Source organism: Bombina bombina, chromosome 3 (assembly GCF_027579735.1).
Source record: "Bombina bombina isolate aBomBom1 chromosome 3, aBomBom1.pri, whole genome shotgun sequence".
NCBI classification, from domain to species: domain Eukaryota; kingdom Metazoa; phylum Chordata; class Amphibia; order Anura; family Bombinatoridae; genus Bombina; species Bombina bombina.
This window is the reverse complement of record NC_069501.1, coordinates 980,098,604-980,170,692: the sequence shown is the minus strand read 5'-3', so window position 1 is coordinate 980,170,692 and position 72,089 is coordinate 980,098,604.

Below are 72,089 nucleotides of genomic sequence, written 5' to 3'. Positions count from 1 at the left end.
GACACTGAACCCAATATTTTTTCTTTTGTGATTCAGATAGAGCATTACATTTTAAGCAACTTTCTAATTTACTACTATTATCACATTTTCTTCATTCTCTTGGTATCTTTATTTGAAATGCAAGAATGTAAGTTTAGATGCCGGCCCATTTTTGGTGAACAACCTGGGTTGTCCTTGCTGATTGGTGGATAAATTCATCCACAAATAAAAAAGTTCTGTCCAGAGTTCAGATCCAAAAAAAAAGCTTAGATGCCTTTTTTTTCAAATAAAGATAGCAAGAGAACAAAGAAAAATTGATAATAGGAGCAAATTAGAAAGTTACTTAAAATTGCATGCTCTATCTAAATAAAAAAAGAAAAATTTGGGGTTCAGTGTCCCTTTAAGGGCATAACGGCCAGCGTCGTACAGGGTACAACACTGGTCGTTAAGGGGTTAAAGGGACATGAAACCCAGATTTTTTCTTTCATGATTCAGATAGAAAAAAAAGTTTCCAATTTACTTCTATTATGAAATTTGCTTTGTTCTTGTGTTATTCTTTGTTGAAGAGATATCTAGATAGCTTGTGTGCACATGTCTGGAGCACTACATAACAGGAAATAGTGCTGCCATCTAGTGCTCTTGCTAATGTACAACACTGTTGCAAAACTGCTGCAGGTACGTGCACATTCCTGAACTTACCTTCCTGCTTTTCAACAAAGGATAATAAGGAAACAAAGAAAATGTAATTATAGAAGTACATTGGAAAGCTGTTTAAAATTGTATGTTCTATCTGAATCATGAAATACATTTTTTGGGTTTTATGTTCCTTTAACTTTTACCATCCTATTTTATTTCAATCTATCTCTACATAGCTTTCCTATTTGTCCATACAGTATTAAAAACACTAATGCCTAGATTTAGAGTTTTGCGTTAGCCGTCAAAAGCAGCGTTAAGGGCTCCTAACACTGCTTTTTACCGCTGGCTGGTATTTAGAGTCAGCCAGGAAAGGGTCTAACGCTCACTTCCAAGCCGCAACTTTTCCATACCGCAGATCCCCTTACGCCAATTGCGTATCCTATCTTTTCAATGGGATCTTCCTAACGCTGGTATTTAGAGTCTTGGCTGAAGTGAGCGGTAGAGCCTCTACCGACAAGACTCCATCCACAGGAAAAAGTCAGTAGTTAAGAGCTTTCTGGGCTAACGCCGGTTTATAAAGCTCTTAACTACTGTGCTCTAAAGTACACTAACACCCATAAACTACCTATGTACCCCTAAACCGAGGTTCCCCCACATCGCCGCCACTCTAATAAATATTTTTAACCCCTAATCTGCCGAACTCACACCGCTGCCACCTACATTATCCCTATGTACCCCTAATCTGCCTCTAACATCGCCGACACCTATATTATATTTATTAGCCCCTAATCTGCCCCCCCCCCAACGTCGCCGCCACCTACAGTGGGGAAAAAAAGTATTTAGTCAGCCACCAATTGTGCAAGTTCTCCCACTTAAGAAGATGAGAGAGGCCTGTAATTTTCATCATAGGTATACCTCCACTATGAAAGACAAAATGTGGAAACAAATCCAGACAATCACATTGTCTGATTTGGAAAGAATTTATTTGCAAATTATGGTGGAAAATAAGTATTTGGTCACCTACAAACAAGCAAGATTTCTGTCTCTCACATACCTGTATCTTCTTCTTTAAGAGGCTCCTCTGTCCTCCACTCATTACCTGTATTAATGGCACCTGTTTGAACTTGTTATCAGTATAAAAGACACCTGTCCACAACCTCAAACAGTCACACTCCAAACTCCACTATGGTGAAGACCAAAGAGCTGTCGAAGGAGACCAGAAACAAAATTGTAGACCTGCACCAGGCTGGGAAGACTGAATCTGCAACAGGCAAGCAGCTTGGTGTGAAGAAATCAACTGTGGGAGCAATAATTAGAAAATGGAAGACATACAAGACCACTGATAATCTCCCTCGATCTGGGTCTTAACGCAAGATCTCACCACGAGGGGTCAAAATGATGACAAGAACGGTGAGCAAACATTCCAGAACCACACGGGGGGACCTAGCCAGGGACTCAGATCCTGCAGTGCCAGACGTGTCCCCCTGCTTAAGCCAGTACATGTCCGGGCCCGTCTGAAGTATGCTAGAGAGCATTTGGATGATCCAGAAGCAGATTGGGAGAATGTCATATGGTCAGATGAAACCAAAGTAGAACTGTTTGGTAGAAACACAACTTGTCGTGTTTGGAGAAGAGAGAACACCATACCTACTATGAAACATGGGGGTGGCAACATCATGCTTTGGGGCTGTTTCTCTGCAAAGGGAACAGGACGACTGATCCGTGTATATGAAAGAATGAATGGGGCCATGTATTGTGAGATTTTGAGTGCAAACCTCCTTCCATCAGCAAGGGCATTGAAAATGAAATGTGGCTGGGTCATTCAGCATGACAATGATCCCAAACATACCACCCGGGCAATGAAGGAGTGGCTTCTTAAGAAGCATTTCAAGGTCCTGGAGTGGCCTAGACAGTCTCCAGATCTCAACCCCATAGAAAACCTTTGGAGGGAGTTGAAAGTCTGTGTTGCCCAGCGACAGCCCCAAAACATAACTGCTCTAGAGGAGATCTGCATGCAGGAATGGGCCAACATACCAGCAACAGTGTGTGACAACCTTGTGAAGACTTACAGAAAATGTTTGACCTCTGTCATTGCCAACAAAGGATATATAACAAAGTATTGAGATGAACTTTTGATATTGACTAAATACTTATTTTCCACCATAATTTGCAAATAAATTCTTTCCAAATCAGACAATGTGATTGTCTGGATTTGTTTCCACATTTTGTCTCTCATAGTTGAGGTATACCTTTGATGAAAATTACAGGCCTCTCTCATCTTCTCAAGTGGGAGAACTTTCACAATTGGTGGCTGACTAAATACTTTTTCCCCCCACTGTACCTACACTTATTAACCCCTAATCTGCCGACCGGACCTCGCCGCTACTCTAATAAATGTATTAACCCCTAAAGCTAAGTCTAACCCTAACACCCCCTAAGTTAAATATAATTTTATTCTAACAAAATAAATTAACTCTTATTAAATAAAGTATTCCTATTTAAAGCTAAATAATTACCTGTAAAATAACCCCTAATATAGCTACAATATAACGAATAATGATATTGTAGCTATTTTAGGATTTATATTTATTTTACAGGCAACTTTGTATTTATTTTAACTAGGTACAATAGCTATTAAATAGTTATTTGCTATTTAATAGCTACCTAGTTAAAATAATTACAAAATTACCCGTAAAATAAATCCTAACCTAAGTTACAATTAAACCTAACACTACACTTTCAATAAATAAATTAAATCAATTAACTACAAGTACCTACAATTAAATAAACTAAACTAAATTACAAAAAACAAACACAAATTACAAAAAATAAAAAAATTACAAGAATTTTAAGCTAATTACACCTACTCTAAGCCCCCTAATAAAATAACAAAGCCCCCCAAAATAAAAAAATTCCCTACCCTAATCTAAATTAAAATAGTTAACAGCTCTATTACCTTACCAGCCCTTAAAAGGGCTTTTCGCGGGGCATGCCCCAAAGAAATCAGCTCTTTTGCCTGTAAAAGAAACACAATTCCACCCCCCAACATTACAACCCACCACCCACATACCCCTACTCTAACCCAAACCCCCCTTAAATAAACCTAACACTACCCCCCTGAAGATCTCCCTACCTTGAGTCGTCTTCACCCAACCGGGCCGAACTCTTCATCCGATGGACCAAAAGAAGACATACGAGCGGCAGAAGTCTTCATCCTATCCGGGCAGAAGAGGACATCCGGACCGGCAGACATCTTCATCCAAGCGGCATCTTCTATCTTCATCCATCCGACGAGGAGCGGCTCCATCTTCAAGACCTCCGGCGCGGAACATCCACCTTCCCCGACGACTACCAGACGAATGAAGGTTCCTTTAAGTGACGTCATCCAAGATGGGGTCCCTCGAATTCTGATTGGCTAATAGGATTCTATCAGCCAATCGGAATTAAGGTAGGAAAAATCTGATTGGCTGATTGAATCAGCCAATCAGATTGAGCTTGCATTCTATTGGCTGTTCCGATCAGCCAATAGAATGCAAGTTCAATCTGATTGGCTGATTGGATCAGCCAATCGGATTGAACTTGAATCTGATTGGCTGATTCAATCAGCCAATCAGATTTTTCCTACCTTAATTCCGATTGACTGATAGAATCCTATCTGCCAATCGGAATTTGAGGGATGCCATCTTGGATGATGTCACTTAAAGGAACCTTCATTTGTCGGGTAGTCGTCGGGGAAGGAGGATGTTCCGCGCCAGAGGTCTTGAAGATGGAGCCGCTCCTCGTCGGATGGATGAAGATAGAAGATGCCGCTTGGATGAAGATGTCTGCCGGTCCGGATGTCCTCTTCTGCCCGGATAGGATGAAGACTTCTGCCGTTCCGGATGTCTTCTTTTGGTCCATCGGATGAAGAGTTCGGCCCGGTTGGGTGAAGATGACTCAAGGTAGGGAGAGCTTCAGGGGGTAGTGTTAGGTTTATTTAAGGGGGGGTTGGGTTAGAGTAGGTGTCATGGACTACTGTCTCTTTAAGAACTGAACCACTTCCTGTTAACATCTATAAAGGTCACTCCTTTATCCATGTTCCTTGCTTGATTATTGTCAGTGTATAGGGATAGTTAGCATGTTAGTTCTCCTTTCCAGATTTTATTACAACTGCAGATTTAAACTTTCCCCCTGCTCATCACTCAAATATTGCCTACTCAAACCTGCTTGTATCTTACAAGTCCACTGAATAATCAAATCAAACAACAGCATTACTTTTAAACTTACTAACCGTCATCTCTCTCTCTCCAACATCGGACTGCCGTTAGCCTGTCAGTTTCCTCACTGCCAAGTGACGTCACACGCTGTCCGCTCAGCGTTTCACTTGTGCAGTTCTCATCGTGAAACAGGAGAGCTGGAGGAAGCATCACATGAGCCACATAGATTTACTCTAAAGGACAGAGGACTTAATCTAATTCTTACCTGTTAACAACAAAGGTAACATCTCTCTAGTAAGCGGTACCGGAGGTGGGTGTGATCAGAGCACTTGACCGTATATCAGCTGAAGCAGGAACCACAAGTATTTTTTACACTTACTCTTTTCCAAATAGAGACTGTGTTAATCCTGTCAATTCACATTCAGTTCTTTAACAGATTCAAGCCATAAGAGAGTTATAATCTGAAATGCTTTATCAATCCTTCAATATAAAATATTATTCAGAATAATAATTTGTTATTTAAAAGTTCATCTTTACCAGATCTCACGTGAAGTTCATTACCTCTCCTGTTGTTTACACAAAACTTTGCCTAACAGCATTAACCTGAGAAAACAACACATCAATACAAACTTTGCTATTTAGGTGGATAACTTCCTCACTGAATCTAATGTGATTGGAGTTTGCAACATATAGCTACAGACTATCAATTTACACTTGTATGTATCCATTCTATGAATTGAATAGTGGAACATAACAGAATAATCAAGCCAAAAGAATACACATTTCATCACCATGGATCCAGTAGCCATGAGTAATGAGATAACCTCTTTGAACCAAAAAGTAGACATCCTTGCTCAAGGATTAAGAGATGTCCAAACTGAGAATACTGATTTAAAAAGAGCATTAAATGAAATGATAACTCTCAAAGCTTCTGAAAAACCAGAACCACAGGTTAACCCCCAGTTCCATTCTCTGGGGATAGATCTAAGTTTCGTGAGTTCAGAAACTCATGCTTACTCCTATTTGCCATGAAACCCTGGACATATAGCAACGACAAGATTAAAGTCTGCACCACCATTTCATACCTGAGTGGAGAACCAAGGGCATGGACCAATAGATTCTTCGAATCCGATGATCCAATCCTCAATTCCTTAGAATTTTTTTTCCATGCTATAGCAATTCTTTACGAAGATATAAACAAACAGCAGACCGCAGAAAATAATCTACGCTCCCTCAAACAAGGGAAAAGAGCCATATAGGACTATATTGCCGAGTTCCAATTATGGTGTACAGATTCACAGTGGAACTCCATCTCTTTAAAAAAACAGTTCCGTTTGGGGCTTTCCGAATACTTGAAAGATGAACTATCTAGGGTTGAGATGCCAGACACCCTAGAAGGCCTTATCAAGTTATCCATTTCAATAGACCAAAGATTTAGAGAGAGAAGACACGAGAAATACCAGCCTGACTCCCACACTAGGAAACACTTCTCCCCCAACCTAGAAAATACGGCTCCTACAGCTATACCTATGGAGATTGGGACCATAAGAGGTCCACTTTCAACAGAAGAAAAACTACGAAGAAAACAAGCAAATCTATGCATGTATTGTGGTAACAAGGAACATGATGTTTCTACTTGTCCTCTTCTAAATCGACCAAGAAAGGGTAAGATAATATCTAATCACTCTTCTACGTTTTACAAAAAACAAACTCAACTAACTTTAACTCTGTCATTACAGTGGGACCAACTGCAGTTCCAGGAAGTGGCCACAATTGATTCTGGAGCTTATGGCAACTTCATTGTTCAGTCAGCTGTTACAAATAATAAAATTCCATGTGTGAAAAAGCAACCCCAGTCTGTGTGAGAGTTATTGATGGGTCCCAATATCTCAATGGTCCCATCACACACCACACTGTTCCCCTACTTACTATAACTAACACTGGTCACAAAGAGTTCATCACTTATGATATCATACCCTCTTCCTTACATCCAATCATACTTGGTTTTCCATGGTTGCAATGACACAACCCTATTATAAATTGGGAGTGTTGTACACTTACATTTGACTCCTAATATTGTACAGAAACATGTTTTCCTTACATTGTAATAAATCATATTGAACCATTACTACCGAAACAATACAGTGATTTCTCTGATGTATTTAATCTAAAGAAAGCAGAAAACCTTCCACTTCATCGAACATTCGATTGCCCTATAGACTTCAAGGAAGGTGTAACATTACCTTCTAATCGCATCTTTCCACTTTCTCAAAAAGTGGATATTCATCTCCGGGAATATCTTGACGAAAATTTAAAAAAAGGTTTCATATCTCCTTCATCATCTCCGATAGCATCCGCCATTTTTTTTGTAACCAATAAAGACGGAACACTCCGACCTATTATCGATTATCGTGCAGTAAACGCAATAACAGTTAAAAATCGTTATCCACTCCCATTGATTCCAGAATTGTTAGAACGCCTGACTGGAGCCACCATTTTCACTAAGTTAGACCTTAAAGGGGCTTATAATCTCATCCGTATGAGACCTGGCGACGACGAGTGGAAAACAGCTTTCAAAACTCGGTATGGGTTATACCAGTATAATGTGATGCCATTCGGATTGACCAATGCGCCCGCCACTTTTCAATTTTTTATCAATGAGATATTTAAAGATCTCATGGATGTCTGGTTATAGTGTATCTCAACGACATCCTCATCTATTCCAAAAATTTAACTGAACATCAAAAACATGTAAGGTGGGTACTCTCAACACTAAGGGAACATCACCTGTATGCTAAAATGGAAAAATGTTATTTCCATCAGGATACTATAAAATTCCTTGGATACATCATCTCACCTACCGGAATTCAAATGGATCCAGAAAAAATTTCATCCATACTCAACTGGCCTACTCCTACGAATGTGAAATCCCTACAGAGGTTCCTTGGATTTTCTAATTTTTATAGAAAGTTTATTGATCACTACTCATCCACTGTACAACCACTAACTCGTTTAACTGGTAAAGGAAAGTTCCATTGGAGTTCAGAAGCAGAAGCTGCCTTCCAATCACTCAAACAAAAATATAATACTGCTCCATTTCTACAATTACCTAATCTGACACTCCCATTCACATTGGAGGTCGATGCATCTAATACGGGAATTGGTGCTGTCCTGACCCAAACCAATTCTGAAACTCAAATACAACATCCTATTGCCTTCTACTCTAGATTATTGACACCTGCTGAAAAGAACTATTCAATAGGAGATAAGGAATTATTGGCAGTGAAAGCAGCTTTGGAACATTGGAGACATCTTCTCGAGGGAACCTCCACCCCATTCACTATATATACTGATCACAGGAATCTCCAATATTTAAAAAAAAGTAAAACCTTGTCATCCCGACAGGTACATTGGGCCTTATATCTGGATAGGTTTAATTTTATTCTAACCTACAGACCAGGTCTTAAAAACTTTAAGGCAGATGCTCTATCTAGAACCACAGAACCTACATCAAATGATAAGGAACAAAGCCTTATTATACCATCCACAAAGATCATATGTGCCTTAACCACTCTACAATCAGATATTTTAGCTGCTCTCCAGACGGATTCATCTCTACCTGAATACTGTCTGAAGGATTCCGTAACAGGTTTGAGCACTTATAACAACTTAATATATATTCCACCAGCACTACGGAAACAGATACTGTCACTTCATCACGATTCACCATTAGCTGGACATCCAGGAATAACCCGAACTACTGAACTCATTAACCCCTTAGTGACCAACGACGTATGGGGTACGTCCTGCAAAAAAATGCAGTTAATGACCAAGGACGTACCCCATACGTCGTTGGTCTTTGAAAGCAGTGGAAGCGATCCTGCTCGCTTCCAGCTGCTTTCATGTTATTGCAGTGATGCCTCAATATTGAGGCATCCTGCAATAACTGTTTTTAGCCATCCGATGCAGAGAGAGCCACTCTGTGGCCCTCTCTGCATCGGCTACCGATGGCCATTATGGTTGGTGGGTGGGAGCTCATCCAGGGAGGCGGGTGGGCAGTTATTGGTGGAGGAGGGGGGAGGGATCTAGTGCGGGTGCGTGCGTGTGCACGGGCACGTGCACGGGCACGCGCACGAGAGTCGTGCATGGGCGTGGCCGGGCGCGCGCGTGCACGTGATGTCTATCAAAACAGCATCAATATGCTGTAGATCTGGAGGGTGGGAGAGAGGACTGGGGAGGGTGGGATTTTGAAATCAAGGCATCAGGGAGAGGGTGGGGGGTTGGATGTTGAGGGGGGGGGCAGCTACACTACAGAAATAAATAAAATATTTAAAAAAATAAAAAAATAAAATACATTATTATTTTTCAAACTGGGTACTGGCAGACAGCTGCCAGTACCCAATATGGTGCCCAATAAAGGCAGAGGGGGGGGGGGTTAAAGAGCTGTTTGAGGGGGGATGAGGGAGGTTGGGGGCTAAGGGGGGTCCTACACAGCAGAAGAACCTAAAACTTTTATTTTAGTACTGGCAGATTTTCTGCCAGTACTTAAGATGGCAGGGACAATTGTGGGGTGGGGGAGGGAAGTGAGCTGTTTGGGAGGGATCAGGGGGTGGGATGTGTCAGGTGGGAGGCTGATCTCTACACTAAAGCTAAAATTAACCCTGCAAGCTCCCTACAAGCTACCTAATTAACTCCTTCACTGCTAGACATAATATACGTGTGATGCGCAGCGGCATTTAGCGACCTTCTAACTACCAAAAAGCAACGCCAAAGCCATATATGTCTGCTATTTCTGAACTAAGGGGATCCCAGAGAAGCATTTACAACAATTTTTGCCATAATTGCACAAGCTGTTTGTAAATAATTTCAGTGAGAAACCTAAAATTGTGAAATATTTAAAGTTTTTTTTAATTTGATCGCATTTGGCGGTGAAATGGTGGCATGAAATATACCAAAATGGGCCTAGATCAATACTTGGGGTTGTTTACTACACTACACTAAAGCTAAAATTAACCCTATAAGCTCCCTACATGCTCCCTAATTAACCCCTTCACTGCTGCGCATAATACACGTGTGGTGCGCAGTGGCATTTAGCGGCCTTCTAATTACCAAAAAGCAACGTAAAAGCCATATATGTCTGCTATTTCTGAACAAAGGGGATCCCAGAAAAGCATTTAAAACCATTTGTGCAATAATGGGCCTAGATCAATACTTTGGGATGTCTTCTAAAAATATATATATACATGTTAAAGGATATTCAGGGATTCCTGACAGATATCAGTGTCCCAATGTAACTAGCGCTAATTTTGAAAAAAAGTGGTTTGGAAATAGCAAAGTGCTACTTTTATTTAGTGCCCTATAACTTGCAAAAAAAGCAAAGAACATGTAAACATTAGGTATTTCTAAACTCAGGACAAAATTTAGAAACTATTTAGCATGGGTGTTTTTTGGTGGTTGTAGATGTGCAACAGATTTTGGGGGTCAAAGTTTGAAAAAATTGTTTTTTTTCCATTTTTTCCTCATATTTTATAATTTTTTTAATAGTAAATTATAAGATATAATGAAAATAATGGTATCTTTAGAAAGTCCATTTAATGGCGAGAAAACTGGTATATAATATGTGTGGGTACAGTAAATGAGTAAGAGGAAAATTACAGCTAAACACAAACACCGCAGAAATTTAAAAATAGCCTTGGTCCCAAACGGTCAACAAATGGAAAAGTGCTCTGGTCACTAAGAGGTTAAAAGACAATATTGGTGGCCTTTAATGAAAAAGATATCTATCAATATGTAACTTCCTGCAACACTTGTAATATTAAGAAAAAATCACATAGTAAACCTTGCAGGTTACCTTGCAGGTCCCTCTACCCATACCTACGAAACCCTGGAGTATCATAGGAATGGATTTTATTGTTGATCTACCAACATCCAATGGATACACTACTATCTTAGTGGTAATTGACCATCTAACAAAACTATCTCACTTTATACCTTTAAAACAAGTCCCGAATGCAACTACTACAGCTAAGGTATTTTTATCTAATATTGTTAAACTACATGGACTTCCGTCATCCATTGTGACGGACAGGGGAACGCAATTTACGTCCAAATTTTGGCGTAATTTGTGTCAACAACTAAAAGTTTCTACACAATATTCTACAGCTTATCACCATCAGTCCAATGGGTTAATGGAGCGCCTTAATCAGACTCTTGAACAATATCTTAGATGTTACATTAACAACCTACAAGAAGACTGGTCGGAATGGCTCCCCATGGCTGAGTTTGCATATAACAACTCCATGAACAACTCAAACAAACTAACACCATTTTATGCCACCTATGGATATCACCCTAATTCCTTTCCTACTCCCTGCTCCACATCCAACTCACCAGCAGCACACACCTTCTCCTCTACTATCAAAGAGAATCTTGAAATTCTTCATGATCATTTGCAAGAGGCAAAATTGACTCAAAAGAAGTACTTTTATACGAAACATACCAAACCTCCAGATTATAAAGAAGGTGATTTGGTGTGGCTGTCCACCAAGAACATTAAAATGAAAGTACCATGTAAAAAGTTAGCTTCTCAATATGTAGGACCATTTGCCATTTCTAGGATCATAAACAACAATGCTGTCCGACTGAAATTGCCAGAGGATCTCCGTATCCATCCCTCTTTCCACGTCTCCTTACTAAAGCCGTACCAGGGTGACTTGGACTCCCTCGTACCTTCCTCCTCTGAGACTTTATCACTCGTGGAGTATGAGGTGGGAAAAATTTTGGATTCAAGGATCAGATATCGGAAGCTGGAGTACTTAGTTCTCTGGAGAGGTTATGATGATTCAGAGGATTCCTGGGTTTCGGTGAACGATGTACATGCTCCCCGTCTTTTGGCCACTTTTCATGCCAAGTACCAGTCGAAACCGGGTCCTTGATCTCCCATCCTGGGAGTCTTGACAGGGGGGATCTGTCATGGACTACTGTCTCTTTAAGAACTGAACCACTTCCTGTTAACATCTATAAAGGTCACTCTTTTATCCATGTTCGTTGCTTGATTATTGTCAGTGTATAGGGATAGTTAGCATGTTAGTTCTACTTTCCAGATTGGATTACAACTGCAGATTTAAACTTTCCCCCTGCTCATCACTCAAATATTGCCTACTCAAACCTGCTTGTATCTTACAAGTCCACTGAATAATCAAATCAAACAGCAGCGTTACTATTAAACTTACTAACCGTCATCTCTCTCTCTCCAACATTGGACTGCCGTTAGCCTGTCAGTTTCCTCACTGCTGAGTAACGTCACACGCTGCCCGCTCAGCGTTTCACTCGTGCAGTTCTCATCGTGAAACAGGAGAGCTGGAGGAAGCATCACACGAGCCACACAGATTTACTCTAAAGGACAGAGGACTTAATCTAATTCTTACAACAAAGGTAACATCTCTCTAGTAAGCGGTACCGGAGGTGGGTGGGTTATAATCTGAAATGCTTTATCAATCCTTCAATATAAAATATTATTATTCAGAATAATAATTTGTTATTTAAAAGTTCATCTTTACCAGATCTCACGTGAAGTTCATTACCTCTCCTGTTGTTTACACGAAACTTTGCCTAACAGCAAAACACAAGTTAACTAATTGTTTATTTGTGATTAACCTGAGAAAACAACACATCAATACAAACTTTGCTATTTAGGTGGATAACTTCCTCACTGAATCTAATGTGATTGGAGTTTGCAACAAATAGCTACAAACTATCAATTTACACTTGTATGTATCCATTCTATGAATTGAATAGTGGAACATAACAGTAGGGGTATGTGGGTGGTGGGTTGTAATGTTGGGGGGTGGTATTGTGTTTTTTTTTACAGGCAAAAGAGCTGATTTCTTTGGGGCATGCCCCGCAAAAAGCCCTTTTAAGGGCTGGTAAGGTAATAGAGCTGTTAACTATTTTAATTTAGATTAGGGTAGGGATTTTTTTTATTTTGGAGGGCTTTGTTATTTTATTAGGGGGCTTAGAGTAGGTGTAATTAGCTTAAAATTCTTGTAATCTTTTTTTTTTTTGTAATTTAGTGTTGTTTTTTTTTGTAATTTAGTTTAGTTTATTTAATTGTAGGTACTTGTAGTTAATTGATTTAATTTATTTATTGATAGTGTAGTGTTAGGTTTAATTGTAACTTAGGTCAGGATTTATTTTACAGGTAATTTTTATAATTATTTTAACTAGGTAGCTATTAAATAGTAAATAACTATTTAATAGCTATTGTACCTAGTTAAAATAAATACAAAGTTGCCTGTAAAATAAATATAAATCCTAAAATAGCTACAATATAATTATTCGTTATATTGTAGCTATATTAGGGTTTATTTTACAGGTAAGTATTTAGTTTTAAATAGGAAGACTTTATTTAATAAGATTTAATTTATTTCGTTAGATTAAAATTATATTTAATTTAGGGGGGTGTTAGGGTTAGGGTTAGACTTAGCTTTAGGGGTTAATACATTTATTAGAGTAGCGGCGAGGTCCGGTCGGCAGATTAGGGGTTAATACTTGAAGTTAGGTGTCGGCGATGTTTTGGAGGGCAGATTAGGGGTTAATACTATTTATTATAGTGTTTGCAAGGCGGGAATGCGGCGGTTTAGGGGTTAATACATTTATTAGAGTGGCGGCGAGGTTATGGGCAGATTAGGGGTTAATAAGTGTAGGTAGGTAGCGGCGACGTTGAGGGTGGCAGATTATGGGTTAATAAATTTAATATAGGGGTCGGCGATGTTAGGGGCAGCAGATTAGGGGTACATAGGTATAATGTACGTTGCAGCGGTGTACGGAGCGGCAGATTAGGGGTTAATAATATAATGCAGGTGTCAGCGACAGCGGGGGCGGCAGATTATTAACCCATAATCTGCCACCCCCAACGTGTTTGCAAGGCAGGAATGCGGCGGTTTAGGGGTTAATACATTTATTAGAGTGGCGGCGAGGTCCGGTCGGCAGATTAGGGGTTAATAAGTGTAGGTAGGTAGCGGCGACATTGGGGGTGGCAGATTATGGGTTAATAAATTTAATATAGGGGTCGGCGATGTTAGGGGCAGCAGATTAGGGGTACATAGGTATAATGTACGTTGCAGCGGTGTACGGAGCGGCAGATTAGGGGTTAATAATATAATGCAGGTGTCAGCGATAGCGGGGGCGGCAGATTAGAGGTTAATAAGTGTAAGGTTAGGGGTGTTTAGACTCGGGGTTCATGTTAGGGTGTTAGGTGCAGACTTAGAGAGTGTTTCCCCATAGGAAACAATGGGGCTGCTTTAGGAGCTTAACGCTGCTTTTTTGCAGGTGTTAGGTTTTTTTTCAGCCCAAACTGCCCCATTGTTTCCTATGGGGATATCGTGCACAAGCACGTTTTTCCAGCTAGCCGCTACCGTAAGCAACGCTGGTATTGAGAGTTGAAGTGGCGGTAAATATGCCTGTACGCTCCCTTTTTGGAGCCTAACGCAGCCCTTCAGAGAACTCTAAATACCAGCGTTGTTTAAAAGCAGCGCTAGAAAAAAAAAACATGCGTAGCTAACGCACCCCTTTGACCGCAAAACTCTAAATCTAGGCGTAAGTTATTGTATACAAAGGATATGCATATAGGATCCCCAATGGCAGTGTAAGTAGTATTGGAAAAGAGTTTCTAAAACCATCTTTACCAAATCAAAGCTTGTCTGCTTTGAATTTGAAATATCATGCTTGATCTTTACATAACATTCATTGCCATTTTACCATTTTTATAATGAACTCCTCTGACTTTCTTTGCATATCAGTGACCTTTTCAATAAAAATAATAAAAAATAGATTGGCTGCCCAATCCTCAGATTTCAACACTACATATTGCAGATTTCTCAATTATACTAGAGATCCCTTACTGTAATGACCTCATATCATGATTCAATGACTATAGCCCATTTGTTGCAAATTATAGCGACAGTGAGGTATTTATTGGAATAATGCTCCAGTTGTAATGCTTACACCACGAGGGGTGCAAATATTTAAGTTATCTGTAAAGCAATGAACAAGAATCAAACACTATTATCTGTGCACGTGTTCAGACAATGAGGGGTAGTTATCAAGCCGTCTACTTTACCTGCCTTCGCCGGTTCAATACGCCCGTCTAAGCTCGCCTCAATAAAGTTATTAACCCCTAAAACGCGGCTCCTAGACCCCGCCGCAACTATAATAAATGTATTAACCCCTAAACCGCCGCTCCCGGACACCGCCGCCACCTACATTATACATAGTAACCCCTATCCTGCCCCCCCTATACCGCCGCCCTCTATAATAAAGTTATTAACCCCTATCCTGCTGATCCCGGACCTCGCCGCAACTAAATAAATAGTTTAAACCCTAAACCGCCACTCCTGGACCCCGCCGCAACCTATATTAAACTTATTAACCCCTAATCTGCTCCCCCCTACACCGTCGCCACCTATAATACATTTATTAACCCCTATCCTGCCTCCCCTACACCCGCCGCCACTGTAATAAAATTATTAACCCCTAAACCGCCGCTCCTAGACCCCACCGCAACTATAATAAATGTCTAACACTAACCCTAATACCCCCCTAACTTAAATATTAATTAAATAAATCTAAATAATATTTCTCTTATTAACTAAGTTAATCCTATTTAAAATACTTACCTTTAAAATAAAACGTAATATAGCTACAATATAAATAATAATTATATTGTAGCTATCTTAGGATTTATTTTTACTTTACAGGCAACTTTCAATTTATTTTAGCTAGTTAGAATAGTTATTAAATAGTTATTAACTATTTAATAACTACCTAGCTAAAATAATTACAAAATTACCTGTAAAATAAATCCTAACCTAAGTTACAATTAAACCTAACACTACACTATCATTAAATTAATTAAATAAATTACCTACAAATAACTACAATTAAATACAATTAAATAAACTAACTAAAGTACAAAAAATAAAAAAAATAAGTTACAAACATTTAAAAAATATTACAACAATTTTAAGCTACTTACACCTAATCTACACCCCCTAATAAAATAACAAAGCTACCGAAAAATAAAAAAAATGCCCTACCCTATTCTAAATTAAAAAATTCAAAGCTCTTTTACCTTACCAGCCTTTAAAAGGGCCTTTTGCGGGGCATGCCCCAAATAATTCTGCTCTTTTGCCTGTAAAAGAAAAATACAACCCCCCCAACATTAAAACCCACCACCCACATACCCCTAATCTAACCCAAACCCCCTTAAAAAAAACTAACACTACCCCCTGAAGATCATCCTACCTTGAGTCGTCTTCAGTCAGCCGACCATCGATGGAACCGAAGAGGAGATCTGGAGCGGCAGAATCCAGGCGGTGCTGAATAAGTCTTCCCTCCGATAGAAGTCTTCATCCAGGCGGCGTCTTCAATCTTCATCCATCCGGAGCGGAGCGGAGCCATCTTCAGACGAGCCAACGCGGAGCCATCCTCTTCTTCCCGACAACTACCGACGAATGAATATTCCTTTAAGGGACGTCATCCAAGATGGCGTCCCTTCAATTCCGATTGGCTGATAGGATTCTATCAGCCAATCGGAATTAAGGTAGGAAAAATCTGATTGGCTGATTGAATCAGCCAATCAGATTGAAGTTCAATCCGATTGGCTGATCCAATCAGCCAATTAGATTGAGCTTGCATTCTATTGGCTGATAACTTTGGGGCATGCCCCGCAAAAAGCCCTTTTAAGGGCTGGCAAAAGAGCTGATTACTTTTTAATTTAGAATAGGGTAGGGACCTTTATTATTATTATTATTATTTTAATTTTATTAGGGGGCTTAGAGTAGGTGTAATTAGCCTAATATTCTTGTAATCTTTTTTTATTTTTTGTAATTTAGTTTAGTTTATTTAATTGTATGTAATTGTAGGTAATTTATTTAATTAAATTATTTATAGTGTAGTGTTACGTTTAATTGTAACTTAGGTTAGGATTTATTTTACAGGTAATTTTGTAATTATTTTAACTAGGTAGCTATTAAATAGTTAATAACTATTTAATAGCTATTGTACCTAGTTAAAATAAATACAAAGTTACCTGTAAAATAAATATAAATCCTAAAATAGCTACAATATAATTATTTGTTATATTGTAGCTATATTAGGGTTTATTTTACAGGTAAGTATTTAATTTTAAATAGGAATACTTTAGTTAATAAGATTTAATTTATTTTGTTAGATTAACATGGTGGCGATGTTAGGGAGGGCAGATTAGGGGTTAATACTATTTATTATAGTGTTTGCGAGGCGGGAGTGTGGCGGTTTAGGGGTTAATACATTTATTATAGTAGCGGCTAGGTAGAGTCGGCAGATTAGGGGTTAATAAGTGTAGGTAAGGTAGCGGCAACGTTGGGAGGGCAGATTAGGGGTTAATAAATATTATGTAGGTGTCGGAGATGTTAGGGGCAGCAGATTAGGGGTTCATAGGGATAATGTAGGTGGCGGCGATGTGCGGTCGGCAGAATAGGGGTTAAAAATATTTATTATAGTGGCGGCGATGTGGGGGGACCTCGGTTTAGGGGTACATAGGTAGTTTATGGGTGTTAGTGTACTTTAGAGCACTGTAGTTAAGAGCTTTATATACCGGCGTTAGCCCATAAAGCTCTTAACTACAGCCTTTCCATGGGCGTTAGGAGTCTTGTCGGTAGAGGGTCTACCGCTCACTTCAGCCAAGACTCTAAATACCAGCGTTAGGAAGATCCCATTTAAAAGATAGGATACGCAATTGGCGTAAGGGGATCTGCGGTATGGAAAAGTCGCGGCTTGAAAGTGAGCATTAGACCCTTTCCTGCCTGACTCTAAATACCAGCGGGCAGCCAAAAGCAGCGTTAGGACCCCTTAACGCTGTTTTGACAGCTAACGCAGAACTCTAAATCTAGGCCTATGTGTTTATTTTTTTTTGTAATTTAGATAATTGTATTTAATTAATTTAATTTATTTTATTTGATTGTAATGTTAGGTTTTAGTGTAAGGCAGGTTAGGTTTTATTTTATAGGTAAGTTTGTATTTATTTTAGCTAGGTAGTTATTAAATAGTTAATAACTATTTACTAACTAGTTTACCTAGTTAAAATAAATACAAACTTACCTGTGAAATAAAAATAAAACCTAAGCTAACTACAATGTAACTATTAGTTATATTGTAGCTAGCTTAGGTTTTATTTTATAGGTAAGTATTTAGTTTTAAATAGGAATTATTTAGGTAATAATTGTAAGGTTTATTTAGATTTATTTTAATTATATTTAAGTTAGGGGAGTTAGGGTTAGGGATAGACTTAGGCTTAGGGTTACATTAGGGTTAGGCTTAGGGGTTAATATATTTATGTAGTGATGTGGGAGGCCAGAAGGTTAGGGGTTAATAGTTTAATTTAGTATATTTCGTTGTGGGGGCTTGCGGTTTAGTGGTTACTAGGTTTATTATAGCGGTGGCTTGGGTGGACGGCAGATTAGGGATTAATAATATTTAAATAGTGTTTGCGATGCGGGAGGGTAGTGGTTTAGGGGTTAATAGGTTTATTATAGTGGCAATGATGTCGGGGAGTGGCAGAATACATTTTTTAAGTGGCGTTGATGTCCAGAGCGGCAGATTAGGGGTTAATAATTTTATGTTAGTGTTTGCAATGCAGGAGGGCCTCGGCATAGGGGTTAATAGGTAGTTTATAGGTGTTAGTGTACTTTTTAACACTTTAGTTATGAGTTGTATGCTACAGCTTTGTAGCATAAAACTCATAACTACTGACTTTAGATGGCGGTACGGATCTTGTCGTTTTAGGCTGTACCGCTCACTTTTTGGCCTTCCAAACAAACTCGTAATACCAGCGCTATGGAAGTCCCATCGAAAAAGGTCTTTTTTAAAAGTGCGGTACTGACGTTGCGTGATGGCCACAAAGGTGTGCGTTACACCTATACCTACAAGACTTGTAATAGCGGCGTTAGAGAAAAAGTATCGTTATGGGCCATAACGATGCTTTTTGAGTAAAAACGCAAAACTCGTAATCTAGCTGTATGTGATTTATTTCTGGGTCCCTGGGATGGAGCATTTGGAGAGTAGGGTGGGCCAGTGCTCCACCCCACAGTTTGCAGGCAGCACATCATGTGAAAAAGTCCAGTCCAGGAATTCAGACTTACCCAGCTAGCTACTCACCTGCATGTGGTAATTGACAGCAGGTGCTAATAAAAATCCCCAGTCAAGGATTCAAAGTCAGAATGCCAGCAGTAAAGGAAACTGCAACACTCTCCTAAAAGACTGAGAGGAATTATCTCTAAAGGAAAGTTTGAAAGGTCTGTGCATTTATCTTTTGTGAAAAGCTACTTAGTGCAGTCACTTGTACTTGTTAGTAAGTGTTTTTGCCAGACCTGTTAATAAACAGACTATATTTTATAAAGCTACAACCTTGTGTGGTGTTTCCAGCTTTGAAGACTGTGTGATTGCAAGATCCCATGTCACAATATATATATAATATAATATTTAAGCTCTAGATGTTTCAGAGGCGCCTGTCACCTTATTAAAGCTGCAGTGTGTGTCACTGTGTGGGGCAGCAGCATCATCCTGGGAGTCCAGCATTGAGGCAGCACACACTCTGCTATCCGCATGCATTGCCAGCTTGCCACAGACCGCAGAGAAGACCTGAGAAAAAGGCATCAGTAGTAGTGTGCTGTATTTTACTGGCTGAGAAGGTAAAATACATGCCTGGTGGCAGACCAAGGCACCACATGTAGGAGGAGTCCGGGACGTTCAGAGGATGACCCAGAACACGGGACATTCCTCCTGATTCCAGGGCTGTCCTGATGACACAGGTGGCAAACCTAGGTACATGGGCTAAAGGGACATTAAACACTAAATACATGCTAGATAGAATGATGCATTCAAAGAAAAGATTAGTCCATGACTAACATGTAGATGTATTTTTTAAAGTTTCATTAGTTGTTTAAAAAGTGACAAAATAAGTGTAAAGTTTTAGTGTCTATAAAACACTGGGAGCTGCCATGTTGTAACTTGTGTTACCTTCTCTGCTGTGGCCAATTAGGGACAGTTATAGATAGGTCACTAGAGTGTGCAGCCAATGGTTGTGCTGGATTTAACAGTGTTCTGCACTTCCATTTCTAACAGGAACTGAAATGCTCACAATTTCAGAATGGAATTACAGACAAAGAGGACAAAATAAATAATGAAAGTATATTGGAGAGCTGTTTTATTATATACAATTTATCATTTTATATTACCATCTCAAAGTGTTTAATGTCCCTTTAAGGATACCCAGAGACTGCATGGAAATGTGGATTTTTTTACAAAAATGTATAATCTTTTATTCAGGTTTTTAGTAATACACAGTAAATAACAATTGCCTTGTCACAGTAATAATAGACATAGAAAGCATTTTCCAGAGATATGAACATCCTGAATTCACAGAAAGAAGTATAACTATGGTTAGAGAACAAGGCAAATACAAGAGACCTGCATTTTTTTTTATATGAGGGATTTCAGATTTGTGGTAACTCTTGAGCCACTGATATAATTAGAAACGTGTTGTATGGTAGTTACAGCGAAGGCCACTATTGTGCCCTTTGGTTAGCTTAAGATTGTCTAGGTTCTGATAAATTATACAATGCAATAGGTAGCAATAAAAAAACAAAACAAGAAACTAACTAGCCTGAAAGGTCACTCTTGAACTGTAGTATATTATAGCGGGGTACAGCTATATACTAAAAGGTAGAAGATATAATAATGATAATAACATAGTTGACTCAGAACAAAATTCCCAACAGGGAATCTTTTATGTGTTTAGGTTCTGAGTGTTCCTAGGCAACAAGTTACATCGACCTCTTACTTATATGTGTGAGCATAGATGAGAGGAGGTAAGATAAAGATACACAGCGGCTCTATGTTAGAGATGTATAGCTTATAAAAGAGCAGCACAAATTAATTATTCACGGTTTATGACGGATCATTAACAAAAAAGATAGGGTTTGTTAGATTATATAAATGGAACTGTCTGATCAAGTGATCTAGGGAAACCAGGTATGTCCCTATTAACTAAAACTATATGCCATAGCGTATAGGGGAGTTCAGGTTAGTCTGCAGTTAAGCGTGCCCCCTGCTGCCTCAGCCACAGACAGACAGGCAGCCGCTATGCAAATCAACATGTCTAGGGACTGAAAAATGATAGAAGCTAATGTTACTCACAGCTATCTATGATCCCGAAGCATGACAAATAAGGACAGAATGGTACTAAAAATATTAAAGGGACACTGAACCCAATTTTCTTTCTTTTGTGATTCAGATAGAGCATGCAATTTTAAGCAACTTTCTAATGTATTCCTATTATCAATTTTTATTTGTTCTCTTGCTATCTTTGTTTGAAAAAGAAGCAATCTAAGCTTTCTTTTGGTTCGTCCCTCTGGACAGCACTTTTTTATTGGCAGATGAATGTATCCACCAATCAGCAAGAACAACCCAGGTTGTTCACCAATAATGGGCCGGCATCTAAACTTACATTCTTGCATTTCAAATAAAGATACCAAGAGACTGAAGAAAATTTGATAATAGGAGTAAATTATAAAGTTGCTTAAAATATTGTGCTCTATCTGAATCACGAAAGAAAAAATTTGGGTTCAGTGTCCCTTTAACTAAGAAAGAGTTAACTGAACCAAATATAACTTGCATGGAGAAGTAATCTAGAGTGGTTAATATATTTCTTTCCAGGCGTATGTTAACTTATTGAAAAGGTTTTCCCTCAATAATATCAGAAGAAACATATGATTATAATATATTGATGCATATCTGTTTTACACCACTCCTTACATTGCTGATATTAAAATGTGAGCACCATATAGATGATATGTATATATAGTTATGACCCATCAGGTCATAAGAAGTTTGTATAAAATAATATACAGAGTCCTGTATAAGCACAGATAGAAAATTTAGCTCACAATCGCCTAGATTTAGAGTTTGGCGTTAGCCGTCAAAACCAGTGTTAGGGGCTCCTAACGCTGGTTTTGGGCTACCGCTGGTATTTAGAGTCAGTCAGGAAAGGGTCTAACGCTCACTTTGCAGCCGCGACTTTTCCATACCGCAGATCCCCCTACGCCAATTGAGTATCCTATATTTTCAATGGGATCTTTCTAACGCCGGTATTTAGAGTCTTGGCTGAAGTGAGCGTTAGAAATCTAACGACAAGACTCCAGCCGCAGAGAAAAGCCAGGAGTTAAGAGCTTTCTGGGCTAACGTCGGTTCATAAAGCTCTTAACTACTGTGCTCTAAAGTACACTAACACCCATAAACTACCTATGTACCCCTAAACCGAGGTCCCCCCACATCGCCGCCACTCTAATAATTTTTTTTAACCCCTAATCTGCCGACCGCACACCGCCGCAACCTACGTTATCCCTATGTACCCCTAATCTGCTGCCCCTAACACCGCTGACCCCTAATCTGCCGCCCCCAACGTCGCCGCCACCTCCCTACACTTATTAACCCCTAATCTGCCGACTGGACCTCACCGCTACTATAATAAAGTTTTTAACCACTAATCCGCCTCACTCCCGTCTCAATAACCCTATAATAAATAGTATTAACCCCTAATCTGCCCTCCCTAACATTGCCGACACCTACCTACATTTATTAACAGCTAATCTGCTGACCGGACCTCACCGCTACTCTATTAAATTTATTAACCTCTAAAGCTAAGTCTAACCCTAACCTCTAAAGCTAAGTCTAACCCTAACACTAACACCCCCCTAAGCTAAATATAATTTTTATCTAACGAAATAAATTATTTCTTATTAAATAAATTATTCCTATTTAAAGCTAAATACTTACCTGTAAAATAAACCCCAATATAGCTACAATATAAATTATAATTATATTGTAGCTATTTTAGGATTAATATTTATTTTACATGCAACTTTGTATTTATTTTAACCAGGTACAATAGCTATTAAATAGTTAAGAACTATTTAATAGCTACCTAGTTAAAATAATTACAAAATTACCTGTAAAATAAATCCTAACCTAAGTTACAATTAAACCTAACACTACACTATCAATAAATAAATTAAATACAAATTAATACACTAACTAAAGTATAAAAAAAGAACTAAGTTACAAAAAATAAAAAAATATTTACAAACATTATAAAAATATTACAACAATTTTAAGCTAATTACACCTACTCTAAGCCCCCTAATAAAATAACAAAGCCCCCCAAAATAAAAAAAAATGCCCTACCCTATTCTAAAATAAAAATAGAAAAGCTCTTTTACCTTACCAGCCCTTAAAAGGGCCTTTTGCGGGGCATGCTCCAAAGAATTCAGCTCTTTTGCCTGGAAAAAAAAACATACAATACCCCCCCCCAACATTACAACCCACCACCCACATACCCCTAATCTAACCCAACCCCCCCCCTTAAATAAACCTAACACTAAGCCCCTGAAGATCTTCCTACCTTGTCTTCACCACGCCGGGTATCACCGATCGGTCCAGAGGAGGCTCCGAAGTCTTCATCCAAGCCCAAGCGGAGGCTGAAGAGGTCCATCATCGGGCTGAAGTCTTGATCCAAGCGGTGGCTGAAGAGGTCCATCATCGGGGCTGAAGTCTTCTATCAAGCGGCATCTTCAATCTTCTTTCTTCCGGATCCATCTTCATCCCGCTGACGCAGAACATCCATCCTGCCCGACGACTTCCCGACGAATGACGGTTCCTTTAAATGACGTCATCCAAGATGGCGTCCCTCGAATCCCGATTGGCTGATAGGATTCTATCAGCCAATCGGAATTAAGGTATGAAAATTCTGATTGGCTGATGGAATCAGCCAATCAGATTCAAGTTCAATCCGATTAGCTGATCCAATCGGAGCAGCCAATAGAATGCGAGCTCAATCTGATTGGCTGATTCCATCAGCCAATCAAAATTTTCCTACCTTAATTCCGATTGGCTGATAGAATCCTCTCAGCCAATCGGAATTCGAGGGATGCCATATTGGATGACATCATTTAAAGGAACCGTCATTCGTCGGGCAGGATGGATGTTCCGCGTCGGCGGGATGAAGATGGATCCGGAAGAAAGAAGATTGAAGATGTCACTTGATAGAAGACTTCAGCCCCGATGATGGACCTCTTCAGCCCGATGATGGACCTCTTCAGCCCGATGATGGATCTCTTCAGCCCCCGCTTGGGTGAAGACTTCGGAGCCTCCTCTGGACCGATCATACCCGGCGTGGTGAAGACAAGGTAGGAAGATCTTCAGGGGCTTAGTGTTAGGTTTATTTAAGGGGGGTTTGGGTTAGATTAGGGGTATGTGGGTGGTGGGTTGTAATGTTGGGGGGGGGGTATTGTATGGTTTTTTTTTCCAGGCAAAAGAGCTGAATTCTTTGGGGCATGCCCCGCAAAAGGCCCTTTTAAGGTCTGGTAAGGTAAAAGAGCTTCTCTATTTTTATTTTAGAATAGGGTAGGGCATTTTTTTTATTTTGGGGGCTTTATTATTTTATTAGGGGGCTTAGAGTAGGTGTAATTAGCTTAAAATTGTTATAATATTTTTATAATGTTTGTGAATATTTTTTTATTTTTTGTACTTTAGTTAGTGTATTAATTTGTATTTAATTTATTTATTGATAGTTTAGTGTTAGGTTTAATTGTAGATAATTGTAGGTAGTTTATTTAATTAATTTATTGATAGTGTAGTGATAGGTTTAATTGTAACTTAGGTTAGGATTTATTTTACAGGTAATTTTGTAATTATTTTAACTAGGTAGCTATTAAATAGTTATTAACTATTTAATAGCTATTGTACCTGGTTAAAATAAATACAAAGTTGCCTGTAAAATAAATATTAATCCTAAAATAGCTACAATATAATTTATATTGTAGCTATATTAGGGTTTATTTTACAGGCAAGTATTTAGTTTTAAATAGGATTAAGGAGGTGTTAGTGTTAGGGTTAGACTTAGCTTTAGGGGTTAACAAATTTATTAGAGTAGCGGTGAGGTCCGGTCGGCAGATTAGGGGTTAATACTTGAAGTTAGGTGTCGGTGATGCTAGGGAGGGCAGATTAGGGGTTAATACTATTTATTATAGGGTTAGTGAGGCGGATTAGGGGTTAATACATTTATTATAGTAGCGGCGAGGTCCGGTCGGCAGATTATGGGTTAATAATTGTAGGTAGGTAGCGGAGACGTTGGGGCGGCATATTAGGGGGTTAATAAATATAATATAGGGGTCGGCGGGGGTTAGGGGCAGCAGATTAGGGGTTCATAGGGATAACGTAGGTTGCGGCGGTGTCCGGAGCGGCAGATTAGTGGTTAATAATAATATGCAGGTGTCAGCGATAGCGGGGGCGGCAGATTAGGGGTTAATAAGTGTAAGGTTAGGGGTGTTTAGACTCGGGGTACATGTTAGGGTGTTAGGTGCAGACTTAGGAAGTGTTTTGATGAGCCTGATGAAACGGCGTGTAGCCGAGAAACGCGTAGCGAAGTTTTAAGTTTTTTAATAAAAGTTTTTATATTGTTCTACCTTGCTTGGAATTATTCTATCTACCGGACATTAGAGAGCAGCAGCTACCTTTGTTGGAAGTCAGCCGAACGGCTTTATAAAGTTTCGGTCCGTCTGATATTGCACTGGTTGTGCACACACGTTTGTGAGTATATACATCCACCCACTGTTGTTTGTCCGATATTGGTCGGGGTGATCTGCACCAAAGGTGTTTTATGTTTCACTCCTCTTAGGGGCTTGATTATTGCCGGGAGCACATCGGGAGAGAAAGAGTCAGCCGAACGGCTCTGAAGCTTCGGCTTGCGAATTATTGCACTGGAAATGCAAATATCTTTGTGAGTATTAGTATTCCTTTCTTTGGAAAATCTCACTTATTGTTGGGTTTATCTGCACCAGAGTGCCTCTTCTTTTTTGTCATTCCCAGGACCAAGTTTTATCCTTAGGAAGTGTTTCCCCATAGGAAACAATGGGGCTGTGTTAGGAGCTGAACGCTGCTTTTTTGCAGGTGTTAGTTTTTTTTTCAGCCCAAACTGCCCCATTGTTTCCTATGGGGGAATCGTACACGAGCACGTTTTTGAAGCTGGCCGCGTCCGTAAGCACCACTGGTATTGAGAGTTGCAGTGGCAGTAAATTATGCTCTACGCTCCCTTTTTGGAGCCTAACGCAGCCCTTCTGTGAACTCTAAATACCAGCGGTATTTAAAAGGTGCGGGAGAAAAAAAGCACACGTAGCTAACGCACCCCTTTGGCCGCAGAACTCTAAATCTAGCCGAATGCTTTTTAGCCTATTCCTTCTTTGCTTCTTTGTGCAGTGAATGTTACTGAGTAGTAGCAGCTCCTGGTTCCTGTGTTAAGGTAATCTCTGCAGTGCTGGAAGATCTCTAATTGAGATTTAAATCATCTGTGGTGTTGTCCCCATGTGTAAGGTCTGCAGATATCTCAAATAAGCTTCCCCGCATAGGCAAGCCTTCATGATAAGGGAATGCTGGTTTCTGCCCCTGATGCTGATGATTTCCCGTACCCGGGCAAACTGTCAGCGTATTCCCTGGTAGTCTCGTCGGAGCTTTGACGGTTGAGTCCGGTACACGACCACAGGTAGGTAAGGAAGCAGTGTAGCTCTGGCTGATGTGACCTCTGTTTTGTTCCCCCACACAAATGTCCGGAACCAGTTCTCTAGTATCCACCGATGTCTGCTTGTAGGATATTCGTACTGGGTCAGATTAACACTCTGCTGAGGTGACTCAATTACTTTTTCCCGGGCTGGGCCTGGGTCGAGTTTATAGGGTGACCCGCTGCTGTTCAACTCAGTGCAGATTAAATTCTCATCTATGTATATCTGATTGGCTTTAGGCAATACAACTCTTGGCTGGTCTGTAGTAACCATATTGTCTGCCCTTTCGTCCTCCTGTATAGGATCGTAGAGGCGGGTCTACTTAATGATCAGTAATAGATGATCAAACCTCTCATCCATTTTATTTTCAAAACCTTGTAAGAGGTATTAGATTACTGTGTAGAAGTCTTCTCCATGTACCACCATAGTGAGGCTGTGAAACCCGGGATACTGGGGGAGTGCTAAGTTCTCTGATTTGTAGGCCGCCACCTAGCGATTTAACATTCCAGATCTGGATTAAAGAGTCATAAACAAAGCAAATATCATATCATCCTCCTTAGCGTACTTTAAAGCTTTCATATATTTGGATCAACTGTTGAAATGCTGCTGTTTGTGGCAGATAATCAGCAAATTATAAATGTCTCGTCTCCAACTTCAGATATTACGACCGACCATGATCGCTGCCTGGACACGCCCCCGGAAATGTGGAATTTTATATGCCAGACACCCCATGTACTTTAATAACTCTGTCGTATTGCCACGTCACCCTGTATCCATATGACTCTATAAACCAAGTGAGCATAAAGGACCTAATAGTTAATAAGAGCTGTTTTTATATTTTCTTATAAGAGGTGTTTTATTTGTATTTCAGATTTTATTGTGTCTCAGGAGTCTGTCTAGTTAAACTGATTGTGTTCCTGTGTGATTATGTTAACTAGACTGTCCAAAATCAGATTGTCTGAGTAAACTTTCCCCCCAGTTAATTAAGTTGATATAGTAATCTGTTTTTACCTGTGAATAGACAATTGTTCATAGGTGTGGGTTACTGTTTAACCAATTCCCTTTGTATGCTGAAGCTTTGTGACTCTGGAATGCCAGGGTGTATAAATATGTGTGCTGCTTTAAAATAAAATGTATTTTGTGTTCAGAAACCTGAGCGTTGCCTCAGTTCTGTTCACCGCATAACTTTAGACTGCGGTTAAAGGAGGATACCAGGAGCTATTTCTCTGGATAAAGGGATGTCCAGGACAAGGAAAGTGTTCTGACCAAGGTACTCATTCGGGGTACCAGGCGGTCTGTCCCATTTGGTGGAAAGCGCTGGGGTTGATTCCTTGTCCTGCTGACAGAGGAGGAGCAGCACTGTCACCCACAGCTATGGAAGTGAAGCTCTTATGATGAATGCAGCAAGTGCTGACCCACCTTGATGAGCCTGTTTCTGCACAGGACATGCTGGGATGGAGAGATGTGCTGCCTAGCTATCAGTCCCTAAGCAGCACTACAAAGATGCGTCAACGGCAGCCAGTGAAGGATCGCAGCCAGATGATTATTGATGATGCGGAGGAAAAATTCCACAGCAGAGTATGGAGAAGGTTGTCAATCTACGAAGCCAACCCATCTGAGGCAGCAATCAGGGTAATGAATGCCGAGGTGGTGAAGCACATCACCAGGTATTGGAATATCCAGTCAGCTGAAATGCTGGGATCAGATACCCCTAAATGGGAAGTTCCAATATGGGACTGTCACGGATATCAGACGGCTAAGGCTACCCCCCACCCCCCTACAACCTCACCCCTGTTGTTTCTCAGTGGTTTTGGGCTCCTCAGAGCAACCACCATCTCTGGAGACTGTTTGCTTTATGTTGGCATGTTTTTGTGTTCAAAGAAGAGTTGGCTTATGTCCAGGAAAACCCTCGTAGGCTGGCCGGGCTCCTGGAACTCCCGGTCGGCCACCTCAAAACGGACACCCGCCTAACCCCTCTCAGGCTGGCCAGGCTCCTGGAACTCCCGGTCGGCCACAGGACAGCAGGAAACCTGCTAACTTTACCCCATGTCGCTCCAGTAACCATGTGCCCCAGAGCTCCGCTCTTTTGGGGATTAGTAGCCACTAGGGAGGGCAAGAGGTGGGGTAATTACTGGAGGTGAGCTCCTTTTGAGAACTGGGGGTTTTGGACACCCCTAACCCCATAATTTCAACAGACTGTAACTTCGGTCCCCAGTAACAAATCATGCTGATTTTTGGACTGTGGAATCTGGGGACCGAGCGCTTTAAAATGACACCCTGTATCACCACGAAACCGCCACCCATGTGTGTTGGGATTGTGTGGGACTGTGGCTCCTGTGGCGGTGCCGGACTGTCTGGAGTGGCGGGGGTGGTGGTGGGATTGTCCGGGGTCTTGTCGGGATGGGCTGTCTGTGTGGAGGGAGTGCATGTTTTCAGTGGGGTCGGTTCCTGTGTAACCTGAATGCTAGTGTGTCTAGTTATTTGGGTGAGCTCCAGCTAAAATCACTATCCTGAGCTACATAGCAGCCTGTTCCAGGCAGAGGAAGGACATGCTGGAAGAGCTACCTAGTCTGGGTAGCTGGAGTCTGCCACAGGGTGGGACCCTGAGTACTGGTGCTGTCAGGCATCAGGGGTGTCTACAGGCTGTGGTCACTTGCCAGCTACATAGCTGCAGTTGGCAGAGAGGAAGCAGGACCCCTTTTGGTGGAGCTACCCAGTCGGGGTAGCCGGGGGTATCCATCACAGGGACTTCGAGCGGCAAGTCAAAGTCACGCTTGCTGTGCTAGGAGGGCCAGTTTCAGAGGAGATGTGTCTGGAATGGAGAGGCCTAATTCGGCTAGAGATATGGGAAGATGCACTGGAGAATTGGTATGGCTGTAGAGGCAAAGTTCTGCCCTCCCCAGAACTGCGCTTCGGTGACCAGGTAAACTTGCAGCTCTGCTTACTGAGAGGACAACCCACAGGTGAGGGGATAGCCAAACTGAAGTGTCTGGTGCAAAGAGAGGTCGAGCTTGAGGATCGGTACAGAGCGTTATATTGGTTTGAAAATAGGTAGCAGTCGAGGGCAGAAACACACTATTCCCCGGAAGGTGATGACTTCGGCAGCCCTGGCTTAATATGGGAAGCATTTGAGGAGAAAGTTGACTTTGGGAGTCCCGAGGGATATCAATTCTGGGACATTCAAGGCAGGAGCTATTACAGCTATCGGAAGCACTTGTCTTAAATATGTGTGCTGCTTTTAAATAAAATTAATTTTGTGTTCAGAAAAAAGGGTACCAGGCGGTCCGTCAGATGCCCTACTAAACGATCGCTTGGCGGGTGGAGGATGGAGATGTTGAGGGTGCTCCGCTACACTACAGAATTATTATTTTTTAATAAATAAAAAAAAACTTGTTTAATATATATAAAAACTGGGTACAGGCAGATGGTGAACACTATTTAGAGAGGGGAGTGTTAGAGAGCTGTACTTAAGATGGCGGTGACCACTGGGGGGTGAAGGAAGGAAGAGAGCTGTTTGGGAGGGATCAGGGGATGGGAGGTGTCAGCTGGGAGGTTAATCTCTACACTACAGTTAAACTTAACCTTACAAGCTACCTGATTAACCCCTTCACTGCCAGGAATTTCATGTGTGGTGACCTTCTAATTACTAAAAAGCAATGGCAAAGCCATGCATGTCTGAAATTTCTGAACAAAGGGGATCCCAGAGAAGCTTTCACAAACATTTTGTGTTCTGACGGCACAAGCAGTATGTAAATAATTTCAGTGAGAACCCCAAAGTTTGTGAAACAATTTACCACATTTTTATGAGATTGCATTATGCTGCGAAACAGTGGCATGAAATATACCAAAATGGGCCTAGATCAATACCTTGGGTTGTCTACTAAAAAAATGTTTTCTAGTTTTGCCAGGATATAAAAAAACAAGGCTCTATTTCTGGTTAAATGTAGTGATATCACAAATGCTAAAAATGCTCTGGTCTTTTGGGCAAGTTTTTCTCTGAAATTCCCGGTCCTTAAGGGGTTAAACCCTCATACAGACACTAAACAATGAACTTTTACTTATTTTGTGTTATGCAGTAATGATATCAAGGGGTAGATTTAACAAGCAGTGGATGCTGAAATCTACCCCTGTAGTTTCCAGTCCATGACCCATTACATTAACATTGTTGCTATATGTACAGAGATAAGAAATTCTGAAATGGACTCTCAGCATTTGCCTAAGTATAGAAAATACTTTTCCTCTTAGCAGTTTGAACTTCTACATTGCAAAGGTTCCTCTGTTGTTGCCCATCCTTATTGTAAATGCCTAAACACTAAATCCCCATGTAAGTTAGTTAGTTTCTTGTCTATAGCTTAAAAAATATATATATATATTTATCTGAGTATCAGTGGTAGTCCTGTGGGGGTAGACCTTCCAGTCTTTAATTTAGTCTCCACTGCCAGCATTCTGTGGTGATCGAGTAGGCTTGTTCTTCTCAGCCTTTAGCCAATGCTTCTGCAGCTATGCATTTGGATGCTGATCTATTTCCTCCAATGATAGGGCACTCTATCAGTGAAATGTGTGTGTGTATATATATATATATATATATATATATATATATATATATATATATATATATATATATATATATATATATATATATATATATATATATATATACACACACACACACATACTGTCATGGTATTTGGTCCCTACAAAATATAAATAATGATATGTTTTTTTCGACCCCAATTTAGAATAAACATGTTATCACCCAGGATAATCATAAAACAGCACTCTAAATAAAAATCTGCACTAATAATGAACCAAATATAAAATATAGGAACATGGGGGCGGAGCTAACCGTCGATCTGTTCGGACGTGTGTGTGAGGAGCTCTGCTCTGACAAGAGGTATTAAAGCATTTAAAATACCTGAACGTTAGTCCTTAACCTAACTTGTGGCTAAACTTGGTCATTTTCCACTTTGTGAAGTCGCTTGAAACCCTTTCCTGCCATATTCAAAAACTTTGATACCGGGAAACCTGCCTGTGACTCTCTGCCACGCGGACTGACTACAAGCAGCTCTTTAAGAGGCCTGCGGGGGATCCAGGTCTCCGGAGGGTCGGGGCTCCGCTCCGGAGAATCTATCTGCTACCCAAGGGAGAGGTCCTGGCTTTGCAGCTGTGTAAAGGCATCTGAGGAGTGTGGGCTGCAGACACAGCTGGGTTATAGATCCCAAACCTGAAGGCGACACCTAGACATGAGCAGCTAACCGCCATCTGCCACCCGACCTCAATAAAATCTGAGAGTACTAATCAACTGAAGTACTGGAGCACAGGGTCGGAGACGCTGGGTCTTACAAGTGCCAGCATACAGCTACCACGACGAGGAGCCGGTGAGGCGCGAAACGGTCGCCATCTTGGACCTCATTCAGACCGGCCTTGTGTTCTAGGAGCCGGAGAGCCCTGGTGTCCTATGGGTACATGTTAACACTGAGACCTCTCCCCGGGGGGTGCTATTTCAGGCAGATTGCTGGTGGCGAGGATACTACGGCCTTCCTTCCCCTCTGGACAAATCTGCATATGATGCCCAGGAACTTAAGGTAATACACACGTGGAAGTTCTCGTATACACAGCTAGCGTGGCTCTCTTCGACAGCTCCAGAAGGGTGGCATTGGCGAAGTGTCAGTACATGTCAGTAGAGGGCATACATTTTCCCTGTTGGGGGTCTACACAAGCTAGGTTTTAAGAGTTACTCTGGAAACGGCCACCTAAAAAAGGGGGCAGTGTGGAACAGCACCTATTATAATTTTAACATATCCCTCTGGAATTCCCTCTGCCGCCCTTAGCCAGCACCACCTAGAATTTGCACCCCTCACTACTGGGACTGGAGGAGTAAAATGGCCTGGAACTCCACAAACTCACACACTGTGGTACTGTCCTGGGTACCCCTGAGACTTAACTCCTGGGCATATTGTATTGGAGATATAACCATATTCCTGTATCTATATTGTTAAGGCTGCTGCATCAGCACAGGTGTCTCTGAAATTTATTTTTCAGGGTGTAGTGTTTTCCTTTTTTTTTTTTCCTTATTTTTATTATTTGTATTTAACTGTACTCTTTATTCCACAGGCCCCTGGTTACTGCTACACATCACTGACATTTCCCCCAGGCGGCTTGGGTTGGCTTACTTAGTCTCCCATTTATAACCTCTGAGCGCCTAAGTAGCTTTACAGTTAGAGTGACATGTTTTACCTACACTAGTTCTTACTTTGCGAGTGCACGCACCTCATACAACCTAGGGCCCTCACTTATTTTCATTATCTTGTATTCATCCTCCATAAAGCTCCCCTAGAGTGTTCTCACTCTCCCTAAGATTGTAAGTGTTTTTTTGACCCTATTTTAGTGAGCAGTTATGTAACTAGCATGAATTAGGAGGTTTCTTATTATTATTCAACCATTGGTTCCCACCTACTATAGTTAGATCTTGTAAAGGCCTCCACTTAGACTGCCCTTCCTAACATATAGTACCCTTAGGGTTAAATAGCCAGCCTCAATCCTACTAATTTACCAAAACTTTACAAAACAAAGTGTGCAAGTACTGTCACTAGTGTACTATCTGTGTGACCACCCCTCACCTTCTAGCTCCCGCCCAGCCTGTCTGGGTGGGTCACTTCCCACTCCCCTTTCCCTTCCTTCAGGTCCTATCCCCATGTTCCCTATGGTGAGGGTCTGGCTCTAGGACCTTAGCATTGCTGTAACTATCTTGCTCACCCTCTGGTGTGCATAACCCTAGACACAGTGTTGTCCTTGACTTCTCTCCCGGGAGCTTTTTTACTACCACGTCAGTTGCATACCCTAATTAGCCCACTTGGGCATTCTGTGAGGAGTTTTTTCTCCTCTCTGATGTGGTAAGTGGAAAAGCTTGCATGGCTGGGGCGATTGACCCTTTTTAGCAGTATTTGTATACTGGAGCTTAGCTCATGTTCTAATTAATGTATTACCCTGTACTCTTATGACTTAACTGATTACTCCACAGGTTACAGGGGGCCCTCATCTGTTAATTTTGAAAGTATATATTGAAGCTTCTTGCCTTGAGGTCTCTGTCTGATTAAAGATCCATAATGCCACACACTGCCAGGAGGCAGTCTAGCCATGCTGACCAAGACTCCCAAGATGGTGTCTCTAAATCTAGTGTCAATTCCTGTGTGACCTCTTCTAAATATATCACAGAGACAACTATGCAGAAACTGTTGGCTGCCCAAACCCTTTCAATCACCTAAGAGATTCACCGCAGCTCGGCTGAGCTCCGGAAGGACATTTCCCGAGATTGGGGAATGGGTTGATGCCTTGGAGCGTAAACAGGAAGACCTGACCACACTAATCTCCTGGCATACTCTGAATCAGATCACACAATTGGAATACAAATTGGCTGATTTGGAGGACAGGTCGCGACGCAGCAACATTCGCTTACCAGGTATTCCTGAGACGGTCTCTCCGGCTGATTTACAGAACTTCCTTTCAGAGTTATTTAAGGGACTCCTGGGTACATTCACTATGACCCCTAACACTCTGGAGCGCTGCCACAGATCGCTTAGACCCAGAGCGCTCTCATCTGACAAACCCAGAGACGTAGTTGTATGCTTCCACAGCTACAGTCTTAAAGATAAGATTTTGCAGGCAGCCTTCCGTAAGCCTTCCTTACCTGAAAAGTTCAAGAACATCCAATTGCTGCAGGATCTGTCTCAACACACTCTTCAACAGAGGAGACTACTCTCCCCAATAACAGAGGTCCTGAGACAGGAAAATATAAAATACAGATGGGGCTTCCCAACTAAAATTCTCATCATTAAGGACATTCACACTCATACTGTGGCTAACCTCAATCAAGACTTCACACTTCTTGAATCTTGGGGCCTGCGCCCACCTATGAGCAACCCCCAACCATCATCTTCACAGTCAAGGCTCAGAGCCTCAGTCCCTGAGTGGCAAGTCAAAGAACAGAGGCCCAAACGGCAAAAACACTTGACCCCCCCCCCCCACTGGAAGTGGTCCCCTAAATAACCATGCATATGGACTCTGTAATCTATTGTTCTGGGTCTTCAGATACAAGATGAGTATAATTCTCATTTTATCTATGTTATTATTGTTGCTCTTAATTTTGGTTGCTCAGTTATAGTATTATACTATTGTCACAGGGTAATAGAAGTTAAGTTCCATGTTATTTTATTTATTTTTTAGTTAAATACTGCTTACTGTATTATTCAACTGTTTATTGTTGTCATTTTTATTTTTGGGTCAAACCGCCCCGGTTTTTCAGACAGACCTTGGTAATCTCTCCCCCCCCCCCCCCCCACTTAGCCCTTATGTTGGGCTCATCCTGGTGGACTAATTCCAGTTACTCATTTTATTATGCAAAATTTAGATTCCTTCTCCTATGTACTTAACCTTGTTTGTCTCCTCTCTCCCTATTCCCCTCTTCAGGCTCTTGTCACAAGGATGCTCTTCACATCATTCAAATGGCTAGCAGGGACACTTTAAAATTTCTTTTTTTTTTAAAATATCTTTATTTTTGCGTGCAACAAACAGATGAAATCAGGTACATTCAACAGTTTACAGGTAAAATATGGTTACAATCAGATGGTGCCCTCCATCATACATCAGAAGGTGTCCCTGAGCATAGTCATGGTATACAATAACATCCATTTTGCACTTTTTCCATTTAATCAAAAAAAAAAAAAAAGGGAGAGGAAAAAAAAAATAAAAAATAAATAATAGTAATAAAAAACCTCGATAAAACTCTGAACATAAACACTACTAAACTCTTAACTCTCAACTGGTGTGGTTGACTCCCGATCCTCCTCTTCCTCCCCTCTCCCCCCAGGGCACCTCGGTTTCTCAGTTTACCATTCTCCCCGTAGAGCTGCTTCTAACATGTATTCTGTGTTCTTGAATGGTGTTATGATTATGTGACGTGAGTTGTCTGGTAGTGTGCGGATAAAGGGTCCCCACTTGTGAAAGAAGGACCGGACTCTAGTGGTCATGTCACCCAGTCCGTCAGCTTGTTCGATAAATAGTTGCTGCAACATTGCCTGTTTTAATTGTGTTACAGTAGGTGGGTTTCTTTTGAGCCAATTTTGAAATATCAGATGTCTCGATATCAGAACTATAATATGTATGAGAGACTTAATGTGTTTTGGTATGTCCACAAAATCAAGGAACACCACATTCTGAAATGTCCAATCCCTACAGGGCACTCTTATTTTTGTCTTTACCCAGTGTGCTGTCATCTTCCAAAATCTGACTAGTCTGGGGCAGCTCCACATCATATGTTCAGTGTCTGCGTCTATCAAATCACATCTAGGGCATTTACTATTCCTATCTGTTTTCCATTTCTGGAACTTTTGAGGGGTGACGTAGCTATCATGCAGCAGCTTAAAGTGTGATTCTCTCACCCCTGCTGAGAGAGTTGCCGACTTGACTTTGTGTATGCTTTTCCCGACTTCCTCCGTCGTTACTGCCACCCCCAGTTTTTCACTCCAAATGGCTGCTATGCCATTTGTGCACGTGTTCCCTGTCGGTCTGTTCATTTTTGTGTATAGCGGTGATATGGATGTGTTGCCATGTTTTGCTAACTCTATACTCTGCCGTATAGCTGCCTGATCTTTATCGCTTCCTTCCCTACATAGTGCATCAAAATAGTGTCTTGCTTGTAAATAGGCATAATGGTGAGTTCTGGGCAAGTCGAATGTTCTCCTTAGTGTCTCAAATGTCTCCATGTGTCCCCTTTCTCCCGACTCTGTTTGACCCACTGTACGTAGTCCCTGACTCCTCCACTGAAAAAAGGCTTTGGTCGATATACCTGCAGGGAATTCAGGGTTACCACACCAAGGTAAATATGAGATCAGTCTATGATCGCCCCCCAACTTCTTGCAAAACTGTCTCCAGGCTCTCGCGGGCTGAGCCAGAAGTTCCATGTCTTTCAAATATTTATTTGCTTGTGTCTGTGTCATGTGAGGGATCATCTCCAAAGCCCATGGCTTTGTCAATTCACCCTCTAGTTTGAGATCAGTAAACTTTCCCTGTCCCGTCATCCAGTCAATGACAAATTTACACTGGGCCGCCCAATTATATAACTCAAAGTTAGGCAATGCTAATCCTCCCATCTCCCTCGGGGCAGTGAGTTTGAGGTAACTAATCCTATGCTTCTTGTCATTCCAGATAAATTTGAGCACCCTCCCTTTGATGTGATTCAGATCTGATTTCTTCAGTATTGCCGGTAGTGTTTGGAAAAAGTAAAGCAATTTGGGGAAATATATCATTTTTATAAGTCCCACCCTCCCCGATAGGGATAGCGGAAGCAGGGTCCACCCTTTGATTAAGTTATCTAATTTCTTAAGTAAGGGTCCATAGTTAATGGAGTACCATTTGCGTGGGTCTGCATGTAACGTTACACCTAGGTATTTAAAGTTTCCATCTACTATTTTAAAGTCATAACCTGGAATTTGCCTTTCTCCCCTGGACAATAGCCAGAGTAATTCAGTTTTATCAGTATTAATTTTGTATCCGGAGACCAGACTAAACTCTCCAATCATCTCCATTAGTTTTGGGATATTCTTGTGAGGGTCTTGTACATACAATACCATGTCATCAGCAAACAACGAGACATACAACGTCGACTCTCCTATGCGCATTCCCTGTAGTGTCTGCCTAATCTTTATTGCCAGTGGCTCTATGGCCATGTCAAAGAGGAGCGGGGAGAGGGGACAGCCCTGCCTAGTACCTCTGTGGAGTGTAAAGGGCCGGGTAGGCGTGCCGTTAACTAAGATAGAAGCCTGTGGTCTAATGTAAAGATTCTCAACAGCCTTGACAAACGCGCCCTCTATGCCCATTTTGCTCATGGTGGTATAGAGGTGTTCCCACAGGACCTTGTCAAAGGCTTTTTCCGCATCTAAAAATAGCAGGGCTGCCTCTGTGGTTTTTGTCCTGCTTGAGTTGTGTTGTGCTATGTTCCAATAATACTGAATAACCGTTTGAACTCTTCTAACATTGAGCACAGAGGATCTCCCTTTAACAAATCCCGTCTGGTCCCCATGTATCAGTGATGGGAGAATGCTAGCCAGTCTGTTTGCAAGGATTTTTGTCAGGATCTTATAGTCTTGGTTAAGTAGGGAAATGGGGCGGTATGACTGCGCCAGGAGGGGGTCTCTACCTTCCTTCGGAATAATGCTAATGTTAGCTTCCGCAAATCTAGGGGAGGGCTGAACTTCGTCTCCAAGTAAACCATTAAACAATCGCATTAGAGTTGGGCTTATATCAGTCCCCATTATCTTATAAAATTCCGCCGGCAGGCCATCGGGCCCTGGAGTTTTTTCTAGTGCTAAGTCTTTAATTGTGGTCAGAATTTCGTTAGAGGTAATGGGACAGTTAAGTTTGTCAAGTTGGGTACGGTCTATCGTCGACAGTTGTAATTGGTCCCAGAATCTGTCCATGTCACTAGTCTGTACCTTCTGCGTGGAGTATAGGTCTTTGTAAAAGTCAGTAAATGCTTTTTGTATATCTTCTTCCTTATTCAAAACTACATCATCCCGTTTAATGGCTAAAATAGGATGTCTGTTGTTTGACAATTTCGTCATTCTAGCCAGTAATTTCCCTGTTTTGTTCCCAAACCTATAGTATCTAGCCTGTGTTTTTGCGTGGACCTTATTAGTTTGTTGAAGTATGTAGTCATCTCTTGTTCGTTTAATTTCTTTATATTTGAGTCTATTAACGGGAGTGGGGTTTCTGAGGTATTTATTTCTAGCATTTAAAATCTGCGCTAACAGGAGCTCTGATTGGGCCTTGCTCTTTTTTTTTATGTTTGCGGCATAAGCCGAGATGACTCCTCTCAAGACAGCTTTAGCTGTCTCCCAGAACAGTAGAGGATTATCAACATGCGCTTCATTAATTGCTACATACGCTAGCCACTCTCCCAGGATATGTCTATAAAAGTTGGGGTCTTTACATAAATATGTTGGAAATACCCATCTGTTAGTCTTCCTCTGGGTGGGGCCAACCTGGATCTTAACCCCTATCGGAGCATGATCTGAAATTGTTATTGGGTCTATCTCAACGTTTTCCACTCTGGGGCAAAGCTCTGTAGATACTAAAAAGTAGTCAAGTCTGGCCATAGTATCTTTTCCTAGTGACATGCAGGTGAAGTTTCTTTGCTCTGGGTGTCTGGCTCTCCAGATATCTTGTAGGTCCAGAGCCTTTCTGAAAGTGTGAATCACTAAGGATTCTTTTTTGGAGTTTCTAAAGCTTTGGGGGGTGTGTGCCTTCCTATTTGGGTTGTGGAATCTGTCTGCTGGGACTTGGGGAGCAATGTTGAAGTCACCCCCAATAATGGAGGGCAATGTCGTGAATTGAATTAACTTAGCTTGTAACTCCCTCCAAAAGCATTGCTTCTGTCGTTGTGGTCCATAAACCCCTACCAAAGTAAATGACAGTCCCTGGATCTCTAATTGGAGCATTATAAATCTCCCCTCTTGGTCTAATAGTGTCTTTGTGATATTGTAAGTCAGGTTTTTCCTAAATAACACAGCTACACCCCTGGCTCGTTTGGATTCATATGGGGTGTACACAACCTCCCCCACCCAACCCTGCTTCAATTTTTCGTGTTCTAATTTCGATAGGTGTGTCTCCTCCAGTATTGCTATATCAACTTTTCTTGAGTGTAGGTAGCGCAAGATCGATCTACGCTTTTGCGGGGATGTTACGCCACCCACATTCCAGCTCATAATGTTTAGGTTATGCATTATCCCAATTTGGTTCCGTGAGTGTAATGTCTCCTAAATGGTTACCCACAAGTAAATCTAGTAATTCAATGTGTGTGGAGGATTTGTGGAGTTGTGTTGTAGTCTTACCACCAGATCCCAGATTAGAAACATTTTCCAAAGTCAGAGAGTCCCGGGGAGGGAGGGGGGTACCACACCAGCTAATTAGAGAGAAAAACAACACAGTTAAGCATATTACAAATGAAAAAATTAACAAATAGGGAAACAAACAAGTCCCCACTAACTTACACATCGTCCTAACTTCTCAGTTTCGAATCAGTAACTTAATGAGAATTAACTCACTGCTGCACTACACTCTACCTCCTACGTGTGATTAAGTCTGGTATGATGATATTAGCTCTCTCCCTACCACCTTGGCCCACTCCGCCACCTGTGATTGAACAATTAGGGTTAATTCTGTGGGTCTGTCAACCCTCGCTATATAAATTCAGAGATGTTCTCTCAAACCTAGGCCAACTTATTGTTTGGGGTGTATGTCCCTCTCAGCTCATCCTTAGGGTAGGACTAGTATTATGGGTAGCTATAGTTCAGAAAGTAAGTGAGCTACCCCTGGATCAGGGCAGGCCTTTACATACTACAAACCTGACTCTCACAGTAAGGGGGGTTAGGCATTCAAACTAACTGGTTAACTATATCTCCTAAGCTTTATTCTTACCCCTTCAGTGAAAACCCTGCAAAGGCAAGTCTTGAGGGATATGTTTGCAGTGTAGGTCAGAACAATAATTCAAAGTAACCACATTAACAGAAAAACATCATTGCTATAATTTTTAACAACCCAAAGATAACCTTTAACTGGAGCAAGATGGGCGTGAGGTAAGTCCACCCCTACACCCCCTCTTAGTTGTTGTGGCTCAGGATAGATGGGAGCCCCCACCAGCCAATTGTTCTGAACTCCCCCCCCCCCCAGTTCACCTCAATGAGCAGAACACTTTTCCAGTCCCTTGAACTATAGTCACCATTTCCTCAGGTTTCCTTGGCTGTCAATTCTTGTTCAAGCCTCAGGAATTTCTGTAGATGTCTAGGATCGTCGAAAAACTTAACACCCTGCTGGGTCTGGAGCTTGAGTTTAGCTGGAAACAGTAAGGACACAGAGCGCCCTGCTTCTATCAGCGTTTTACAGTAAGGAGAGAACTCCCTCCTTCTCCTAGAAATCTCTGCGGAGTAGTCCTGGAAGATGAGGATCTTCTTCCCCTCAAACATCAGAGGAGAACATTGACGGTAGGCTCTTAAGATTTGGATTTTGTCTTGAAAATTAAGGTACCGTATCATCACCTGCCGGGGTCCTCTGGCTGTCTTAGGGTCTTGGTTAATGGTACCTATCCTGTGGGCTCTTTCTGCCACACACGGTATGTCCTCAGGTCGTAATTTTAGGAGGGTAGGCAAAAGTTTTTCTGCAAATTCTAGCAAGCCGGTGTTCAGAACAGATTCTGGCAGACCCACAATACGCAGATTGTTCCGCCGTGAGCGGTTTTCAAGATCATCAAGTTTTTCAGTTAGCATCTTATTCTGGGCCTCCAGTGTTGCCACTTTAATAGAGTTTTCGCGTTGTCTTATTTCTCCATCACCCACTCTCTGCTCGATGTGTTGGAGCCTTGAGGAAAATGACTTGAACTCAGACGACAAAATTCCTGTCTGCAATTGCTCTATCTTGGGCAAGAAAAGGGCTGATATTTGGGATACTATAGGATGGGTTTCTGATGCCCCCTCATCTGCTGTTTCTATCGCCTCAACTTCGGCGGCATGAACTTCCACCACAGCTTTGGCCCTTTTATCTTGATTCTTCTGTCTGCCAGACATCGTGCCAGTGGTCTTTACAAAGCTTGAATAGTACCTCTGCATGCACTATATGTCTGCTCAACTTTAAATGTTCTAATTCCCCCCCCAAAAAAAGAGGTAGGTGGTGAGGTAATAGGTAGTCAGCACCAGGGAGAGAGAAATGGCCCACACAACTATCATTGCTAGTGTTTTGATTTTTAGTGATAAGTACTGGGGAGGCTTGAATGGCGGAGGGTGCAGCGCAGCATGAGGAATTTATCTCAGTTCTGTAACCTTTCCATCTCCTTCAGTGGTATTTAGAGCTATAGCATAGATTGTCATCTCTAGGCACCCGCTCCCTCAGTTAGACCTGCTATGCGTGTTATGAGTCTCTGTGCGTAAATTCTCTCTGAGGTATATGACTTCCACTCTGTTATTGCGCTTTAGTTACAGGCCTACCAGATTATCATATGCTGCTCCGTTTTCACTGCGGGCCTACCTGCCACGTGGCCAACAAGTTATCTCCGAACTGCCCAATTAAAGTTAATTTGTTTTATAGTCTTGTAGTCAGATAGAAAGTGGTATCAAGATGTATAGTTTAGCTCATATGTGTGATATTGATCAGTTAATAGCTCTGTAGTATGTAGGTGGGGTAAACGTACAGACCTCTCTTATGCAGTGGCGCCAAACTGACATCTCCCTCTGGGCTGTATTCGAGTCTCCCCACTGCAGAGTTTCTCTTTCTCCTTGGCGATTGTCTCGGTCGCCCGAGGGGTTAAGTGCCTGCTGATTTCCTAAGAGCGGTGGGGCTTATGCAACCGTAGCGCCGCGGCCGCGGCTTCTCTTACTCCAAAGTGCGCTGTTCCGGTGGGGGAGCCGTTGGTATCAGCTCCTTGCTGCAAAGATATCCAAACAGGTTTGGGTAACTACCTGTTAAGGTTGGCAAGCTTTTTGGGCTAGTTTGACACAGATTTTAAGAAGAAAAACTATCTGTGCCCACGGAGCTCTTTCTCGCTGCGTCCGCTTTCTCTGCCCGCCCACCGGAAGTCCCACTTTAAAATTTCTTACACATAATGTGAGAGGGTTAAATTCGCCTGGTAAGCGTAGTGTCTTCCTCAGATCAGTCAAACATTCAAACCCGGATGTTGTCTTCCTACAGGAGACACACTGGAAGGTTGGTGACATTCCCACGCTTTTCTCTAAAAACTACACTACCTTAATCCTTGCCCCTTTTACTTCCAAAGCTAGAGGTGTCGCTGTCCTTATACACAAGCGCCTGGCATGTGAAATCATTTTCCAAGAAGTAGATCCCCAAGCTAGATACATAATTCTTAACTGCAGACTCAATCAATGTATGTACACACTAGTCTCAATCTACCTCCCTAATTCAGGTCAATGTAAATGTTTACATAAAATATTAAAGACGGTTGATAAATACAAGCAAGGTAGAGTCATTATGGGTGGAGACTTTAACCTTGTCTGGGATCCCCTACTAGATTAAAAAACTAATAAACCAAACCCTAAAGATCATAGATTAGATTCTCTTTCACTCAAATTCAGGTCCCTCATGTTTACATTTGGATACTTTGACATCTTGCGCACTTTCCATACAATGGATAGAGACTACACGCATTTCTCTCCCCCTACACTAGATTAGACTACATTTTTAGCCAGTCTCAGACCCTAGATCAAGTTAAGAACACTAATATCCATTCATGCGCATGGTCTGATCATGACCAAGTGTCGCTTACAGTTTACAACTTCTTTATATCCACCAGCATGGTCTATGCCACACACTATTCTGTCTGATATTCCCTTCCAACAGGAACTAGAAAATGACCTAAGGGAACTAATCGCTTTAAATGATACTAAAGCAGTAGCTGATGACACCCTATGGGGGGCTATTAAAGCCTCAAATAGAGAATTATTAATAAGAAAGCAGGCCATACTTAGGAAGGCCCATGGGTTGCCCCTTTCACAAGCCTTTAGTAAGCTCAACAAATTAGAGAGACTTAACCGACTCTCCCCTTCCCCAGCGCAGTCTAATACCATAAAGGACCTCAAAGCTCATATTTGCACCTTAGAATTGCGACGGACACAACAACAATTGTTGAAACTTAGACAACTATTTTACCATAAAGGTAATAAGGCAGACACTATGCTGGCAAATAGGCTCAGACATAGAGAGAGCGCCTCCCGCATACAAACCCTGAATCATAAAGGTTGTTCCTCCCGCATACAAACCCTGAATCATAAAGGTTGCTCCTCCATTTTACCTAAACAAATAGGGTCTATGTTTGCCTCTTACTATGAGGAGTTATACAACATCCAGAACTCAGAATCCCCCGTTGCTACCTCACTATCAAACATTCAGCAAGTCCTCAAAAGTCTTAAGCTCCCTACCTTGACAGATGAACAACGGGACTCCCTTAAAGCACCAATATCTATGCTCGAAATTAGTCGATTAGTCAATTCTCTAAAACCACTTAAGGCCCCCGGTCCAGACGGATTCCCCACGTTATTTTACAAAACTTATAAAAAGGACCCTATCCCCATTCTCCACCGTTTTTTTCAATACTCTGGCTTCCGGGGCTCAAGTTCCTTGAAGCCACTATTATTACTATACCTAAGCCTGTTAAGGACCCCTCTCTGTGCCCCAGCTACCGACCTAATCTATTCCAAGATTCTAGCGAATCATATGCGAATCTCCTGCCTAGCTTAATCAATGTGGACCAAGTGGGCTTTATTCATAACCGTGAAGGCCCTGATAATTCTAGATGCCTACTCAATATTGTGATGGAAGCCACTAGACTTGGGAAGCCTTTTTCGGTGATCTCCCTAGATGCCGAAAAGGCGTTTGATCGGGTTCGCTGGGAGTACCTATGGGAGGTTCTAGATGACTTCAAGTTCCTGGCAGAGACCCTGTCCTTTATAAAGGCCTTGTACTCGTGCCCGTCGGCTAAGGTTAAGGGCTTGGGATTTTGCTCGGACTCCTTCCCCTTGTCCAAAGGGACATGACAGGGGTGTCCTCTGTCTCCCCTACTTTTTGCTCTCACCATAGAACCCCTTGCTGAGCTCACGAGTCAAGACCCCTCTATCTGGGATCACTCTTCATGGTACCACCCATAAAATAGCTCTCTTTGCTGATGACATCACAATATTTACTTCTGCCCCCCCAAACCACTATCCCAGCCCTTTTATCTTTGCTGAAACGATTTGGAGATATGTCTTATTATAAACTCAACACCTCGAAGACTGAGGTCTAAACTAAGGGCTTCCCAGCAGACTATACCCAGGCCTTAATGCAAACTTATGGGTTTAATCATAATCTAGACAATATCAAACACCTTGGAATCTTTATCTCACCAGACAAAACTCAATTGATTCGAGAAAATTATTTCCCCCTTCTAGCTGAACGAAGATCCTTAACCTCTAAATGGGATTATAAGTCAATTTCATGGTTGGGTAGGATCGCTGCCCTTAAGATGTCGTTCTTACCAAAGTTAACCTATTTATTTTGGTGCTTGCCCATAAGACTCACAAGATGTTGTCAGCTACTATGAAGTGGCTATGCTTTCCCATATTTCACAATGGGGAAACAAAACTTGTTTAAGCAGATGGCGAGCCCTAGAGCAGGCATCGGGTTGATTTCCGGCGATTCCTGTCCGCCTCATCAGAGCAGGCGGACAGGGTTATGGAGCAGCGGCCTTTAGACCGCTGCTCCAAAACTTGTGTTTCTGGCGAGTCTGAAGACATGACATGCATTTTCCCCATTTGCACTGGCCTTTCTTTGTCCTTCTTTGTGTAATATGTGTTAGTCCTACCTCTGACACATGCTTCAGGGATTGGTTTCTTTTATTCCTCTTGTTCTAAAAAAACATTAAATTACTTAAAGGGACATGATACCCAACTGTTGAAACACTTGAAAGTGATGCAGCATAGCTGTAAAAAGCTAACTACAAAATATCACCTGAACATCTCTATGTAAAAAAGAAACAAATTTACCTCAAAATGTCCTCATTTTCACACCCCATTGTAAAGGACTTTAAGCAGCAAATCAGTATGCCTGTCCCGGGACTTGCAAGGGAGTGAGCCTCATGCACACTCATGTTATTTCCCTATTCAGTTTAAGAAAGTTTACTATGAAATCTCATAAGAGTTAAGTGAAATCTCATGAGGTCACAGTAAAAAGGTTCATGACCTCAGCACTGCTGATGCTGATTGACTGCTGTTCATTTCTTCCTTTTTTTTACTTGCAGCTGTGCAGTAACTGAAATAACTTTTTACACAGCACTTACTCTGGTGAGCTAAGGAAATTGTGAGGTAATATATCTTCCTTTTTTACAAAGAGATTTTCAGGTGATATTTTCCTGTCAGCTTTTTACAGTTATACAGCATCACTTTGAAGTGATTTAGCATATGAATATTATGTCCCTTTAACCAAATAGCACACTGCACAAAAACAAAGTCCCAACTAACAAGTAATGGAAAATTAAACTGTTTCTTGTACACAGCCATAGCCATTTCAAGTTAAAGTGGCTGCTACTGCCCAATAGGGTAAAGGTTGAAGCATCAAAACATATAATGCAACATTAAGCAGCTTTATAGAGGAACAATGTTGTAATTGTCAGCCGCTCAGGAATCAATCCGGGATGTAACCCAACTGCTAGCGTGAATTGAAAGCACACGCTAGCACACTGAGAAATATCCAGGACGTGACCCACTCAGGAAGCAGATTAGAAGATAACAGAAATGAATATTGTTCCAGAATGCAGGAAAGCCACAAAGGATAAAACGTCCCTTTAAGTAGTTCAAAGAACAAAAAGGAAATGCTCTTACTTGAAGCTTCTGAAAAAGGTCCTCTTTAGCAGGCTTGTAAAACAAAGGAAAAGTTCTCTTTTGCAGCTTGTAAAAGTATAATGTCCCTTTAAGCAGGTTTATAACAAACAGAAAGGCAAAGTTCTCTTTTGCAGCTTGTAAAAGTAAATGTCCCTTTTAAGCAGGTGTATAATAAACAGAAAGGCAAAGTTCTCTTTTGCAGCTTGTAAAAGTAAATGTCCCTTTTAAGCAGGTGTATAACAAACAGAAAGGCAAAATTCTCTTTTGCAGCTTGTAAAAGTAAATGTCCCTTTTAAGCAGGTGTATAACAAACAGAAAGGCAAAGTTCTCTTTTGCAGCTTATAAAAGTAAATGTCCCTTTTAAGCAGGTGTTGTTTAACAAAGAATAGGTTTAAAGGTAAAGGCCAAAGCAAGGTCAGGCAGGCAGAAGTCGGCATCCAAATATCAGCAAAAGGTATTGGCAAAAGACAGGGTCAGGCAAGCAGAAGTCGGCATCAAAGTATCAGCAAAAGGGTAATAGCTACAGGCAAGGTCAGGCAGGCAGAAGTCAATGTCCAAATATCAGCAAGTAGGGATTAGGCAAGAGGCTTGGTCAGGCAGGCAGAAGTCGGTACACAGAAGAACAAAACTGATATGGTACTCACAATCCAGGGAAACAACAAACGGGCCCAGATTCAGATCTCCCGCCGAGATTTAAAGGGCAGAGCGTAACCGTCATCAGAGGGGTGTGAGAGAAAGCGTCATGTTGCTAAGCAACATGACGTCAGAGACACAGAGGAGTTCCGGGAGCCGCGGCGACACGGCGATGAACGGAAGCGCTCATGACAGCACCCCCTCCTCAAGGACCCCTCCGGGGGACAGGACCAGGTCTATCAGGATGAGTCTTGTGGAAGGACTTGACCAATATAGGAGCATTTACTTGATGAGCAGGTTCCCAAGAACGTTCCGTGACTGGATAACCCTTCCAATGAATGAGATAATACAATTTCTTGCCCCGCAATTTGGAATCTAGAATATGGCTGATCTCAAACTCAGGATGTCCATGCACCAATAACGGTGGAGGTTTAGAAAAAGGCTTAGAATACCTGTTAAACATCACAGGTTTTAAAAGAGAAACATGAAATACCGGATGGACTTTGAGAGACTTGGGTAAAGCTACCCGATAAGCAGTGGAACATACCTGACCCAGTATTCGGAAAGGACCCACATATCGTGGTCCCAATTTGTTAGAAGGTTGTTTCAGGCGAAGAAATCGAGAGGAAATCCAAACTTTATCACCAGGGCGATATTTGGGAGCCTTTTTCCGTCGAAGATCCGAAAAGAACTTGTAACGTCTAGAAGTTACAGAAAGAATACGATGTATCTTCTGCCAATGTCGAGTTAATCTTCGGGCTGTAAGATCAGAAGCAGGATTCACTGTGGAGGAAGTATGCAAAGGGAATGTCCTAGGCTGATATCCGTAAGCTGCATGAAAAGGAGAAGTCTGAAGGGAGGAATTGTACCGGGCATTATGGGCCAATTCAGCCAAAGGAAGGTAAGAAGTCCAGTTTGAATGATAATGATCCACATAATGTCTAAGATATGTTTCAAGACACTGGTTTACTCTTTCAGTCTGACCATTCGATTGTGGGTGGTGAGAAGTAGAGAGAGATATAGTAGTACCAAAATGTTTACAAAGTGACCTCCAAAATCGAGAAACGAATTGTACCCCTCTATCTGAAACAATATCTAGAGGAAATCCATGGATTCTTACAATATGTAGAATAAAAAGTTCAGAGAGTCTTTTGGCAGATGGTAATCCTGGCAAGGGTACAAAATGAGCCGTCTTAGTGAACCTGTCGACCACCACCCAGATAGTATTGTTCCCAGTGGACAAGGGAAGATCGGTAATAAAGTCCATGGATACATGAGTCCAAGGCTGGTGAGGTATAGGCAATGGTTGGAGTAATCCTGAAGGAAGTTGGCGTGGAGTTTTGTTCATGGCACATTGTGTGCATACTGAGACGTAATCCTTCACATCTTGAGAGAGTGTAGGCCACCAGACATGTTGTTTGAGGTTTCGAGTGGTAATACTGATGCCAGGATGTCCAGAAAGGGGACTATCATGAGCCCAAAATAAAATCTTGGAACGAAGGCGTTCAGGAACAAAGAGTAAACCATTGGGAGGTTTACAGGACAAAGGAAGATGCTCTTGAGCGGACTGTAATTCTTGTAACCAAGAGGTTGTTAACTGGGCAATGACTTCATGAGGTTGGAGAATGGTACCAGACTCAGGAACTGGGGTATCTTGAAATTGTCTGGAAAGTGCGTCTGCTTTAATATTTTTTGATCCAGGTATGTAAGACAAATTATAGTGAAACCGAGAGAAGAATAAGGACCAGCGTGCTTGCCTGGAATTTAGTCGTTTGGCTGTTTGGAGATACAGAAGGTTCTTATGATCAGTAAGTATAGTAAATGGCAAAGAAGTACCTTCCAGCCAATGTCTCCATTCATCCAATGCCATCTTGATGGCAAGCAACTCTTTATTCCCTACGTCATAGTTAAATTCGGAAGGAGTGAATTTTTTAGAGAAAAAAGCAACAGGATGAATCCTTCCAGTCTCTGGTATTCGTTGAGACAGAACCGCTCCAGCAGCAACAGAGGAAGCATCCACCTCCAGAATAAATTGAAACTCAGGATTTGGATGACGAAGGATAGGAGCTGAGGAAAAAGCTTCTTTGAGAGATTCAAAAGCTTCTATAGCCTCAGACGGCCATACTTTACAGTTTTGTCCTTTTCTTGTGAGAGAAGTAAGAGGAGAAGTAATAGTAGCAAAATTCTTGATGAACTTTCTGTAATAATTGGCAAAGCCTAGGAAACGTTGTAAAGCCTTCAAAGAATCAGGTCTAGGCCAATCCAAAATGGCAGAAAGTTTAGTAGGGTCCATTTCGAATCCAGATGCCGATATTACATAACCCAGAAAGGGTATGGATTTTTGATGGAAAGAACATTTCTCCAGTTTAGCAAACAGATGGAATTCTCTTAGACGTTGAAGTACTTTCTTGACGTGGTGCACATGATCTTGGTGGTTCTGAGAAAAAATTAAGATGTCGTCCAGATATATGATAACAAAAATATTCAAAAAATCACGAAAGATCTCATTTACAAAATGCTGGAAAACCGCCGGAGCATTGCATAGCCCGAAGGGCATGACCAAATATTCATAATGCCCAAATCGAGTGTTAAAGGCAGTCTTCCACTCATCTCCTTTGCGTATACGGATCAAGTTGTATGCACCACGTAGGTCGAGTTTGGTGAAAATGGTGGCTCCCTGAAGATAAGTAAAAAGTTCAGGAATAAGGGGCAGAGGATAACTGTTCTTGATGGTAATCTGATTCAATCCACGATAATCAATACAGGGTCTTAATCCGCCATCCTTTTTTCCCACAAAAAAGAAACCAGCCCCTACAGGGGAAGAGGAGGGTCGAATAAATCCTCTAGCCAGATTGTCTTTTATATATTCTTCCAGAGCCATGTTTTCTGGTTTAGAAAGTGGATATGTCTTGCCTCGAGGATAGGCAGCCCCAGGAAGGAGGTCAATGGGACAATCAAAAGGGCGATGAGGAGGAAGACGTTCCGCTTCTTTTTTGGAGAAGACATCCACAAAGTCATGGTAATGCATAGGTAAGGATTCCGGAGTTTCAACTGTGAGAGCAATAGTGAGTGGTAACTTAGTAAACCTTTGAAGACATTTAGTCTGGCAGGTAGATCCCCAGGAAGTGAGTTCACCGAAAGTCCAAGAAAAAATGGGATTGTGAATCTGGAGCCAGGGTAATCCCAAGATAATGGGAAATTGCGGAGTGGGAATGACATCGAAACAAATTGTCTCAGAATGAAGTATTCCTACGGTGAGGATTAAGGGTTGAGTAGAAAACTGAATGTATCCAGAACCCAAAGGATCTCCACTGACCGTAGAGACTGAAATGGAATACTCCTTCTTTAGTAAGGGTATAGAATGAGTAGAAACAAATGTAGAGTCAATGAACACACCTCCAGCACCAGAATCAATTAGAGCTTGGGTATAGATCTTCTTATGTCCAATTAGAAGAGTTACTGGAACAAAGAGTTTCTTGTATAGGGAATGACCACTATTTTGGCTTAACTCAGTTCCCTGGACTAGAGTTAAGCCCTGGCTTTTACTGGCCTAGTAGGACAATCCCTTAATAAATGTCCTTTAAGGCCACAGTACAGACATAAGCCAAGAGTCCGTCTTCTTAAGCGTTCAGTCTCAGTTAATTTTATACTTCCTACTTCCATGGGTTCAGCCTGATCAGTAGTAGGAGAGGCTGGAGTGACTGGATTAGAAAAACGAGGAGCTAAACGAAAAGGAGTTCGAGTGGAAGTCCTCTGTGTTCTATCCTTTTCTTGTTGGCGTTCACGAAACCTGGCGTCGAGACTGATACAGAGATTTATTAAGGCTTCTAAGGACTCTGGAAGTTCACGATACACCAATTCATCCTTGAGACGCTCAGAAAGTCCTTTACGGAAAGCGGCTCTGAGTGCTCCCTGATTCCAAGTGGTTTCAGAAGCAAGGGTGCGGAACTCAATTGCATATTGAGAGACTGGTTGATTTCCTTGACGTAAATCCAGGAGAGTTGCTTCAGCAGCGGATGACCTTCCAGGTTTATCGAATACGTTTGAGAATGTAGATAGAAATGTATCAACATCCAACAGTATAGGATCATTCTTTTCTAGCAAAGGTGACACCCAAGCCAAGGCTTTTCCTTTCATTAAGGAAATAAGAAACGTGATTCTAGAAGAGGCAGTAGCAAAGAGAGTAGGGCTATTTCGGAAATGAAGACGGCATTGATTCAAAAAGCCTCTACATTCTTCAGGATTCCCATCATATTTATCCGGAAGAGGAATCCTGGGACTTAGTTGTACCTGAGACTGATTGTTAGGAATCGGAGGAGGTAATGCCTCAATCGGATTTGGATTGGGATTAGGATTGGGAGGTGCGGTAGCAACCAAATTTTGTAATAGAGCAGTAATTTGATCAAGTTTAGTGTCCAGAGACTGCAAGTGAGTGGCATGAGAACCCAAGAGCTGTCCCTGGTGAGCCACGGCCATAGATAATTCAGTGGGGTCCATTTTTATGGCCCGTTTGTAATGTCAGCCGCTCAGGAATCAATCCGGGATGTAACCCAACTGCTAGCGTGAATTGAAAGCACACGCTAGCACACTGAGAAATATCCAGGACGTGACCCACTCAGGAAGCAGATTAGAAGATAACAGAAATGAATATTGTTCCAGAATGCAGGAAAGCCACAAAGGATAAAACGTCCCTTTAAGTAGTTCAAAGAACAAAAAGGAAATGCTCTTACTTGAAGCTTCTGAAAAAGGTCCTCTTTAGCAGGCTTGTAAAACAAAGGAAAAGTTCTCTTTTGCAGCTTGTAAAAGTATAATGTCCCTTTAAGCAGGTTTATAACAAACAGAAAGGCAAAGTTCTCTTTTGCAGCTTGTAAAAGTAAATGTCCCTTTTAAGCAGGTGTATAATAAACAGAAAGGCAAAGTTCTCTTTTGCAGCTTGTAAAAGTAAATGTCCCTTTTAAGCAGGTGTATAACAAACAGAAAGGCAAAATTCTCTTTTGCAGCTTGTAAAAGTAAATGTCCCTTTTAAGCAGGTGTATAACAAACAGAAAGGCAAAGTTCTCTTTTGCAGCTTATAAAAGTAAATGTCCCTTTTAAGCAGGTGTTGTTTAACAAAGAATAGGTTTAAAGGTAAAGGCCAAAGCAAGGTCAGGCAGGCAGAAGTCGGCATCCAAATATCAGCAAAAGGTATTGGCAAAAGACAGGGTCAGGCAAGCAGAAGTCGGCATCAAAGTATCAGCAAAAGGGTAATAGCTACAGGCAAGGTCAGGCAGGCAGAAGTCAATGTCCAAATATCAGCAAGTAGGGATTAGGCAAGAGGCTTGGTCAGGCAGGCAGAAGTCGGTACACAGAAGAACAAAACTGATATGGTACTCACAATCCAGGGAAACAACAAACGGGCCCAGATTCAGATCTCCCGCCGAGATTTAAAGGGCAGAGCGTAACCGTCATCAGAGGGGTGTGAGAGAAAGCGTCATGTTGCTAAGCAACATGACGTCAGAGACACAGAGGAGTTCCGGGAGCCGCGGCGACACGGCGATGAACGGAAGCGCTCATGACAGTAATCAAAATGACCACTTCTCAAAAAGCACAGGAATTCGTAGAAAGTAAGTGTTATCTATAATAGCTGATTTACAATAACAAACATCATAAAATACTGCCTATATTCAACAATAATATTCCTGCAGAATGCCATTACATAATTGAATAGCTTACACCAAAAGTCAATACCATATGAGGACCCAACTACCTTGAAGGGCAAGACAATTTCAAATTATGGGTAGACTGCCAAACCAGATCCCCCTAAGCATTAAGAAGAACAGAATAACATAATCTGTCTGCAATTAAATTTCTGTTCTTGAGCTCGAAGTACAGTCTTTTGTAATAGTTTAGAATTCTTTCAGGTAATAAAGTCTCTGGTTCAAATCTGGAGGAAAGATGAAGACCGTAAAGACAGCTTTATAGACTGATGAACATGGTTACTGTATGCAAACTAAGCTGTAGGAAGCAAACAGGTCAAATTATCTTGAAGATATGTGCCAAACATCTTAAATATTGCTCTAGAGACTGATTAGATTTCTCTGTCTGGCAATTAATCTGGAAATGATAACCAGAAGATAGAGATCTAGATTTTAACTGCAGCAAAAATGTTTTCAGAATCAGGAAACATTTTGGGAGAAACCATGGAGTCTGAGAATCTCAACAGTCATACTGGCAGAAGGTAGGCCAGTAGCAGGGGTGAAATGAGCCATCTTAGTAAGATGATCGACAACAACAAAAATAGTATTATAATATATAACCATCTGACAGAGGAATATCCACAATAACATCCATTGATACAAATCACCCAAGGACTTTCAGGAACAGGCAAAGGACCAACCAGAGCAAAGTGAAATGCTTCATCCTAGTACAAATATCACAGAGCAACACAAATTTATGAACATCCTCTGTCAATCCAAACCACTAAACAGTTCTAGAAATCAACTACAGAGTAGCTGGCAAATGATGATAAGCATGCATCATCTCTAGACAAACCTGAGATGGAACAAAAATCTAATATTTTGCAAACAAACCATATACAACCGTAAAAGGGACAGTAGTAACAGGAGGAGGAGAGCTGAAAACTTTGATCTTTTCCACCAAAGAACAGTGAGTCAAAAGAAAATGTCCCCTCTGAAGAATAGTACCAGCAGAACAAGATTCAGAGATACATCAAGAATTCTAGATAAAGCATCCACTCTCTTATTCTTTGATTCTAGACGTACCATCTACTTTCTTATTCTTGTAATCAGGCTGATAAGTAATCAAAAAATGTAATCTGGTGAAAAACTATTTCAAGCGGGCCTGTCTAGGGTGAAGCAGCTTCAAGATTGTTGTGATCAATAAAAATGGTAATAGATTGTATAGCACCCTCTTACAAATGCCTCCACTCCTTCAGTGCAGTTAATCACCAACAAATCTCTATCTCTTATATCACAATTCTCAACTTATAGCAAATGTTGAGAAAAGAAAGCCACTGGGTACAACTGACCCTTAGTTTCTTCACACTGAGAAAGAACAGCACCAATAGGTACATTAAAGACATCTATTTCTTAGATAAAAAGACTTGTGTATATCTGGCTGAATAAGACGTGACACTGAGGTAAACAGAGCCTTAAGTTTGTCAACAGCCACTTGAGCCTCTGGTGTCCAAGAAAAAGAAGTTTAATTTCGGGTTAGGCAATAATAAGTGCCCAAATACCAGAAAAAAAATTCTAACAAAACATCTATAGAAGTTTACAAACCTAGCGAACATCTGCACAGATGTTTTGTTTGTAGGAATTGGCTACTCCAGAATTGCAGAAACCTTGGGATCCATTTCAATGTGATTTGGAGAGAGCATATATCCCAAGAATTTAATTGAGGAAACAGAAAATCGACATTTCTCCAGCTTGGCAAACAGATATTCTTCAATATTAAAAGTACAGATTGGAGATGAACATTTTGGGAGGAGGAAAAAAACTGAAAATTGATCAGATATATAACAATGAAAATGTTTAGTAAGTCTCTAAAAATAAAAAAAAAATCTGGGAACTGATGGGAACATTACATAGACCAAAGGGTCTATATTTGGTGGGAAAGGCTGTCAACTAAAGTGTAAGCGGCCCTTAAATCAATCTTCATAAACAGAAAACAACAATCTTTGCAAACACCCTACATCTCAGCAATAGCTGGTAAAAAGTATCTATTTCAAATAGTGATTCTATTAAGTGTTATATAATTCACACAGGGTGTCAGACCCCCATCATTCTTTTCCAAAAACAATATACCAGCTCCAGTTGGGGAAGTAGATGGTCTAATGAATCCCAAATTTTCATCAATATATTCCTTAAGGTCAAGCAACTCAAGGCCAATTACAGGAAAATGTATTCCAAATGGTATGGGAGCCCCTGGACCAAATCAATTACGGTTCAGGAATTGACACTCCATACTCTTGACAAACTCCCAGAAATGTAGCAGATTGTTGTAAACAGTATTCTTTACTAAAAACAAAGGCAAAGGTTAAGCTACCAACTCCCCAATTTATTAAAGGGTAATTCAATCCTAGCCAGGGTAACCCCCAAATAAGTGGAAACATTGACAAATGTTTCTATAAGACAAGATCCTATGGTCACAGACACTGCAAAGTCTCTATAATAACAGGAACACACTTCATGGGGGTGCCATCTGCAACTGTTTAGGAGAGGTTTTTGCTTGCAGGAGAATATCAATTTAGACAGCCAGTGTAGAGTCATTAAAGCATCCACTAGTCCCAGAATCAATAACCCCATGAATTCTGATCCTCTTTAATTGACCACTGTAATAAAAAAGAAGGTAGCTAGGATACCACAGTAACAGATGAAGTATTCAGAAACACTGCTACTGAAACTTGATTACCTTTCCTATATGGGTCTCACAGGACAGTTACAAAGAAAATGACCCCGCTTTTCACAATAAAAGCTCAAGTTCAAATGTCTGTGTTTATTGCATTCAGAAACAGAAATAGAGCGCTTAATAGCTCCAATCTGCATAGGTTTCTCCTGTGGTAGGGATTCAGAGACAGAAGGAAAAGTAGAAACTAGAAACATTTGAGATGAACAAGAAATCTGTAAACAGGGGCGGTACTACAGGTGGTGCAGGTAGCGCTACTGCACTGAGGCCCGAGGGCTAGGAGGGGCACCAGAGAGCTATGAAGCCGCAAGGAATTTAAAGCACTAAAACTCTGTCACTTGCCACAACCAGGACCATCTATTTCTATACGCTGCTACATGCATCTTGTGACAGTGACAGGTGGAATTTAAAAAACAAATCTTGTAACAGGGCCTTCTGATCATTAGGTCCGCACTGCCTGTGAGACAAGTCTTCCTTGGTATCTTTTGCGAAGTCATCTGTCATCTGGATGAAAAGATACCATACTCTCTAGATCCAATCTTAAATTGTTCAGAAGGCCGCAGATAATCTGGGATAGGAGAGCAGGAGCATACAAGAAAAGTCATAAACATAATCCTCAACAGTTCTACTTTCTTGTATGATGATCCACATTTATGCCAAGTTACTCTTTGTATTTACAAAAGAGACCCAAGTATAAAGTCTCTCACTGTTTCTATAAAAAAGGTTATGAGTCCAAATCTGTGGTTTACCTGTCAAAAAAGCAATAGCAGTGTGAACCTAAACAAAGTCTGTGACATAAGTCCCTGGTTTAACTGAGAACATAATCTAACATGCCATGATGAAGGTACGGAATTGTTGTCTGTCACCATTAAACTTCTCTTTCATTGGCAAATTTAGTTCACGGTAAATCAGGTTTCATGATTGCTGTACACCAGAAGCAGTCGGCAAACTGTACCCTTTAGCAGCAGTTGAAGCCATTGCAGGTAAGGTATTAAAGACACCAACAACAGTCTGTGACTGAGCCTGTAGTCCTTACACTAGTTGTTACAAGTTTAACTGTGAGGGCTGGAAATCTTGGCTACAGTGATCCATGGTAGAAATTGTTGTTAAAGGGTGATGATATTTGCTATCTCCAATGGATCCATCTGTGCTTGGTAATTATATGAGGTAATACTGTATTTGTCTGATTCGATAGCTGGAACCACTTCTGCAGGAGATTTGTTACAGGTTTTAAGCAGGATTGAACTTCAAGTAGACAGCTGCAGATGTAGACAGATATGGGAAAGTCAAAAGGATAGTTAGTAAACAAACCAAAGGACAGCACCAAGTTAGCAATCACAAACTGGTTGTTACAGAAAAGGGGAGTTCCAACAGAGTTAATCAGAATACAGTTCCAGGGGTCTTTAGCCAGATAATCAGTCCACAATTCAAGCTACGGGTAGGGGATAGATGGGAGACATAAGCCAGGAAACACACCAGAGTCAGAACCAAAAGGGCAGGTCAGAAACAAGAATGTACGGATCACCATAAGTATAACCAAGTACTGAATTGGAGTCAGAAAAGGCCTTTTAACGCCTCACTCATCAGTCTTGGTGCCAATGTAAGTGCCGGAATCAGTTCCAACAAATAAAACATAAATATAACTATCTTTAATACATTTACTACAGTCTCTTATATAAATCATATTAAGGATAAACAGATCACTTTTTGTATATGGCAAGGTGTTTGACTGGTAAGGACTCCAAAGTATATAATATATATTAGGCCCATGACCTCCACACATTGAGCCACCAAAGGAAAAGTTATGGCCTGAAGATTGTGACAAGCAGACTGACCTTAACTATGCGCTGTTCTGTCAAAAACAGTTTCATGGCCACTGAGCCTATTACTACTCCCAAGAAATAAACCCTCATCTGAGGTACGAGAGGATTTGATATTGACCCTCCAACTATGACTGCAAATCAACCAGAGTAGCTTCTCTGTGTGAGCATTTACTAAAAGTAAAGATGGAGCTTGAACCAAGATATCGTCCAGGTAAGGAGCAATCACTACTCCCTGTGTCCGAACCACAGAAAAGTGAATTTCTAGAACCTTCGTAAAGACTTGGGAGCAGTAGTTAGGCCAAAAGGCAGAGCAGTGAATTGGTAATGCCTGTCTAGAAAGGCAAAACATAGAAACTAACAATGATCTTGATGAATTCGGGTATGCAGATATGCCTACTTCAGGTCTACAGTAGTAATGAACTGACCCTGAAGTATCATGGGAAGAATTGACCTCATAGTCTCCATCTTGAAAGATGGGACTCTCAAAAACCTGTTTAGCGTCTTGAGATCTAATATGGGTCTGAAATGACTTTATTCTTCGGAACAATTAATAGGTTTGAATAAAACCCTTTTCCCTGTTCTTTTGATGGGACAGGGACAAAGACGCTCATTTCCTTCATGCACCGCAGAGAGGCACTTCTTTTCTCTGGATGCATGGAATGAACCTTCCTCTCGGAGGCTGACATCTGAATACGATCCTGTAACCTTAGGTGACAATTTTCAGGACCCAAGGCTCCTGGACGGACCAAGCACAAGCCTCCCGAAAAAGGTTTCGTCTGCCCCCATACTGGAAAAGAATCGGATTTGGTTCCGCAACTTCATGCAGACTTGGAATCAGTAGCAACTTTCTTGGGCTGTTTGAACTTGGTCCAAACTGGATTTTGGGTGCCAGGTAGCTTTGGACAGTTTGTTCTTCTGGGAAGATGTCTTTGATTTTTGTTCTGGCGAAAAGGGATGACATTTTTTTCCTGATCTACCCTTAGGTCTGGATTTTTTGTCCTGAGGCAAGAAAGCCCCCTTGCCTCCAGCTACTGTAAAGGTGATTGAACCAAACCTGGAATGAAAAGGGTTTTCATTCTAAAGACAGTAGTTGAATCTTAGTGTCAGGGTTTTTTCCCTGTTTTGTTTGCCATGTGCTGCTGGCAGCCATATCACTCACCTCTCTTGCTGACTGGTGCATACTGTGTGATGCTGCTCATTTCCTGCACTTCCTTTTATGGCCAGACTGGTATACATCATCTGTGTGAGACAGGATGCAGTATCAGAATTATGATGTCATCACTTATTATTTAAAGGGCCTCCATTCAGTATGCTTTGCCCTTGCATTGTCTCAGACCTGTTTGTAGAGTACCTGGCTGTCTGACGTCCCTCCTGGTTCCTAATCTCTGGCTTGTTCCTGACTCTGCTGTTCTCCTTGTTCCTGATTCTGACTCATTGACTACTCGCTTTGGCTCCTGATTCCTGGCTTGTTATTTGACTTGTGGAATTTTTATTATTTTTTGCTATTAATAAAGGTGTGATTATTTTTGCACTTCTCATCTCAGTCTGACACTTAGAAACCATGTCAGCAGACCATATCTTCAGCCAAACTGCATGCCTGGATAACACAGCCAAGGCTGTGTTCTTGGCATTAATGCAAATGATCTGAACAATGCATCACAGAGGAGACTCAACCAAAACTAAATAAAAAAGAGAACCACACCAAAATGTTGCAGCACCTACAATTGTGGCAATGCTTACAGCCGGCTGAAACAGCAAACCCCCTTGGAAGAATGCCTTTCTCAGGTAACCTTCAAACATACTACCCATGGGATTCCTGAAGGTTATACAGTCCTCCAAAGGAATAGTGGTCCTTTTAGCTAATGTAGATATAGCACCGTCCACCTTAGGAATAGTACCCCAGAGCTCCAAATTTGACTCAGGTAAATGAAACAGTTTGTTGAATGTCAGAGAAGGAGAAAACGGTACACCCGGTTTATACCATTCCTTTGTGATGATATCTGACACTTAGGCTGGAACTGGGAAAACCTCAGGTGCCTTAGACTTAGGCCTGAAGATAATATCCAACTTCTGTGCTGACTTTCTACACCTGGGATTGAATCTGGAACCCTTACATTTATCAGAAGGGATAACTACATCTGAAGGGTCCCCCATAGGAAATGTTGTGTCAGTGACTGCAAGCCCCCTTGCTTCATAATGTATAGGTGTCAGAGTTTCACCCTGACTTTGCTAGTTGTTTGCAGCTTTCTGTCATGGCTGCCATTTCAGACTCACCTGTGTTTTCTCCTTGCCTGAATCAGAGTGTGTAATGCTGCTAACTACACCCAGGCTCTCTCTTATGGCCAGACTGGAGAACATCATCAGAAAGAGACAGGTTGCAGTCCCAGAATGATGATGTCATCACTTCCTACTTAACTGCCTCAGTTCAGTCTGCCATTGCCTTTGCGTGGTCTCAGACTTCACTGTGAATTCCTATATTCCTGATTCCATGTATTACCTGGCTTGTTTGACTTCTGGTTCCTGATCTCTGGCTTGTTCTTTACATCACTGATCTCTGTGTCCTTGACCTCGGTTCATCTGACTATCTGATTTGGCTCCTGACCCAGCTTGTCTGTCTACCCACTCTGGGTTTGACTCCTGGCTTGTCATTTGGCTTTTGGACTTATTATTATTTTTTGTTATTTTTTTAATAAAGGTGTGATTCATTTAGCATTTCATGTCTCTGTCTGATTCCTGGTACCCTGACAATAGGAAAGATATTTATTTAACTCCTCAAGGAGTATCTATATGTACTACAGCACGCGCCTGTAGTTGACTTGAAATGCAAAACGCATCAAAGGAGCATTTATAGAGTGGTAAAAGACTGAGATATATGTCTATTTTTGGTGCGGTAATGCACTAGCGCTATAACGGTGCACAATGTAACCCCCAACCCCAATCTTAAGGTATATAATATCCACACGAGGCAACACATTAGTGTTATGCCGCCGCACAATTGTGCCCTACATTTATATAATGTTGTGAGCCAACAAGATGCTGACCCCCCTAGTGCTCCGGTATAGGACCTTACCACCTCCTGATGCCCTGAGCTGAAGTCACTATCGATCTTCGAAATGGTGCACCAACTTCCTGCTCTAATCACCAGTGTGAGGAGGAGGAGTGGGAAAACCTCCTGTGATGGGAAAAAAGATTCCCAAATCCTAAATGTACCCTGCCCAGTTCCTTACCACCCCAGAGAGTGAAAGCATGTGATTGGAACGCTGAGGTACCGGAGCTGGAAGGATTTATAGGGCCATGTACCCAAATATATGGGACCTCTAAAAACCCCAAAGTACTTAAGTACCAGCATCCATAGAGTATTGGGGGATCTCCAATTAGTCCCCAAATAAAGAGAATACAAATTTGCCCCAGTTGCGGCACACTGTGCACAAACTGCTAGTGAGATCCCCTTCAGGTTATCTGACTAGTCTAGTACTTACCAAATACTTCTAACAGACTCATCCATAGACTGGATGTACTCACCAGGCCTCTTCTGTCTCTGACCTGCAAGACAGATAGCCAAGTTCAGTTTGTTGTTGGTAAGTCCCGTCCTAAAACTGACAGTGTAGGACTTACTAGGAGCAGTACATACATGTGGTCAACACAGGGAAAGGAAAAGGAACTTCCTAGCGACACCCTTGACCTTTTTATGGATAAAGTGCAAAGCCCCCACCCTACTCTCCTGACCCTTTCCTAAAGGAACTATCCATTGATGGAAAACACAATCAGTAATTTACTTGAAATTGCAGACCACCTCTATCCTTGCCCTCTCAAAAATGAGGCAAAGAACTACAGGGAGGAAATGAAAGGTAGGAGGGATACTTAAAGGGAGAGTAAACTTAAAAAATAATGTTATATAATTTTGCACATATTGCAGCATTATATAACATTATCTTAGCAACAGCTACCAGATTCAAAGGATTTGAGAGATTTTAGCTTTCAAAGTTGCACTTACCTATTCTCCTCTTCATGATCTTCTAAGTAGGTCTTCTTTTTGAAATGCACTTTGCAGGCATGCTGTCTTATCACACTGTGCCCAACTGCGCTATTGAACTGAATTTAGCGTGCTCCCGCTCTGGTCTGGTAGTAGGAGCGTGGAACATTCAGTTCAATAGCACGATCAGACGTGCTGTGATTAGACAGTGCGCCCGTGAATCGCTTTTAAAAAAGAAGACCTAATCAGAAGATTATGGAGTGGGGAACACTAAAATCTCAAAAAATCCATTGATTTTGAAAGCAATCGCTAAGATAATGTTATATAATTCTGTACTATGTTTACTGTCCCTTTAAGGCTCTAGTGTAGGGTGTCTTTGCCTCCTCCTGATCGCCAGCTAATGTAATTTCCAAGAGTAAGTTCTCGTTGACTCTCACTACCATTAGAAAGAAAATAATATTTTCTTCTAAGTGAAGAACATAGGAATTTAAATTATTCCTAATACACCTCCGGATTTAGCACCGTTGGTCTAGCGCAGTTTTGATATAAAAAATATTTTGTCAGCCTCCTCCATAGAGTTAGCACGGTCATGTTAGCGCGCCTGCATCTTTTGCTTGCACGCCAACTTTTTACTTTAAACCTGTAATCCCAGCTCTAACTTGGAAGGGCTATTTTTTTACCTTGAGCACAGCGCTCACAATCGATAAGAAATTATCGGTCCACTTTGAGTAGTCCCCCTTATCATAGTTTTTCTTATTTTTCTTTCTTTTCAAAGAACTATATAAGAGCAAAGGCTATTTTGTTTTAGGAGCCAGAAGTCCTTAAAGTTCTGATATGGGTAAGGGAGACCTATTATAACTACAGATTTTGTAACAATGAGGTGAAAAGTGAGTGTGCTTTTTCATCTTAATGTGTATATAATCCGGATCCTTTCCTGCTATGTTAAAATACAGCCAGAGAATCTGAGAAAAGTGCTGTCATTTTTACCTTTCATCTATTTCACAATCCCTAAGTGTATAACCACTAGATCAAATGGCTAATTGTATGTAACTCCTACCATACAAATTACAGCAATTATTGTGTAGATTTCTGAGCCTTTGTAGCCTTTCTAGATTAAACATAATTACTAATAATGACTTGTACATGTAATTTATCTAAAACCTCCACATAAAGGGGCACTAATTATAAGACATTTCTGTTGTCTAGCCATATAAAAATATCAATCACGTGTAAAGATTTTCGAAACAAATTAACTTCTTGGCCTCGATCACAATATATTGTCTAAGGCCTTTTCTGCTCTTTTTCTGGGCGAAAAGGCTACTTTTCAGTTTAATGCAATCAAAGAGGAGCTACCAGGGATCATGCAGTCAGCAGGAGATGCCGAAGCTGGAGAGCTGTAGTGTGGTCGTTGCTTGGGGAAGAGAAGCTGGTAGGTAAAAGATACCTAAAGTCTCTGCCACCACAGATTGGAGAACACACCAGAGACCACGTCACTAGTAGTTCCAAGTAATTGCTGTAGTCGGAAGAACTGTGGTAAGGCAGTCGTCTAGAGAAGCAGAGTTTGAGCCCAATTCCAGAGGTAGGCTAAGTAATTCCCAATTCCAGAGGTAGGTTAAGTAATTCCCAATTCCAGAGGTAGGTTAAGTAATTCCCAATTCCAGAGGTAGGTTAAGTAATTCCCAATTCCAGAGGTAGGCTAAGTAATTCCCAATTCCATAGGTAGGCTAAGTAATTCCCAATTCCAGAGGTAGGCTAAGTAATTCCCAATTCCAGAGGTAGGTTAAGTAATTCCCAATTCCAGAGGTAGGTTAAGTAATTCCCAATTCCAGAGGTAAGCTAAGTAATTCCCAATTCCAGAGGTAGGCTAAGTAATTCCCAATTCCAGAGGTAGGCTGAGTGATTCCATGCCTACAACTCAGTACTACTAACAATATTCATATTAACACTACAAACTACTGAAATTCAGTCGTCAAATTAATAAAAACATGTGGACAAGGAACAAGGAATTTTAATAACTTTGAATAACTTACATTTTAAGATGATATCCTTAAACTGGTTTTATACTTTTCTGTTTTTACATTTAAGGGAGACATCCCTACACATGCTATAGCATAAGAGACTTTTTAATATTTATGATTAAGCCTTTTTGAAAACCTTTGTCTTTGAGTCCTTTACATTTTTATGCAATATTTAAAAAAAAAAAAAAAAAAGTTTTATTAGACAGTGTTATTATGAGTGTAACTGTACTGTACAATGTATTTTGTATGTTTTTTTGTGTAACTTTTAATCAAGCGTAACCAGAGCTCTGAAGTCGCACTAACCCATAACTCGTTAAATTAAATTGCACTCAAGCGAACAAGTTTACTTTCAAATCATAATACATGCGCTACTTCCGATGCGTGGAAAGAGCTGCAATATACCCCTTATTGCTTGTGCGCAACAGTTAGCATGCCACTTGTAATTTAGCCCTTAGTTGGAAAGCCAAAACCCAATTAGAGAGCAAATCACCAATACATTGTGATCAACTCCCTTGTTGGTTGCAATTATTTTTTTAATAGCCACTCAACCAACCACTTGCCTATTTTGGAAGAGCCAATGAGTACTTGTTACTGGAGAGTGCAAAATTACCCAGAATTATTTTATTAGTAAAATCACATTGTTTTGCAGTTTGTTATCTGATAATCTCTTCTGAGGCCAATTAGAGATATATATATATATATATATATATATATATATATATATATATATATATATATATATATATATATATAGCAGGTTTATCCTTGATAAATCTGCAGTGTGCATTTCCAATTCTGAAAATTAGAAAACCCACAATGTTCAGAGTTAAAGGGGCCATCTACTCCAAAATTTTATTTTTTGAAAGGATAATCCTTTTATTACCCATTCTTCACTTTTTCACAACCAACACAGTTATATTAATATATTTTTACCTCTGTGATTACCTTGTATCTAAGCCTCTGCAGATTGCCCCCTTATCGCATTACTATTCACAGACTTGCTAATTAGTGATGACTCATGAATAACTCCACAGGAGTGAGCACAATTGTATCTATATGGCACGAATAAACGAGCAGTGTCTTGCAGTGAAAAGCTATAAAAATGTACTGAGATAAAGGTGACCTGTAGTGACTTAGAAACCGGCAGAAAAGTTTATAAAGTATATTAATATAAATAGTAAGAGCTCGCTTCCATTGAGTCGTTAAAAATGGAGCCATAAGCTAACGAAGTGGCGGACAGCTAAAAGTAATTTACGGCTCCATTTTAGTACCAGGTTTCCATTGAAAAAGTTTCCACTTTGCGTGCCGTTGCTCTTTTCGTGTAGGTGTAAGTTAGCATTGTGTTAATGCTTCCACCCAATGCCAGATTTCTAAAACATTAATAGGTAACCGGACCTTACACTACACTCAATCGCATATACAGCGCCGTATACAAGTGCGGCGTGTATATTTTCCCCGTTGCTCGCTGTTAAAATAAAGTCAAACACCTAACGCATGCGCAATATCTCTCAACCGCAACCCCCCACATCAATAACTAATGTATTACGGCTCCATTTTAGTACCAGGTATCCATTGAAAAAGTTTCCACTTTGCGTGCCGTCGCTCTTTTCGTGTAGGTGTAACTTAGCGTTGTGTTATCGCTTCCACCTGATGCCAGATTTCTAAAACATTAATAGGTTACTAAGGTAACCGACCTTACACTACACTCGATCGCATATACGGCGCTGCATACAAATGCGTTGTGTATATTTTCTCCGTCGCTCGCTATTAAAATAAAATCAAACACCTAATGCATGCGCAATATCTACTTCTCAACCGCAATCCCCCACCGCAATAACTAATGTATTAACCCCTAATCCGCCAACCCCCATATCGCAAAGTACCTATCAAAGTAATTAACCCCTAAACCACCATCCCCCCACAATGCAATCTAGCTATTTAAATATTAACCCCTAATCCGGCATTAACCCACACTCCAATTAACCTAATAAATCTATTAACCCCTAAACCGCCAAACCCCCACAACGCAATTAACTTAATTCAGCTATTAACTCCTAAACCGCCAACCCACCACAACGCAAATAACAAAATAAATTACTTAGCCCGCTAACCTAACATCCCCTAAATTAACCCCCATTACATTAATGGAACAAATCCTAAATTACAATAAAAATAAAAATTGTAACATTAATTTAAAAATTAAACCTAAGATTAAATTACAATAATTAAAAAAAATAAAAAAGGCTTAAATTACAGAAAAAAATATACCAAATTATCCAAAATTAAGAAATTAAACCTAATCCCTATGAAATTAACCCCCCCAAAATAAAAAACACCCCCTAATCTAAACTAAGCTACCTATAGCCCTTAAAAGGGCCTTTTGCAGGGCATTGCCCTAAGTTAAACAGCTCTTTTACCTTAAAAAAAAGTCCCCCCCTCTAACAGTAAAACCCCTCACCCACCAAATCCCCCAAAATAAAAAAAACTAACACTAAAAAATTCTAAACTACCTATTGCCCCTAAAGGGGCATTTGTATGGGCATTGACCTTAAAAGCGCATTCAGCTCTTTTACTGCCCTTAAAAGGGCATTCAGCTCTTTTTCAGTGCCCAAAATCCCTAATCTAAAAAAAAACAAAACAAACCTAACTCTAAGACCCAAATAGGTACTCACCTACTTGAAGTCTGGCGGAGAAGGTCCTTTTCCAGGCATTGGTGAAGTTTTCTCGGAGCCAGCGACATCTTCCATCTTCATCCAGGACCAAACCGGCATGGAGCAGAGATGACTGTGGAACTGAAGACCTTGGACCGCGGAGCAGCCAATAGGATTTCAGTAGCTCTCATCCAATTGGCTGATTCGAATTTGAAAATCCAAATCAGCCAATAGGAATGCAAGTGACGCCATTTTTAAATGCATACCTTGCATTCAATCCTCAGTGTGCGGCAGTGATCGTACAAAGAGGATCCTCCACGCTCCATGGCTCCTCGGTCCAAGGTCTTCAGTTCCGTGGTCATCTCCGCTCCGGCTTGGTCCTGCATGAAGATGGATAAAGATGGAAGATGTTGCAGGCTCCAAGAAGACTTCACTGCCGCCTGGAAGTGGACCTTCTCCGCCAGACTTCAGGAACGGTGAATACCTATTTGGGGCTTAGAGTTAGTTTATTTTTATTTTTTTAGATTAGGGATTTTGGGCACTGAAAAATAGCTGAATGCCCTTTTAAGGGCAGTAAAAGAGCTGAATGCCCTTTTAAGGGCAATACCCGTTGTGGGGCATGACAGATTAGGAGGTTAATCATTTTAATAGCTAGTTTGCATAGTGGGGCATGGCGGATTAGGGGTTAATAGTTTTAATACCTAGTTTGCGTTGTGGGACATGGTGGATTAGGGGTTAATAGTTTTAATAGCTAGTTTGCTTTGTGGGGCATGGCGAATTGGGGTTAATAGTTTTAATAGGTAGATTGCATTGTGGGGGCATGGCGGTTTTAGTGGTTAATACATTTATTATAAGTTGCAACGTGGGGGGATGGTGGATAGAGGGGTTTTTACGTATCGGGTTAGATTTCAATCGGAAAAAGGTCTCAGAGAGCACCTTTTTTCCTGTTTTACACCTAGTTGAGTTGGGTGTAATTTTTGTTACTGTATCAGCAGCCTCCCACAGTGTATTAACGGTTTGTGCGGGCATTGGAAACGGGGAATAATTTAAAGATTAGCAGCTTCTGATACTTTGTATGGGTCACGATAATGTTTTCGGCAGTCCGGTTGCCGAAATTGAGTTACAACGGGCCGCTATAGAGTAGACTGTCCCTTTAAATTATAAACCACAACAATGAGAATATGTCAGCGGTGCAAGCTGCAAGAAGCCACCCTATGTATAATCCCAAACAAGCAAAACAGCAGGACCCCAATGTAGTTCCCAAGTTTATTGGTCAGACAAGTACAAAAATCGCAACGTTTCAGGGTTTATACCCAAAACTTTGCTGTTTTTGTACTTGTCTCTCCAATAAACTTTGGAACTACATTGGGGTGCTGTATATTGAAAATATATTGCAAAGTTGTTTTACTGTGCATAATTAAACATTTTACATTACAATCTCAGGCTTTTTTTGTCTCTGTGATGTGACATTAAAGGGATATGAAACCTAAACATTTTCTTTTGTGATTCAGACAAAGCATACCATTTTAAAAAAACTTTCCAATGTATCATATTTGCTTAGTTCCCATGGTATTCTTTGTTGAAGAGATACCTAGGTAGGTATCTGGAGCTCTACATCCTTTCCTATGGGAATTAAATGCTATAAAAGCATAACCCAAACATTTTTATTATCCAAATTTACTATGTCATAGTTATTAAAAGCCAGCACCTTAATATGGTTAGATATCAAATACATGGCTAACCAAACAATAAGTCCTTAAAATAATATTTATCAAACCTGTAAGCTATAGTAAATAAAAAACACCCATGCTAAAAAGTTTCTAAATTTTGTCCTGAGTTTATAAATAACCAATATTTACATGTTCTTTGCAGGTTATAGGGCAATAAATACAAGTAGCACTTTGCTATTTCCAAACCATTTTTTATAGTGATAGTTAAATTGTAACACTGATATCTGTCAGGAATCCCTGAGTATCCCTTGACATGTATATATTTTAGTTTTTTAGTAGACAACCCAAAATATTGATCTAGACCCATTTTGGTATATTTCATGCCACCATTTCACCGCCAAATGCGATCAAATAAAAAAATCTTTAACTTTTTCACAAGTTTTAGGTATCTCACTGAAATTATTTACAAACAGCTTGTGCAATTATGGCACAAATGGTTGTAAATGCTTCTCTGGGATCCACTTTGTTCAGAAATAGCAGATATATATGGCTTTGGCATTGCTTTTTGGTAATTAGAAGGCCGCTAAATGCAGCTGCGTATACCACACTTGTATTATGCCCAGTATAAAAACAAAGTTTTTTTTTTTTAATATATTTTTTTAATAAATTTTCTGCAGTGCAGGATACCACATTACCCCCAAACCTCCTTGATCCCCCCCCCCCTAAACAGCTCTCTAACCCTCCCCTCTCTACCTATTTGCTGCCATCTTAGGTACTAGCAGCTGTCTGCTAGTACCCAGTTTAAATTACCATACCCCCCTCCAACTCCAAAATACCTTTACAAAAACGGACCCAACATAGGATCCCCTTCTCCTCCCACTTACTGCCATGATGTAGCATGGCAAAGAGGTTCCACCCACTCCTGCCCCCCTTCACGGTCCCTTCTCGCCCTCCTCCCGCCTCCTCCAGTGATGGGCCACCCACCAATGCCACCAACGATCGCCACTATCGCTGGCCAATGCAGAGAGGGCCACAGGGTGACCCTCTCTGCATCGGTTACTTCCTAAAGGGTATTGCATGATGCCTCAATATCGAGGCATCGCTGCAATACCCTGAGAGCATCTGGAAGCAATCACGATCACTTCCGGTGCTCAATTTGACAGAGGACGTGCCATGTACATCCTTGGTCATTAACTGCCGTTTTTTTGAGGACGTACATAGCACGCTCTTGGTCATTAAGGTGTTAAGGAGAAATGACCAATCACAACATGGGGGTTGGCCACTAAATTAAAATTTAGCTATAAAAAGCCCCAGTATGAGACAAGAAAGATGCTTGAAAAAGGCCATAAGGCTGAAACGCGTTGTATTCCAGATTGCATTATTGATTGCAGACAAGTTTTTGTCTTATTTGGGCATTCATCCCAGCCCACATCTACATGCTGAGTTTGAGCAGGCGATTTTGCTAAATGGATGAGTCCTGTCCAATTCAGGCCCCCGTACCAGCAGATACCGAAACGCAGAGACTGAGGTGCACGCTCACCCTAAGAGGAGACAAGTCTTTACCAGGATCTACACATTACTCCTGGAAATCATCCGGACCCAACCAAGAAGCCGAGCAATTTTGCTCAGTACTAAGATACAGAATCACTAAGACAGAGCCATGAAACTTGGAAGGAACCACTTCGTCCCAAGAGAGGTGGCAAAAGTGAGTAATGATACTGCATACTCTGAAGAACCCCTCTGGGTGTCTCTGTGATCCACTTGCTTCGCATATAAGTGGATTAAGCTTGTCATAGATTCATTTTTTTTTATATATATATGTATTTTAACGTAAATGATTGTCCATAGCTGACATATTTTTCATGTTTTACCTATGTGTTTATATTAATAAACAATTGTATTTTTAACTAATGATATAGATAATTTTATAGTTATATGATACATAGTATTGGATTTTAAATAAATATGTTTAGGAGTTGCTTTTCTAGCGCTTCCTTAATCCCCCCGTTTTTCTTGTTCATAATTTTTGTATTTGCAGAGGGTCATATACCTTTAAGGGTAGCTTGTTCCTTTTCGGACTTGAAGCATTCTATATTTTTACTTTACCTAAGGTACCTGGAGCACTACATGACAGAAAATAGTGCTATGATCTAGTGCTTATACAAATAGATAAAATTCTTGCAAAACTGCTGTTATATAGCATACAAAACATGTGCACGCTCCTGACCTTATGCCCCTGTTTTTTAACAAAAGATCCCAAGAAAACAAAGAAAATGCTATAATAAAAGTAAATTTGAAAGTCATTTAACATTACATGCTCTATCTGAATCGTGAAATACATTTTTTTTGTTTTGTTAGATTATATTTTGTGTTATGTGACTGAAATAAATAAATTTACTGGAATGTTTCACTTTACCCAAGGAGGCTTTATTATAGATTATTGCTAATAAAAATAATCTATTTTATGAAGAATTAAAACATTTAAATGAATACTTTAGCAACAGAATTTTACTATTTTTCAAATAGTAATGTTAAAATGCTATTGCCTGTGATCAAATAGAGCATAAAATGGGTTAATAGATTTTATTGGAAAAGAGAATTTAATTACTAACCTTTCTAAAAAGAAAAAAAATCTGTGAAATAAATATGTTATTGAGAAGAGAATGAGTTAAAAAAAATCCCAAATGATTTACCAGCTACAGCAAATCCAGGATCACTTCCCAATCACAAAGATTGATCCCTTTATTCTCATGGGGATTATTGAGTTTTTAAGTATCAGGATTTAAAAATGTCAGATTTGCCTTCCGCTGTTCATCCCGCCCTCTCTGGCTGCAATGTGAAATACAAATGGAGCAATCAATGCCAGCGTCTGGCAGCTGTGTGTGGAATGAGAAACCAGAAGCGCCGTGCCTAGAATTACATCAATGCATGCGCAACACACCCACTTCTCACCTCTACCTTCGCCCTCTTTAGATCCAGTTCTTCTGTGTGTATTTATATCGTTTCTGTTTGCTTGCTGTAGTCTGCGTTAATGCTGACCATTGACACTTTTCTCCTAAGCAACCTATTCTCATAAGCTGTTTCCTAAACTGTATGGTATAAAAATATTCCTCATTACTTTATTTCCTCATTATATCCAGGGGCAATACTTTTGAAGCTTATGATGGTTTAATAATAGTTATCTATGTTTATAAGAAAGTGTAGTTTGTGTGTGTGTGTTTTTTGTTGTCTTAGAAATCAAACAAGAAGACACAATTATAAATACTTATCGTGTTAAAGAGACACAGACAGATATAAGTGTAATGCATTGTATACTTCTTTGTGTGTTCATATACGCAGTGCTAGGGAATACAACAAATAAACAATAATTATAGTCATTACAACATAAAGCTGTGGACAATTACACTGCAAAAACACATAGCATTGTCATTCACCAAACTAGCTCCTCTGCTAAGATTTATTAAGAGGCAAATACCCCTATCAGTTTAAGACTCTCATTTGATATTTATAAACAGCAGTTTTAAACGCTGCGTCCTAAACCCTTTCCTCCAGCTTATCGTTGCCATATGAAAATCACACTGCAGTGATTTGACTAGCGTGATTGACAAGCTCTGCTCTTGCACAATTGGTTTGGGCACAATCTGGGGGTGACAGGAAATATCTACCCCAATGTCTGGTGGAAAATGCAACTTATATGTAAAAAAAACATTTAACAATAAAACAAAATAACATTTGTGCTCACTGTAAATTTCCCCCCAGGCCTTTCTCAACAGCAGACCAACTCAAGGGACAAAGGGTACCACTGAGAATACCACTTTCCACTCAAATTCCTCAAAGCACATTACATCAACCCTGTCCCACCTTTGGTAACTGCCCCACCCCTTAAAAGGAATATGAAACATACATTTTTTTTTGTTTCATTATTTAGAAAGAGCATGCAATTTTAAGCAACGTTGTAATTTACTTCTATTATCAAATTTTCTTAGTTCTCTTTGTATATTTTGTTTAAAAGCAGGGACGTAAGCTAAGGAGTGTGCAGGTGTCTTATGGACTGTATGGCAGAAGTTTTGCAGGAATGTTATCCATTTGCAAGATGGCATCACTATTTCCTGCAATGTGGTGCTACAGACCCCTACCTTGGTTTCTCTTTAACAAAGAATATAATTGGAACAAAGCTAATTTAATAATAGAAGTAAATTGAAAACTTCTTTAAAACTGTATGCTCTGACTAGATCACAAAATAATTTTTTTGGGATTCGTATCCCTTTAAACTCAATTCTGTGACTCTAATTTAAAGGGTCATGAAGAAACAATTATAAAATGCTCTGATGTGCTAGAGAATTTTAATATTTCACTAGTTCTTGCAGAAAACAAGTGTGTTTAACCAGCAATACACACCGCAGACAACCAGGGGCTGCATACGTGTGAAGCTGCCAACCATCAGGACTTTCAGCTTTGGAGCAGAAGTGTCTTTGTGTCTCTGGAGCTGACTTTAACTAAGTGTTTAACCCTTTTGTTGGTTAAACATCTAGTTGTTGATCACAATCTATTGGCCGACTTGTTTTTGATGGGTTTTCAACCTGAAAAGGGTACTTTTTGTTTTTCACAATAGCACATGTGTGGTTATTTCTAGGGATGGGAGAATGTTTCTAAAAATTCAAAATTTAAAACAAATTTTGATACATTTGTTCATTCTAATCGAATTTCAAATGTTTATATAACTATCTAACATTCTATTTTCGAATTTTCGTTTTCAAATTTTTCAATAAAATTCGAAAATATTTGTTCGAATAATAGAATGTTTAGCTATGTATTCATTCAATTTCGAAATGCAATATTCGAATTTGAATGTGACATTCAAATTCGAAAGTGACATTCAAATTTGAAATAGTATTTCTAGTCTACAACTGTGTTTAATAAATGTAATATTCAAATTCGAATGCTACATTCAAATTTGAATGTGACATTCGAATTCAAAATAGAATTTCTAGTCTAATACTGTGTTTTATAAATGTAATATTCGAATTCGAATGTGACATTCG